Source organism: Megalopta genalis, chromosome 7 (genome assembly GCF_051020955.1).
Source record: "Megalopta genalis isolate 19385.01 chromosome 7, iyMegGena1_principal, whole genome shotgun sequence".
Lineage (NCBI taxonomy): Eukaryota > Metazoa > Arthropoda > Insecta > Hymenoptera > Halictidae > Megalopta > Megalopta genalis.
Genome location: NC_135019.1, coordinates 12,947,884 through 13,019,972, shown reverse-complemented (window position 1 = coordinate 13,019,972; position 72,089 = coordinate 12,947,884). Strand labels below are relative to the sequence as shown.

The window sequence follows — 72,089 nt, the reverse complement described above, 5'->3', positions numbered from 1 at the left end:
GGACCCCCTGATCGTCCATGTGAAATTGATGAAGAACGGAGTCCGCGCGCGCGCGCGCGCACGGGTCTGATGTACCTGCACGAGGAAGCGTTTTCGCAAGATTTGCACGGAATCGGCCGGAACAAACGGATTTTTCCTTTTCTTTGTTATTAAATGACGTTTCGTTACCTTGGACTTCTATGATGATCTATCGCAAATTGTTTCGAATTCACCGGGTTTCGAAGAAAAGTCGCCTTCATATCGTGTCTCGGCGTACTGACGAAATATTAGTTCTGCAAATAATAGCATGATAATATTAATTCTGTAATTAATAGCAGAAAAAAATTAATTCTGCAATTATTAGCAAGAAGATATTAATTTTGCGATTAATAGCAAGAAAATATTAATTCTGCAATTAAAAGTAAGAAGACATTAGTTCTGCAATTAATAGCAAGAAAATATTAATTCTGCAATTAAAAGTAAGAAGACATTAATTCTGCAATTAATAGCAAGGAAATATTAATTCTGCAATTATTAGCAAGAAAATATTAATTTTGCGATTAATAGCAAGAAAATATTAATTCTGCAATTATTAGCAAGAAAATATTAATTTTGCGATTAATAGCAAGAAAATATTAATTCTGCAATTAAAAGTAAGAAGACATTAGTTCTGCAATGAATAGCAAGGAAACATTAAATCTGCAATTAATAACAGGGAAACATTAATTCTGCAATTATTAGCAAGAAAACATTAATTCTGCAATTAATAACAAGGAAATACTAATTCTGCAATTAACAACAAGAAAACACTAATCCTGCTATTAATAGTAAGAAAACATTAATTCTGCAATTAGAAGTAAGAAGACATTAATTCTGCAATTAACAGCAGGAAAATATTAATTCTAATAACTGACAAACCTACCAGATCTATAATTGACCGAATTTCCAGAGCAAGACGGATCGACAAGATCGACTTACCAAAATAAGAGAACGCGTCAGCTATCCGTAAGCAACAGCCCGGTGTTTGATCAATCGCGTCGCCGTAATGCTCGAAGCGAACGATCCAGCAATCATAGCAGTACGTATGTTCGTAGTATAACAAACCAGTAGGACCAGAACTGGTTGATGCATCGCGCGGAAATCGGTGCAATGGCTGCGCATAAAGAGCCGCGCCTCGGTACCAACGCGTCGCGACCGCGATGTAAACCGGCGTGTCAGCTGCAACGAGAGTTGCTGAACACGGGATCCATTTGCTTGGCGACAGTCGGGAGAGGAACAAGTTCATTCCACTATCAATCCTTCTTATTAATTGCAGCAGGCTCTGTCTATAATTGAATCCATTGATCCAATTGCAGGAACATCGGAACATCGCGAAACGCGAAGGAAAGTATCGGGTCCGCAAATGCTCGATTGTTTGACAGTGTTGCCTTCTTTTAGTTATGGAAAAACTGAGTGGAGAAAAATGTTCGTACGCTGTGTCAAAGTTTCTTCAATGCACAAAAATGTTCGCAAACTGCGGTCATTCTTTGAGCGATAACATTGTTTAACACGTTCGTCGCCGCGTCACCCAGATCTGGGTGCCCCGGGGCCCAAATATGGGTGACGCTCTTCTTATTCAATTTATAAGATTTTCAGTTGGATTTTAAAAGGAATAAAATGGAATAAGCACTGAAATATAAATATAGGATATACAACTTAAAAATACTAAAAATATTATACTATATACATATTATACTATATTTTTTACTAATTTATATTTAATATAACACATTACATTATACTATGTCGTACGGTATGCGTTGAAACATTCTAAACACATTTCAGGTGATTTTGGATAATTCGAACAATAGGTCGTAGTTTTTTCTACATCTTTTTCGCTTCTTGACGTTCAGCTTATGTCAAGGTTAAATTTATTTAAAATTATTTATTTAAAAAATCTATCGCTCTGTTTATGTTTCGGTGCTCCATCAGTCGGATTTGGGCCCCGCGGGAAACTCAACCGAATTGCGCTGGGCGACGAACGTGTTAACATCGAAACGCGTAGCGGTCTCCAAAGGCCCGATTTTTGAAACATTTCACGAGAGCATACTTCGGCGGGATGAAACATCATAACTACGAAGACCGTTGCCCGAGAGACGAAGTTCGAACAAAGGCAGTTCGTCATCCTGTTCCCGCACGATCGAAAAGCGATAAAAAGCGTGTGCAGCATTGTTCGCGCACCTCTGCAAATTCGTACATCTCCATCCGAACGAGCAACCCGAGAACGCGTCACAGCCCCCCCCCCACCCCCACCTCGATAGTTTTTTATCGAGGGGGGCTCGGCTATCGGTCAATTTAAATTTCGACGAGGGGTTGCGGAGGCGAGAGGATCGACTAGACACGAAGGGACAACGCGTCGCATCGGGCGGGGTGTGGAGGGGTACAGGAGGGATATACCGGGAGAGGTACGGGAGGGGTACGGGAGGGGTTTGTCCGGAGGGCAGGGTTTGAAAAACAGGAGCACAGCCGGTGCGCGCCAGAGAATTGGACCAATCAGGAGCACCGGTTCCAGCCGTGGCGCACTATTAATCCCGGGGGATTTGCCATGGGGGTTTTTGCGTTCGTGATCCGAGCTCGGGGTGGCGTTGCGGTCGGAGCTGCGGTTTGATTTATCTCGGCGGAGCCGCTTCTCACGCAACCACGATAACTCACCGGCCCTTAATTTCTATTTTTCACCCCCTCCGGGCTCACCCCGTAGACGGCGTCCCCCGTGGGACAGGTCGACGCCCACGCGAAACGCCATACGATTCGATCGAGACGCTGTCGATAATACTTTTCGCGACTTCTGTGTCGAATGATCGTCGAATAAGAATGTCTGTCCATCGCTGCTTCGACGATGACCGGTGATAATTTTACAAGAAACTTCGATCTTTGATCATTTTCTCATCTCGTAGAAGCATAATCCTTGCGACATTGTATAACACAGTTATTTCATTTAGCTTAGTCTAGTTCAATTTAACTTCATTCAGTTTAAATTAATTTGATTTATTTAATACAAAATTCCTTTGGAGGAAGCGGGGAGAAAATATGAAACGCTCAACAATAATTATTTTCATCGAAGCAGACGCGATTTATACAATTCTGTCGGTCGTAAAATGTACGGTGTTCTTCTCGTCGAAAAAGTATTTCTCATGTAACAGACGCTGGTGAGCAATTTAAACGAATCAAAGATATTTAGGAACACTCGTATCCAGATGTTAACGTAATTTAAGCAACAAATGTTTCTAAAATCTTCGCCGAGGGACGGCTGCGTGTCTCCGCAGCTCATCTTCATCCCCCGAAAGCCGGACGAATGCACCTGTTAAAAAATCATGGTACAGAGTACACAAACTCGGGAGACGAATCTAGTTGAACAGATCGATCCTCGAAGTTCTAGAACTCGAAACTCGTTTCGAAAGTGTAGCGCGAGTCTAATACACACGTGTCGACGAAGTAGGTTAGCAAGTTTCCTGGTCGATCCATCACGCGTCGAGATTACAGGCCCTTGACACGGTCCGACCGATTATTCGGCGGTTTGACGCCGATGGGCCGGGGATAGTTCCGTAGTTCGTCAATAAGATAGCGGCGGCCGTTTCCTTTTTTCCTCGGTGGAACGACAACAACGGAACGGAACGGAACGGGCGGACCAAAGCGGACGCGGCGCGGCGGCGGGGAAGACGGGGCCCGGGCCCCGGAGAATTACGATCTTCACAGGCTATTTAACGACGATCCGGCCACATTCCACGGGGCCGGGGAGTTTCTCCGTGGGCCGTAGAAAATGCAGGTAAAGATGGTTAACGATTTGGTCGCGTTTACATATATAACCGGAGTTAAGTAGGAACTAAAGCTTGATGAGGGCTCGCACGAGGGGGCCGTGCGTCGTGCGAGCCTCGCCGGGCCCCGTCGACGGCAAAAATTCATGTTCCCCCCCTACCCCGGGGGCCCGGCCAATAAAATGGCCGCGCGTCTGCCCCCACGGTGTATATATTAAAACTATAGGTGTCACGATTTTACGCTTAATATCGTCCGGGAAAGGGGTAGAAATAATGACGACGAGGTGGCGACTGGCTTCTATAAATATCGGTCGGGCGACGGTCGCTCGATGCTTCAGAGAAACAATATCCGAGGGCCCGACGGGATTTATAATCCTCGCCGCGGGATCACTCGTTTGACGAAATATTTCGTCTAGCACGCGTTACCGGGACCCGCGAAGGGCCCTCTCCTGCCACGGGCCCCGGTGAGAAACGGGGAAAATATACGCCGCGGGATACTCGACCGATTTCGTGGCCGGCCGCGACACGCTCGTTCTCAATTTTTCGTTTAATCTGGATTGATGGTAACTTTATGCAGGGACGGGGCCCACTATTTATACGCGACGAACGTTTACGTTCTTTTATACGCGCGACGGCCACGCACAAAATGGCCGACGCCGCAGCCGCGAGGACGGGCCGCCGCGCCGAGTGCCGTTTCCAACAATTTATTCCGCGATCGGTCGAAAGCAAAGTATCGTCTTGCTGTAGCTCCGACACTTTGTGTTCTTACACAAAGCTTCTCGGGGAAATTACATGCGTGGCGAGCCTCAAAGCATAACCGAGGTCCGACATCGTTCCACTATAAATTCATTTGTGTTGATAAGCGAGTGTATAAGAGGCCCGCTTCAACAATTTTCGGCCCCGCTGTTTATCTCGTGGTGTTTGTTTTCCAATTTCATAGGATATAGGACTGTGCGATCGTAAATATGTGGTAACCAGGATACAGTAAATTCTCCCCAATTGTAAACAAAGCTTGTAAACAAAGATGGACGATTTGGGAAGAGGAGATACGTTTATTCGAGCCGCGTGGCTCGTTTTTATAGTCGCTGATTATCGATAGCTATAAGAATAATCCTATTCCCTCTTCACAAATTTTACATTTGTGTTTACAAGCTGAAACTCTAGGATTCTTTCTAACTCTCTCGGATTCCATCGGCGTGAACAAACTGGCAAAGAAGATCGATTAAACTTCAACAATTTTCGGCCTCGCTGTTTATCTCGTGGTGTTTGGTTTCCAATTTCATAGGATATAGGACTGTATAATGGTAAATATGTGGTAACCAGGATACAGTAAATTCTCCCCAATTGTAAACAAAGCTTGTAAACAAAGATGGACGATTTGGGAAGAGGAGATACGTTTATTCGAGCCGCGTGGCTCGCTTTTATAGAGTCTATATATACTATAAGAATAATCCTATTTCCTCTTCACAAATTTTACATTTGTGTTTACAAGCTCAATTAGAGAGAATTTATCATATATTGTATTTCATCTCTTAATCCGCTTACACATCTAGCCTAAATTCATCGAACGAAAAACCATTCTAACTCTCTCGGATTCCATCGGCGTGAACGAACTGGCAAAGAAGATCGATTAAACTTCAACAATTTTCGGCCTCGCTGTTTATCTCGTGGTGTTTGGTTTCCAATTTCATAAGATATAGGACTGCATAATGGTAAATATGTGGTAACCAGGATACAGTAAATTCTTCCCAATTGTAAACAAAGCTTGTAAACAAAGATGGACGATTTGAGAATAGGAGATACATTTGTTCAAGTCTTGTGGCTCGTTTTTTACAGTCGTTGATTATCGATAGCTATAAGAATAATCCTATTTCCTCTTCTCAAATTTTCCACTTGTGTTCACAAGCTGAAGGACAATTAGAGAGAATTTATTATATTGGGCTGGCAATTAAGTATTTGCCGATTTCAGTTATAGATGTCTCTCACTCCCATTTTTATGATATCCGTAAATGTTATATTATAAAATTATTATTATTATTATGTTATATTTTATTATCCATGAATGTTAGCAACTGGACAAATTGAATGCAGCGGTCAAGGAAAAGCGACCAGGATTGGTCGATCGTAAAGGTGTCATTTTCCACCAGGACAATGCTAGGCCGCACACGTCTTTGTCCACTCGGCAAAAATTGATGGATATTGGTTGGGAATTGATGTTACACCCACCATATAGCCCTGATCTCGCGCCATCGGATTACCACTTATTTCGATCCCTGGACAACTCCCTTCGTGGTAAAACTTTTAACGATGATGACGCTGTAAAATCTCACTTAACTGTTTTTGGCCGAAAAGGATCAGACTTTCTACGAGCGTGGAATTTTCAAGTTGTCAGAGAGATGGCAAAAGGTCATCGAACAAAATGGAAAATACATTACAGATTAAACTTCGTTCCAAGTAAAACAAAATTTTTTATTTCATTGAACAAATCGGCAATTACTTAGTTGCCAACCCAATATATCGTATTTCATCTCATAATCCGCTTACGCATCTAGCCTAAATTCATCGAACGAAAAACCATTCTAACTCTCTCGGATTCCATCGGCGTGAACGAACTGGCAAAGAAGATCGATTAAACTTCGACAAGAACTTCGAGTAGCACGATGTAAAGTACTTATCGTGGGGAAAGTATGGCAGCAAATGGTGTCCGTTTTGTCGCTCGGCCGGCAGATCCTCATCTAAATGACGCTGTCGCTTCGGCGGTGTGCGTTCCCGTCCGTGCTCGTACGCGTTGTCGCGTGACACGGACAAGTGTTGCGCGTCGATCTTATCCGCTTGTTAATAAACCACCGATGCTGCACCTGTCATTATCTCATTAACCGACGATTCAGCGTTCTATCGGTTGCCGGGCCCGGTTGCTCCGATTGTAATCAATTAAACGCGCCGCCGCGTATCACGGACTTCATCGCGTCTGGTTAGCAATTTCGAGGAGATAATGAGCGGAGTGGTTGATGACTGTCTGCCGATGATCGCGGCGCCCATTTGGCAACCGATTGCCGCGATTACATTTCCGCGTGAAGTAATCACCCGTTCCCGTATCGCCTCGTATCCCCGGCCCGCTTCGTTAAAGCCTTGTTTAATCAATTCTTAACGATTTAAACGAAGCCGTCGATTCCTACGGTCGCGAGGATGCCCCACGGTGTCGACGGTGTTCGTGCTACCGGTTGAAAAATCATTTAATCGGACTCGTTTCATGTACGAAGAATCCGTAGGCTTGGCAAAAGGATCCGTTTGTTATGATTGCGATGAGTAGACTGCGGATTTTATGCATTTTTGAGAGGAATCAAATGAAAAACTGTAGGAACAGTTGGAACATCGACAGAATTTCAGAATATTTTTATATTATGTAACAATTGTTGAAGTTAGCGCAGAAGGTAATACATTTTTGTCTGACTTATGTTTCTCGCGATCAACTTGGAGAATTTTTAATTTAGTTAAAAGTATGCCAAGAAGACTAGAAGCAGTGATAGAAATCAAAGGGTAAGTCCTACAAGCTATTCAATATTTAAATAAAAAATTAGCAATCGCAAAAATATAAAATTAAACTTATTTTAGACTAGCTAGTTTTCTTATTTGTACAATCATTTAAGAAAAAGACCTATTAACATCCTATGTCTTTACATTTTATTCTATCGACCATGATTTATCAGATATAGATATTTAAAAAATATTCATTCGCGCGTTACGATAAAGCTCCGTTTTCTCGGATCAATAATGTTTCTTTTCTAATAATACATCTGTCAAATTCTCTTTCCACTTGACAAATGTCTCGATGCTTTCAGGAGAAAAGGCTCACCCCTGAATCGCGATTATAGAATCCACGTAGCACGTTGAAGTTTGGATTAAACTAACGCGGCCGTTTATGCCGCGTCTACTTAGAAGGTACTTCTCTTTGATTAGGCGACCAGGCCAGACGGTTAACGATTTCGCAAATGACCGGCAGGGATAAATCAGAGGGATAGAGGCAGAAAGGAAAGGGCGACGAAGGGCCGGGTCTCGAAATCATCGATGCTCGTAAAAGCCCGTTTGGAAGATTGCACGAAACGTCTCGATTACACGGCTTCAACCGTGAACCCGTTTAACACGTACGATTCTTCGAAGCTACTCTCGGCTCGGGGGCTGCGCCACCACGTCTCACTTAATCGAACTCTCGAAACAGAGCCGGCACCCCGTGAATCCGAAAGGGGAACAGCACGAATGCGAAGAGTGTGTGTGTGAGAGAGAGAGAGAGAGAGAGAAAGAGAGAGAGAGAGAAAGAGAGAGAGAGAGAAAGAGAGAGAGAGAGAAAGAGAGAGAAAGAAAGAGGCGGAGAGAGTCGGAGAGAGATGGAAAGAGAAGAGAACGAAGAGTGGAGAACCATGGTCGACTCATTTATGTGACCCGAGCTCTGTTTCATCTGGACACGAACTGGTAGACGCAGCCCGGGTCCGCCATTATCTGATCCATACGAGGGGAGAGCCGGTGACCATGCGCGAGGCCCAGCGAAATGCCGTTTCAATCGCTGCTCCGCTCAAAATGTACCATATTCTCTGATTTACGATTTATTTATTCATGCAAAGCTCCAGACCAGTTAACCCAGGCCAGTTGTTTAATTGATTTTTTACAACCGACGTTCCACTGCCGTGGATTCTCAAACGATTCTTCACTAGCGACGGCCATTTTAGTTGCCAACCACTGATTCGCTTTTACGATTTTTGTTTAATTTAATACTAAACCCGCCGAGCCCTTAATGTAACTATAACGTGCATTTCCTTGTAATTAGGAAGAAACTGTATTTATTTAGGCTATCGATGTTTAGATTATAGATCGACGCTTGTCATTATTATATTTGCCTATAGCTGACGAGTTAACCCTTTGCTCTACAACCACGTCTGAGAGACGTGGTCAGATAATCTGGCTAGAAATGATTATCATGTCTGAGAGACGTGGTAAAAAAATCAGGCCAGAAATGATTATCACGCCTGAAAGACGTGGTAAAAAAATGAGGCCAGAAATAATTATCGCGTCTGAGAGACGTGGTCAAAAAATCGAGCCAGAAATAAGAGCCGTGGTGCGTCAATCGGGCCGAATATAAACATAACTAGTTAGTCTCGTGTTAGACTAGGGGATACGTGTCTTGTGGCTTTTTGTTTTCCCTCATTTAATTGTTTTATTAGCAGTTAACGGAGACGGCGCAGGAACCAGCTCGACGCGTGCTGCGAATTTTGCGCTCTTTGTTTACAGTTCATACGAAGGTCAACCGATTCCGGTGAAATTTTTAACACGAATATAACTTACCGAGATCTACGAAACAAATTTTTTTATATCTTCGTTGTAGGCTTGGATGAAAAGTTATAAAGCAAGAGCTATTAATTTTCTTTTATCATCCCAAGCAATAGCAAAATTTAGAAAAAAGGGTTATGGTCTAGCAAACTGGTCGCTCTATTATTTAAAAAAAAATTCAAGTTGCTTAGGCCAGCTCTAGAAACGTTATTGCGTTTTGACAAGTGTCCGAATATTAACGGAACCACTGTATTTACATTCCAATCGTGAACAGACTCGGCGTGTGATCGAGCTTGTTGTTTCTGGTACACGTTATTGAACCTTAACACGTTGAATGCCACGGGGGTCACCGGTGACCGGCACTTAACTTGGCAGTGCCGCCACTGGTGACCGGCGCGCCCAAATTGATAGAAATATATATAATATGTAATATAATATAATATAATATAATATAATATAATATAATATAATATAATATATAATATAATATAATATAATATAATATAATATAATATAATATAATATAATATAATATAATATAATATAATATAATATAATATAATATAATATAATATAATATAATATAATATAATATAATTTAAAACAAATGTCAATATCTAAAATTTTGTATTATTACCATCGTCAATTCGAACAGTGATCCCTGTCGCAATTAACATGTCAAACACGGTTATACACTGTAACTTATTTATTGCAGATAATATTTCAACATTATATGTATCACATAAAAGAAAATTCATCGTGGCGCCACGGACAATTTCTGTAAAACCGGCGTGGCATTCAACGTGTTAAATCGTAGTTCAAGGGGTTAAAGTTTCCTGCCATATCGATAAAGAGTTTGATAATTCTTGCTTGACAGTAGAAGATTAACAGTCTTTAATTCTAACGCTTCTATCTCCGAACAGGTTGACAATGAATCTCCGCCCCAACCGAACAGTTCTCCAAAAAGCGAAGCTTCACGGTCGATCCTAGACGAAGAAAGGCTCCGAGTCAACGTGGGAATGGCATGCGAATGCCGAGGCAGCTCGTGCTTGGCAAACCGGTGACGTCGCGACGCATTGAATCGTCGCGGGCAGGATGTGGTCGGCTAAAAAATAACGTACCGAAAGGACGAGAGCGGTGCGCGGAGCGAAATTCGGAGCACGTCGATCCCGGCAGTCGATGAAGATCGCAGAAGGATAACCAGATCACGGAAGCTCTTCATTCAGGCGGGCAGCGTCTTCGGGACGGAGGAGAATCGTTCTGGCGGGGCACGGTTCCCCTTTCTCCTTCCCTCTCTCTCTCTCTCTCTCTCTCTCTCTCTCTTTCTTTCTCTGCCCGTGTTACCCGCGAGAGACAACCGTGCCGTGTGAAAGGGGGCCAACAAAAGGGACGAGAAGGGGCACAAAGGCGGATCAAAACACAGAGGCATCTGCGGGGAGCGAATGCGTCCGGCGTGGCGCACGAACCGAGGAGGAAGCCCCGCAAAAAGATAGGTTCCAGACGATCCGAGGGCGCAAAAAAAGGAAGGGGATGGCACCGGGTAGACGTAGAAAGTTGCCGAGGAACGAGAGCGCACGATGCCGACGGTATAGAATCGTGTAGGATGCTTGCGGATCCGGAAATTACGAAGTAGCTTGCGAAAGGAAACTGACATTAATGGTAAGACGGAAGAACGCCGGAGAAAGAAGAGGAAGTTGGCAAAAATCGGACTGGACGGTACCGAGTGGACATGCGGAAACAGTGGGGTGGTTAAGAAGGGGGTTGTAACGAATGAAAGGATACATTGTGAAGGACGATGAAGGGAACCGTGATGAACGAGACCGTAAATTCGTAAGAATCGGGCTGAAACGTCCAAAGTAGACATTCGGAGGTAATAAGGTAGCTGATGAAGAGGGTTGCAATTTGTTATTCTTGCAGGGGAAAAATGGAGAAATCTTTTATAATCATAAATATGTCTTTATATAACAACGATCCGAACCCTTTTGTTAACCTGTTACCGTCTGGATGACTGAAAATTGTCATTTTCCCGATTGCTCGAGAAATACCGGAGAACTAAAAATAGTCGAAACTTAATTAAAAAACTTAATAGTTAAAATCTTTTGGTTAAAAATAAGAATGACTATAAGACATTTTTAAGAGATGTATAATACAAGGTGTAGTCAATAACTATAGTGCACAGTAATTGTCGATATAATAGGCTACTGATCTTTATGCAAAATAAAAATTATCGTCATCGATTGCAAGAGACACGAGTCGGATAGAAATTTCTTTCTTTCTTAAATAATTTCAGTGAGTCCAAAATATAATACATAGATGTCCTTAAATTCTCTTAATATTCTCATCGTTCTAAATTTCATCTAACTATTTTCGACATAAAATCATATGTCATAAATCATTTGCCATAATCATAGCTATTACATACGCGAACTCTATGCGATACAATCAACGAAAGAACAAATTTTGCAGGATGAAGAGAGTTGAGATCTGCGAGGTGCATAGAAAGAAAGAGCTCCGTTTAACGGATAGTCAATCGCGCGGAAAGATTCTCGTACGAAGTACCAAAGAGAAGGTAACTAGAATTAAATGAAAAGTCCATCCGGCAGGTCGTGGAACGAAAACAATGGACGCCGCGGAGCGAACGAATAAAAATTCGCGGCAGGATCGGGCCGGTGAAAACGGGTTGGTGTTTCCATGGTATCACTTGGCGCATATACAGTTGTACATTCCTTTTAGAGTCAGGGGCCAGGATCCAAAAACAGATAGAGACAACGGAGGGGCAGCGGCAGCCGCAGCGGCAGCAACGGCAGCAACAGCAGCAGCAGCGTTCCAGAAAGAAACAAAGAAATCGCGAACAACGCCGGGAGAAACAGAGACGCCAAAAACAGAGAGGAGAAGTCCAGAAGAACGAGCAAAAAGGGGCGCCCAGAAAAAGATCCCTGGTATTATGTGGTCGGGCCCCTACTTCATCGAAACACGAGCGGGCAAACAACAGGCTCGGGGCCCGCGTGTATCCGCCATTGTTTGGCCCATGTGAGGAGGCATGCGGCCATGTTTCCCCTGGTATACCGGGCGACCGGATAAAAAGAGGACGGCGGAAGGGGAGCAGAAGGTGTATGTGAGCTCGGCCGGGAAGAATGGTGGGGATTCGGGGAAGGGTGGAGGCGAACAGGCCCTGTCGGGTCCCTTGGGGCCCTCCGGCAAACCACCACAGACACCATAGACACCATAGATACCGGCAACACCGTCGACACCGACGTGTGCGTGTACACTAACGATCCAAAGTTTCGGAGCGCCTATTACCACGCTTGCACCTCGGCATCGTGCTAGCTGTACCTTGGACCTCGAACCTTCAGCGATTCATTTTTATTCATTTTTCCTTCGGAGTTCGCTACCTTCGCCGACCTTCGTCTCGACTGTACAAAGGTGTGGATGTTAATTATACATGAATTGTACTTTGACAAGTCCATAGCTTCGGGATCTACGCGTGAACCGCGATGGTTTCGCCAAAGTGATCATGCATCGACCGGGAAGCCATTATAAAATTGACAAGGGTGTTTAGAATTGAAAGGCTCGGCGGGAAACAGGCGCATGCCACGCGTTCATCAATTTTGTCTGTTCTGCTTTATTTGTTTGTTTTATACAGTCTCCGATTCACTTCATATCCTATTATTGTCGAATCATTTCCATCGTCGTTGAAAGGCGTTACAGAATAACTCGGTGACGCTGGCGACATTCGACGATAAAAAATTTAACAATCGAAAGAATTTCGAGCATTACCTATTTAATATATCATTTAAAGTAAATAAATACCGTTCTGTATCGCATTTTCTATGAAAATCACAATCTATTTCAATGCGCTCTCTAAAATTATAAAATTATGGCACTCGCCAGTTTCCCACTGATTTTCTCAATTATTCTGTCAATTAATTTTTAGAGGCGCCTAAGAGTTGCCGTCCGCGCGCGCAGGAAATTCTAACACGAAATTCGATCGCGCTGATTCGGGAAATAAGGAAAAAGAAGGGTCGCGAATCGATTCAAGAACAGCGGCCATGTTTGACTGAAAGGACGAATGAAAAGTGCATATAGCAAATAGCAAACGAATCGAAATTCGCAACGATATCAAGTTATCGTTAGCAGAAATCGTTAGCGCGGCAATATAGGCTGGACAAACTGCGCCGGCGAAACGGGCGTTCGGGCGATACGCGCGAGCGCGCGGTATTTAACAAATCCGGCGATTAAAAGTGCCGCAAATACCGGTCGTCCCACGCTCGAAACGTCGCGCCGGGTCGCGTCGCGCGGGAGACGACCGCTCGCGCACGTAAATTAGCGTGTTTAATTTTTGCCGGCGCAAACACGCGCGCGCCCGTAATCAGCCGTACGCTCGCGTGTGCATAAATACGCTCGCGGATATATTCCCATAAATTGACACGTACGGGAACACGCGGACACGTTCGAAAACAGTGTGCACAAGCGCGCGCACAAAATGCGCATCCGAGCGGACGCGACGCGTCCGTGGCCGCGTATTTATGCGCGCGTGTTCGTGCGCGCGCGCGCGCGCGCGGCTGTATAGAGAGGACTGGTTCGGCTTGCCAGGTAATTATAACCCGTAACGATCGGTCCATCAAATCCGATCACCTGGACGGAGAAGAGCCTCGGGTCCGGCTCGGTGTGGGTGACCAACACCACACGGAGCTCCGACAACCATAACGCTGGCCGCCGACGTTGCCAATGCCACGACTAAATGAAGCTTTTACGCACGCCTTTGGATTGAGTTTGTTATGGGATAAACGCTTGCTTGCTTGCTCGCATCGCGCCGCTTCGCGTTAGGCATATACGTTCGAAGGCCAGCCATCGCTCGCTCATAATCGCTCGCTCCTCGAGCGCGGACCGGCCGCTTCCACCGGCGAATCGGGGCCCTCTTTGTTCCTCTTTGTTCGTCCTCTTGCTCCATCCCTCGACGATCCGCTCGAACTATCCCCGTGGAATTTTACAGCTGGTTGGCCGAGGTGCTTAGCTTCTTCTAGCCTGGCCAGCCTTTCGCCTAGACGCCGATGATTAAGCTGCTCATTTTTATTCGCATACGCGTCCACTGAAATCCTTCGTCCAGCAGGATATTTGATGCAAGGGGTAGAAAAGTAAAACAACGCCGCCACGAGGCAAAACAAAAATTCAAAAGAACACTCATACGATGTATTATACATACACAAAGTCACGGACACACGAATGCAGATGTATACGAGCGGACATATCGTAACGAGCGGAGTGATACAGTCATCGGTAGACAACGGACCTTTATGCAATATAAAAATTGTCCAGGTTGCAATAAATAGAAGTCGAGTGAAAATATATTTCCTTCGTTAACGAACATAATAAGTTGAAAATGATGCGACAGTATTACTAAAATCTCTGACTGTTTTCATCGTTTCCGTGTTTCATTTGCTCATTTTTCTCATCGATTTTCTCATTAACGATCTACACGTGTACTCATCTTAAAGCAAATTCTGCTGCAAAACAGTCAATTAATATCAAAATACGAATACGCTTACGTATTTCGCCGCCTCTTGCATCCAACGTAAGGGCTTCGAAATCGTTGGGATAGCATGACATCAAACAATTCTACGGAATATTGAGAATTAATCTAAGAAACAGCCAACGAACCTGATCGGCACTGCGCAAATCCAGCTGCCGAACGACCGAGGGTTCCAATTAGATCATCCCCTAGTCGAAAATTGTCGAAGAACCCCGCCGCTCATCGGTGTCTATTATCGCAGCATCGAGACCGCCCCCGAACATCATCTCGAAACTAATACGAGAGACGCAAGAACGAGGGTGGCCGTCGATAAGCGACATTATGACCCTCCACCCTAAGCCATAGTTCATCCCCGCCGTATCCAGTGTCTATGAATTCGCCTAGGCTCATCCTGTAATAGGGTTACACGAGTTAGCCATGGCGGCGGAGGGGTGTGCCGCGCGACAGATGTTCCAATCCGGCCACTAAGGGGATAATTGAGTATTGTAAGGCGACAACAAAATCAAATTTCGGTCTGTGTACACACATTAGCGCGGCGCGGCGCGGCTCGTCGCCTCCCTTTTCATGGTCGCCAAATGGCCGACGAAGCTCCGGGACCCTCCTGTCCGTTTTCTTTGGGCACGCACAATGAGGGAACGATAAATAATATCGATAAACGGCGACAATGGCGACTTTGGACGCTTCCGTTCATTCACGATGTTTGCGAAGCTGCGTGAAAAGCTGGAAACCGATCGTCTAACTCCGCCGCCATCTTGGAAAAGAATGTTCTTTCTTCGCTGTTGGCTACCGTAAGGGATTACAAATTTAACGCAACGACAAAAGAATATTCGCTGTCTTTTTGTACTAAACAATTAGTACTCCATAGTAGTTAACTGATCTAATCCGTTTTCCTTTTTCACTTTTCCACTTCTAGACGTAATCTGTTCTAACGATCTCGTACTCTATTATTCTCTTTTATTTATTCCGATTCTCATTATTTAAATAGCTCGATCACTTTCTTTATCTTCTTTTGTATCTTTTCTCTTATTGTATTATAACTTGTCTTTCTTCTTTACTTATTATTTACTTAACATATCAATGTTACTTGTGCTACATATCGTCATACTATTGTAACACAAGCATTTTCCTCCGTTGATCAAATAAATATTATTATTATTATTATTATTAATTACGATTATTATTATTAATTGCTACAGTGGCAATTCAATCGTTAGCCGTCGATTACGTTTGTGCCCAACTCAGCTACGCAGCCCAGCCAATTGAGTTCCAAAGTAAAACGACTGGTTCTAAGAGGAGCTGGGTCCCCGCCCAATTGGGTCCGTTCGGGGCATGATTTTTCTCACGAGACCGACTCGAGCAGTCCCGTTTACGCGATTCTCATTGTGAAACTTAGATTTCCACGGGTTCCTCCGGGTCGCATTCGTCATCGCCCGGCCGGCAGATGGGTCGCGGAGGACGGCGTTCCATGGCGAATCGCAGCCCCCATCACCAGATGTCCCCCAGGTCGATCACGATTTCCGTTCCGCGGCCCCGGCGGAATCGGTGCCAGCGCGATAAAATGTAAATCCCGGGGCCCCCGATGAACGATGGCCGGGGCAGATGAACGGCCGATCGTAAATCACGGGGCTACGTTTCACTTACCGGTTTTTCTTGGAGGAACGGTGCTGCCGGTGCTGACCGGCCGCGGCCGTTCCACCGACAGCCGGCAACGTAATTCCGCCGATCGGTTCGGAGATTAGCCCTTAAACGGACTTATTCTGACAGACACGCGCGATCCCTTTTTTCCTCGGCAGCTCCACGCTCCGCGAGCCATTCCTTTCGCGGTCCTCGCGGTCTTTTTCTGCCCGCTGTTGTTTATTAAGCGAGAATTTCAGCGAAACTGGCGAACGATCCGACGCGATCTTTCATAATGCACGGTACGATGCCGGACGCAAGGGCAAGAACGGCCTTCGACATCTTCCAGATGCAGCCACGTCTTTCTCGGGCATTCTCATAAATAAAGAGGGCTTCTGCTTTTTGCCGGCCGATTTTTATCCCGTTTCTTCCTTGTTCCCCGCGCGATTTGATAATCCTTTCGCAGAAAACGGCGAGCTCTTTTCGAATCGAACGTTCGTTTGCCACGGTATTTATGATATAATCGCCGCAATTATTTCGGAATTTATAGCGGGACTCATTTCGCGGTCCGCGCTCATGATTAGGGTCGTTATGCAAAATATACATTTTTCGAGGCGATCGCGGGGAACGGATGTTAAATGAAAATAAATTATTTCTTTTAATTGTTTTAATGAATGGAAGATAGATCTGTGTCTTCAGAATTTCGTGTGTCAGCTGCGCATTTTTATCATAAATGCACAAAATCTGCAGTTTGCTTACGCATATCTCATCGCGGTAACATCAGCTTTATGCTTACTTATATATTTATACATCTTTTTATTTAAATAGAATGTAGAGTGAATATTTAAAGTGAATTTAAAAATGTTTTAAAATATAGAAGCTGGTGATGGAAACCTAATTTCTTTTTTCACGATTGCTCTAACATTTTAACTTCTGCGTCACGCACACGTAAGTGACGGAATTGTTTGCTTAAATTCTGAAATTAATTTGCACGATAATCTGTTACGTCTTCCTAGCTCTATTAAGATCAGCAAAGCGACGAGAACGTTGAAAAAATATTTAAAATCGTACAGCTTAATTTTTCAATTTCGATGTGAATAAATAATATGCTTTAATTTCACGCAGTATTTAAGGTTCGTTGGCGCGCCAGTCAAAGTATTGTCTGCGAGATAAGAGATCAAGAACGCCATCATTCGGAAGTTAGCGTTACTAATTACCTGGTTTTATCAACAACGTAATAATAACAGTCAGTCAGTCTAACGTGAGACACGTCGACGTACACAGCAACGAAAAATGAATATTAAATACGTCATGGTTCGAGCATAGAGCTACAGTAAATTCTCACTAATTGACGCTCAAATTGTTACACGATTGTTATCGATTATCAACAACCATAGAAACGAGCCGCAAAGCTCGAATAACCGTATCTCCGCTTTCCAAATTGTTCATTTTTGTTTCCTGAAGCTGAGCGTCAATTAGGCAGAATTTACTGTACCCTGCGTATTTTTTCCTATCAATATTCGATAGCATTAACCCTTAACGGCCCAATGCCGCCATACACGCGGCAGAAATCAATAAAACCGTAAAATCTGGCAGGAAACGTTTGTTTCGATGAAAATATATCAACGGAGTTTTATTTTAAAAAATGAATATCTCTTCTCTATATTTGATACAAAAATTTTCAGTAAAAAGTTTCTCTTCGTCCGAAAAACAGTCTGGACTTGGCAGTGTGTAAACTGGAAATAAATAGTTTTGGTCCCTTAAGGGTTAATACTTGCACACTGTTTTATCCGAAAACTGACCGTGCGAATAAACGATGCTTGTCACACCCGCACAGAACGGCGAAGCAATAACGTTTTTACGGAATTTTGAGGAAAAGATCGGATCGGTGCAGTACAACTTGCTCGTGCTAGAAGCACCTATGCAGTTTATTTTAATGAAGAGACTTTTTTGCCGGTCGCGTCGCGGCATTCTGCGAAGAAGGATAAAGTTTTTCCTGTATAGAACAGATAGGGAACCCCGGCCCCTCCTCCCACGCCGCGATAGAGCGATAAAGCGAGAAAGAAACGGTGTCCGCGGGCAGCATCTCTAATCGGTTCTGGGTAGCCCTTGAAGTGGCCGTTTCTTAATTGAAGCCACAGAAGCCAGCCAGATCGTAAAATCGCCGGTGTAGAACAGGATACCGTTTTTAGGATCGCAATCTCTGCCATGTAGCGATCCTCGTTACGAGAAAACCTGGGCTGTGGGAAAGCAGGAAACGGCGAAGATCGACGGGGGCTTATGGGTTCCCCGAACTTCAGCCATCGAACCGGTTCGCGGCCCGCGATCGGCCGTCATCCGCGTTTCGCGCGAACGCTTCGCCGACCGGTGTCGAATCACGGAATAATTAGCGGTGGCCCGTTTTTTCGGTCGACAACAAGTTGCACGACCGGCCGCGCCGAATCAGTCGCGAGATTCACGGTAATCGATGGCTCGCCGATCCGGCGAGGATTTAAGGCGCGGTTTCGCGCGCTTCCGCCTCTTCTAATCAACAGGGCCGGCTGATTGCGCGCCGCGTTGTTAGGCGGGAAAGCAAGCCGGCGATCCGACGATAAAAACCAGGCCCGGATTGCACGCGGAGCATTAAGCTCGTTGCGGCACGCACGTGTGCAGAGCACCGGACGCGAAGCTCTCGGTGCATCGGTGCAACGCTGCAACCGCGCCGCGCGCTTATCGATTGCTGCTGCCACTTCGTCCAGCCGCCGACTCCGAAGACTCTTTCTTGCGCGCCTTTTCCACCGAGGATTTTATCGCGAGCTGCACCGGAGAGGATCGCGGATCGCGGTATACCGGTGCCTGAACTTATGGTTGCTCGCCGACGAGACGCACCGCCCCTTCATCCCTTGCGCCTTCCGATCCTCTTTTTAGAGGATTTGCGACAGCGGAGATGCCGTCGAAATATGGAAGACTTGTGGGAAGATCGCGATCGCTGCGAGTTCTTCGGGTTCGCGGTCGCGGATCTCGGCGACTCTGTGACTTGAATCTTTAGCCGAGTCCTGACTATGCTGCTGAAAATTATAGCAAACATTTTGGATAACTGCCTGGAACGCTCTCATCGTTGCATGGAAAATTGCCAAGTTTCACGAAATGCACGGACTTTGTACAATTTTCTTCGAAGACGCCGTTTACGGTCGAACGAAGCTTGATCCTTCCTCTTTAATTTACGATAAAAGAAACGTGACTGCGATTTTTTCCCGCGAAGTTACAGCAGTTTCAACTGATCCTTGGATCGACTAATTTTCATCGAATGTTGTAATTTGTTTCGAGCTGCGTGTTAGGTGTAAAAAGTTAATTCGCGGTCCCTCTTTGGAAACAGCTGGAACATTACCGTAAAATTGACAGTTTTCCGCATCGTTTGCCATACTTCAGTGCCAATGTAAACTGATCAATGCGTAATTTTGCGGCTATCGTAACGTCGAATAGACAGCGAAGCTCGAAACAAGGCCGAGAACTAATTTGTACACCGAATGTATCGTGAAACTAAACTGATTGCTCAATAAGATAACAGCAATGTCGCTATTTAAAAAACGGTCATAAACTATGAAAGGCTTGTAGGAACATTCTGATCACCGCGACCTGGATAAGATTGCAACTGGAAGACGTCTGCTGAGACTATAGCCGCGGCAAAGTATACTTTTCATTTAATCTGCGCGTTTCTCAAAGATCGCCGAGTATGTCGATGCTTCCAGATACCATAGAATGACGTAGATCGTCCGATGGACGGTTCACGGTGGCTCCTAACATCGATCGAAACCTTGAAAAACGTTATTCCGCTGCGTGCTACCAGTCGTTAGGGGCCGAAGTTTAGATCCCAGCTTCGACTTCTGCCTGCGAATCACGCGGTAACGCCGCGCGCAGCTAGATCTTGACTTTATTTATGCAACGACACTCGCGTGTCCTCTTATCGGTCGATTAGGAGGAGCGTTATTAGGTGACAGAGAGATCGCGTGGTGGAACACCGCAGCGGGTAGCGCAGACCACGGTAATGGGAAACGGTCACGTGAACCGTGGAAAGCCAACTTCGAGGCTCTCGGCCTGCGCCTTGGGACGGGAGACCATGGATGAATTGCTTTGTAGCTGGTGATAAACGGGTTACAAGTCCGTGATGGAACGTCGACCAGAGACGCGGCGCAAATTGTTTGGCTAAATTAGAGACTTCTTTGGCAGGATCGAAAGTAAATAGCGCCTTAGAATGTGAGAACGCTTGTAAGTGTCCGGGTTACGATGCAGTAAAACCTTAGGCTCCGGACGGGAACGTGTACGCGAACCTAATGGAACGAGAATTCATGTGCACAAGAACAGATGACACTCTACTAATTCTCTACACCAATCGAATGTCCACGAAATTCATAAATATTGATTTATTCGCGAACCGGTTAAACGGGTGAAAATATTTCATGTTTTCGAGAGTCCGATTTTCTGTCGGAAATATTCTGTGTTCGATTATGGCAAGCACCGCGTTGGATTATAGATAAATATCGAGCGAAGAGAACAACATTTTTAATTGTATTTCTCGAGTGTCTCACAGAATGTTTCAGCCTTCGGTCAAACTTTTTTCTTTGTTATTCGTTAAGCTGCGAAACTCATTACGGGGTCATTAGCAATATATAACGTTATTATTTAACTTTATTTAACTGTTTACATGAATCTTATTCAGTACTATGTGCAGACATAGTTTCACGTTTAAGGATATATGCCATGTTCTTTAAGGTACTTGAAAATGATTAACAGCGGTTGAACGTATGGTTTACAAGGTGTCCTAAAAATAACTCGCAATCCGGAAATGGGAGGTTTCTCAGGTCATTTGAAGTAACTTTTTCCTTGGCGAGATTGCAATCCGCAGCTTTGTTTACGAGTTATTAACGAATAACACCGACTAATAAGAGGCGAACTCGACTGGCGCGAGACGCCAGACCCAACCAACGGGCGCACGAAGCCTAGTTCCGCTCATTGGCTCCGCCGTCTCGCGCCAACTGTTCTCGCCTCTCATTGGTCACTATTTTTCATTAATAACTCGTAGGCGAAGCCGCGGATTGCACTTTCGCTAAGGAAAAAGTTACTTCAAATAATCTTAGGAATCCCATTTCCGGATTGCAAGACATTTTTGGGACACCATGTAGAAAAGCATCTATTGTGCAAGACGGACAGAAACCAGGTTAACAAAGTTCATGTATCACATCGTCTCTTTCATAGTCATGTAGTCGGAATTGCTATATCACACGATTTAGATCTTGCTCTAAACAATCGCACTGACACTTCGGCAATAACATTGACTCGCATAAATAAGGAAGCCAGACAGTAATGATTTGCACGGCATCTGTTGGTCCAGGAAACGAAGTTCAGTCGAACTTGAATTCCTTAAAATTTTAACACTAAATCTACCGAGCTCTAACAGCGACTAACACATTCTGTATTATAAGAATGACAAGGTTAGATTTATTTAGATTTTCTGCTGTTTCTATTACAATGTATGCTTCAACCGAGATATCCATTCAATAATTTCGTATGGAGAAGGCTTTATAATCTCAAGAACGTTAACCGTTTGCGTACCAGATGGTTCTGAAAAAACAGGATCGAAGAAAGCCATAAAACATAAAATAAAACGTTATGAATGAAAATATATATACTATTAATTTAGAATAGGTAACAACAAAATGCAAGTTGGATTACTGACAGCGATGCGACGCGCGACGTATACATGCGTCTGAAAGACTGAGCACGTTTCGACAAATCTCGGGTGGGCCGTAAGTCGTTTGTTTCGGCCAAATGCCCTGGCTTTTCTCGACATAAAATCTGAAGAGCGCAAAAGTGGCTCGTGGTACGCAAACGGTTAACACGTTCCGTGCCATGTGTACCATCGATGGTACACGCTTGCATGTTTACTTAGTGAACTGAACAAATTGTTTACAAGAAATTTAGAACCGAAGAATCAATTTCCACCGCAAGAATGGGCGTTGATAAGTTTTTGTTACGTTGTTATGTGTACGAGAATTAATAATTGCACGTAATACATCAAGTTTTAGTAAAATATCAAAGTGTGAAGATTCGAGTAAAAAAAGCTCGGCACGGAACGCGTGTTAAACAAACAAAGCGTGCAATCGGTCATTTTGATCGGCTCGATAGTGTTCAGCGTTAAACACTCCGAGACAAAGCATGAAAATTACTTCCACCAAACGATTCCTGAATTACCGAGCTCCGTTAAGCTCGCCCGAAGAATACTGCAGAGTAAGCATCGAAAAAAATCATTTCCAGGGGAAGCTGTCGGCCGTGTTTCCGGAATTAGCGTCCGGGGGCCACCCTCTTTCCGTGGAAGCGCGGCCGCAGTCGCAAGAATGGCGTTCGAGGCAAAAAGGAGCAGGAGAGTCGGATCGATCGTGCCAACAATCTCCGCTTTCCAAATTCGAAGGAGAGTAATGCTGGTTCGGTGACTCGGCAACAAACTGCGGCCACGAAGAAATAGAGAGAGAGAGAAAGAGAGAGGGAGAGAGAGAGGAGGAGGAAGAGCACGAGCTTCGCCAGGCAGCCGTTTCTTCCCTTCGAGCCTCTGGATACCTGAAGAGCTTCGAAACGAAACGAGCCAGGGGCAGCAGGGAGGAAGGGAGAAGGCCTGTTGGAGAGGAAGAAGGTGATGCATCGCGGGGCGTGACTGGCCGGCCAAAGAGGATTTCGTGGCCAGGATTGTGTTTTGACGTGTTTTGACAAACGGGCGCCATTATACCGGCACCGGGGCCTAAAGGCGCTTTGAGTGCTAGCCGGCCAACCGGGCGACCTAGGTGGCCGTGTTCGAGCAAGCCAGCCTGCAGTCCGAACGATCCTACGAAACAATTACACCTCCGGAAGCCTCTACTTTGAGATCCACCGAACACCAATTTTCCGACCGGTCGTCCACCCAGCGGATCTCGCGTTGTCGAATCATTATTCCGACCCGCAGCAGTTCTTTCAGTTCTCCGCCATCGATCCTAAATGCGATCGATTCGTCGAAGCGACCCGATTAATCGGCGTGCCGGATATTTGCATCTTCGGATCGCGGCAAAAATCATGTCCCTTCGTGAAGAACGCCCCTCTTTTCTGCAAATGTTCAATGCCCAGATCTTACTTCGTTTTTCCGAATTCTTTACGTTTTTTACATGTGAAAATGTGTTAGTACTTCGTGTTCGTTTGCATCTTCTCTTTCAGCTCAGTAATACAAAATTATGAAGAATTGGTTACAATTATCGAACTGTAAGAATGCAGACGTTGTTATTACTGAACTGCGGATTTTATAATAGTATGTAGCTGAGATATAAAATTGCGAAAACATAAGAAGAATTTAATAATACAGTTACTATTTTTAGTATAATAAAATAAATATAAAATTGTGAAGACGCGAGAGAAGAATTTAATAATACAGTTACACCATTTTCAAAGTATTAAGATGATTCGAAGAAACAGTCTGTTTTTATTTCATTTCTGTTTCTCGAAATCGTCCTTGAAATTTTTGATTTTGCATAAATATCCGCAGTCTAAAAAACAATTAAATTATCAATAATAAAATAAAAGCATCAATCATTCATGCCGACGAATATTGTTCCATTTTCTGATTAATATATTTATTGAACGAGTGAAATATATAAAACATTAAATTGAAGTGTCCTTATTTCCAAAACAGCCTAATATAGAGACAGCATTTTCTCCGCACGCTGTATTTCGTTGTGTTTCTTCTTGCAGCAAAAAGTGGACAGAGTATTTTCCTCTTCCACATTGCCTCGAGTCCGTTGTACGAACTAAAAGAAACTTGGAAAAGTGAAAATTTGTAACCGAGCTCCGCGAACATTTTCACGAAATTTCCATTTTCCTACGAAAAAGCCAAGGAGAAGCTTGTTAATTGGGAAAGTTGATATCGATTGTTCCACCGTGTTCCGAAGGAAGAATGGTCGAAGAAGATCGCCGGGGAGCGTCGACGAAGGGAATGCAAACGTTTCCCGGCAAATTGAAGCGTTACCGTTGGCGTTACAGTTTCAGATGGCACTGCGCGTTAGTCGCTAATTAATATTAATGCGCCGCGGCCGCGAGAGAATTCAATTCGCCGGCCGCGGCGAGATAAATTGCCGGCTTATCGCCATCTCGGTATTTCCAATTAATTACGGGAAAGATTGCGATCTTCCAATCGCGCGGCCCCGAAATGAAGCCGGAGCGAGCCTGGCCGGCGATAATGAAATTATAAATGAAGAATTAGCGAAACGCGATGGCGGCCCGGGCTGACAACGAGAAGAACCGGCTGCGCGCGGCCTCCGTTAAACAACCTTTCGATCATTCTCCGCCCGACGAAGTCCTCTTCCGGCGAGTATTAATTCGATTAAAAGAAAGACTGCGATCGATTTGTCGGCGTGCCGGTCTTGACGCGATAATCGCCGCGTTAACTTTCCTCGATACTTGGCGATCATTTTGATAAATTATTATCGTGCCGCCCAGATCTAGCCGTCCTCTGTCGCGTCCGCAATCGTTCCCGGTGGCAACGATTCTTAACGTGGGAAAATTTCGACCGCGATCTTTTTTTTTCCACTGTGAAACCGCGTCGAGGGAAAACACGTTTTCCATCCCTCGCATTTCGAGACGCTCCACCCCCGATTCCACGTGAACGGAACAACCGGTGATTTTACGAATCCGTAAAGCACCTAACATCGAGCTCAGCTGGCTCCATGGGTTCCGTGAAAATTATATAGGGTGAACCGCTGCGACGGCCATTTCTAATATACGAAATATAAGCCGCCCGAGGGGAGTGGTTTTTTATCTGCCCGGTAATTTCGAGACTCCATTTTGTACAGCGTCATGATTCACGTATTCGTCGACTGATCTACGAACGTTCTTTTACAGATTATTACTCTTAATCAATCCTCTGGGATTACCAATATGTCAATTAATATAAGCCAGCAGTTATTATTAACGTATTAATTAATGTAAGTCAGCAGTTATTATTAATGTATTAATTAATATAAGTAAGCAGTTATTATTAATGTATTAATTAATATAAGCCAGCAGTTATTATTAATGTATTAATTAATATAAGCCAGCAGTTATTATTAATATATTAATTAATATAGGTTATTATTAATATATTAATTAATATAGGTCAGTAGTCATTATTAATACTGACATATATTAATTATTAATATATCCTATACTATATCCAATAATATACCTATATCATTATTAATAAATATATTAATCAATATAGGACAGTAGTTAATTAGTACTCTTAGTGCACTGCAGTAATTAATATATTATCGATGGTGGTGCACAGAACACAATTTCAAGAAATCTGCTGTCGAAAGTCGTCATCCGCCAATAATTCCTATCGAAACACAGCGAGAATAAATTCAACCATCTAATACACGTTCTTTCTATCGAAACGAAATCACCAAAACGAAAATGTATTGTTAACCACGGATCGTAACAAATTCTGCCGCCTTCCAATATACGAACGCGAGTATTAAGATCGAAATTATTCTGAAACGAACGACAGTAGTGATCTCCCCTTTCGCTTTCCGATCTCTTCAAAGTGCATAAGAAGCTCTGAAATAAACGAAACCCTATGGCCGACAGACCTGTAATAATAAAACACCGTAGTTTACGGTTTTACATTCCTCTTGCCATTTTTTTTCCCTTTGGAAGTTTAACGCAGGGTCTCGGCCCCGCGGCTATTAATCTCTAACCGGATTATAATAAAGGACGTCGATCCACCGATCGAACGATGGAGGATGTCGCAAGGAAGCAAAAGAATAAAAGGTTCCCCCGTCTGTTTTTCCTGTCCTGTTCCTACGGCGACGCAGGAAAGGTAGGGACACACACATCTGTCCGGTTCTCACTGCCTTCTTTTCGCTCCGGCTAAACTGTCTTCGGCGCTCCTGTTGGTGCTGCCCTCTACTCGGAGGCTCGCGCATTAACGAACCTTCGTTCCAACAGACTGTCCGCTAATTGAACGTTCAACGAACGACATTGTTACTGAAAATCGACAGACATTATAATCAAGGTTAATCCGCATTATTTATCCGAGTAAATATTTTTTGGAAAGATCGTTAAATATTTAGTTATTTAGCAAATCTGCGGAAGACAAATGTTTAGGATGGATATATAGAATACTTGAAGTTTCGAGACTTCGGCGATGCATGTTCTCAATGATTTACGTAATTCTTCGTACGGTTACGTTAAATTAATAATTAATTGTAAGAGCATCTTTCGCTTTTCTCGCGTTTTCCCACTCGTGCACTTCGACGCTGTCAAATTCGTTGAGAAACGAACGCGAATCGTCGACTTCTGCCAAAGTTTAATTCGTGTGAAATACTTAAACATTTGACACGATGTTGTTATCTTTCATCTGTACTTGACAGGATAATTTTGACAGGACTACAATGCATTTATTCTCTATATTGTCGGAATTACTATTTCTCGAGAACGAAATACAGTAAATTTTCCTTAATTGACGCTCAGATTGTGCACAAAAACGAGCGATTTGAGGAGAGGAAATACGATAATTGACGCTCTGATTGCGCACAAAAATATACAATTTGGGAAGAAGGGACACGATTATTCGAGCCTTGCATCTCATTTTCATAGTTACCGATTGTCGACAACTATAAAAACGTAACAGCAAGGCACGAATAACCGTATCCCTTCTTCCCAAATTGTATATGTTTGTGCGCAATCAGAGCGTCAATTAAGGATTATACAAGGTGTCCAAAAAGATTGCGACCAAATTACGTGTTACCGAGGTCAAATAGATGAAAAAAGTTCATATAAACTTACGTCTGAAAATGCTTTATCGAAAACGATATATTAGCTAGGTTGGTTTATAAAAATACAATAGAAACAGAAGATCAACTTTGGGGGAATGTATTCAGAATACATTTACTATTATTTCCAATACAAATGGAATATTTGAAAGAGTTCGACAATCGCTCATTCGACGAACGGAAGCCTGTATTCTTGCAGAAGGAGGAATTTTCGAACATTTCTTATAACTGTCACAAATAAATTACAAATATCTTTAAAAGCTTACATCGTTTCAATAAAGCATTTATGGACATATATATCCATAATATATAAATATATTATATATATATTATATTATATTATATATATATTATATATATATATATATTTATATATTTTTTTATATAAGTTTATATGAACATTTTTCATCTATTTGACCTCAGTAACACGTAGTCTAACTTTGGTCCCAACCATTTCGGACACCCTGTACACGTCTTCAATTATATCTCCAAACAGCTTTAATCGACGGCACACAGTGCCCAATCCACGCACCAAAAATTCAATCGATCGAACAAGCCATTTCCACGAAAGCAATCGAAGCCGTAAGCGTCGCAGGCATCTAATCCCGGCATTGTTCTCGGAGGCAGCGGCGCGCCGCGCCGTCGCGATAATTCATTTCTCGCGCAGCGTGGTCTCCAATTTGGCAACGGAGCCGTTCACCAGCTTGTAAAACATCTTCGGCGAGGCAGCGGCGGCGGCGGCGGCGGTTTACAACCAGCCGCGAGTAGTGCCATTCCGGCCGGCAGAAACGGAAGTACAATAGAAGGCGTGGAGCGTGTAAAACAAACGAACGACCGGCAGTCACCTCCGCGGCCAGGGGAGTACCGTACCGATCCGAGGCGAGGCGAGACGAGGCGGACTTTCCGCGAGCCCCTAATTACGAATCGCGACCGCGGTGCCGAATATTTACGAGTGGCGAGCGGTCGGCAGTAAACATCCAGCGCGGAGCGTACCCGAGGAGCATAGCTCCTTAATTTCCCTTAACGACCGGCCGCGTCCGACCGTTACAACGGGCCCGGCCGCGTAATTACGAAGTCACGGAAACTGTTAAGTGCTCGGCTATCAAACGTCGCGGTTTAATCACCTCCATATTCAGCCGGCGAGGCGCGCCGATCTCGTACGCGCCGTGGAAAAAAGGGTACGCGAGGATGGAGAGGAAATGAGTCGATCGTCGAGTCGAGCCGTGCCGAGCCGAGCCGAGCCGAACCGCGCCGTTTAGGCTTAGGTCTACAATGCATTTATTCTCTATATTGTCGGAATTAACTATTCTTCGAGAACGAAATAAACAGTAAATTCTCCCTAATTGACGCTCAGATTTGGAGATAAACGAGCGATTTGGGAAGAGGAAATACGATAATTGACGCTCTGATTGCGCACAAAAATATATTGGGTTGGCAACTAAGTAATTGCCGATTTCAGTTATAGATGCCTCTCACTCCCATTTTTATGATATCCGTAAATGTTATATTATAAAATTATTATTATTATTATTGTTATTTTTTATTATCCGTGAATGTTAGCAACTGGACAAATTGAATGCAGCGGTCAAGGAAAAGCGACCAGAATTGGTCGATCGTAAAGGTGTCATTTTCCACCAGGACAATGCTAGGCCGCACACGTCTTTGTCCACTCGACAAAAATTGATGGATATTGGTTTGGAATTGATGTTACACCCACCGTATAGCCCTGATCTCGCGCCATCGGATTACTACTTATTTCGATCCCTGGACAACTCCCTTCGTGGTAAAACTTTTAACGATGACGACGCTGTAAAATCTCACTTAACTCAGTTTTTTGCCGAAAAGGATCAGACTTTCTACGAGTGTGGAATTTTCAAGTTGTCAGAGAGATGGCAAAAGGTCATCGAACAAAATGGAAAATACATTATAGATTAAACTTCGTTCCAAGTAAAAAAATTTTTTATTTCATTGAACAAATCGGCAATTACTTAGTTGCCAACCCAATAAAATTTGGGAAGAAGGGGCACGATTATTCGAGCCTTGCATCTCGTTTTTATAGTTACCGATTGTCAACAACTATAAAAACGAACAACAAGGCACGAATAATCGTATCACTTCTTTCCAAATTGTCCATTTTTATGCACAATCTAAGAGTCAATTAAGGATTGTACAAGGTGTCCAAAAAGGTTGGCACCAAACTACATGTTACCGAGGTCAAATAGTTGCAAAATGTTCATATAAACTTATGTCTGAAAATGCTTGATTGAAAACGATATATTAGCTAGGTCGGTTTATAAAAATACAATAGAAACAGAAGATCAACTTTGAGTGAATGTATTCAAAATGCATTTACTGCTATTTCCAATACAAACAGAATATTTGAAAGAGTTCGAGAATCGCTGATTCGACGAACGGAAGCCTGTATTCTTGCAGGAGGAGGAATTTTCGAACATTTCTTATAACTGTCACAAATAAATTACAAATATCTTTAAAAGCTTACATCTTTTCAATAAAGCATTTACGGACATAAGTTTAATAATTACAATAAATCACAAATATCTTTAAAAGCTTACATCTTTTCAATAAAGCATTTACGGACATAAGTTTAATAATTACAATAAATCACAAATATCTTTAAAAGCTTACATGTTTTCAATAAAACATTTACGGACATAAGTTTAATAATTACAATAAATCACAAATATCTTTAAAAGCTTACATCTTTTCAATAAAGCATTTACGGACATAAGTTTAATAATTACAATAAATCACAAATATCTTTAAAAGCTTACATCTTTCCAATAAAGCATTTACGGACATAAGTTTAATAATTACAATAAATCACAAATATCTTTAAAAGCTTACATCTTTTCAATAAAGCATTTACGAACATAAGTTTAATAATTACAATTATTAATCATCGAGGCGCGCCGATCTCGTACGCGCCGTGGGAAAAAGAATACGCGAGGATGGAGGGGAAATGAGTCGAGCCGAGTCGAGCCGAGTCGAGCCGAGTCGAACCGAGCCGCACCGCGCCGTTTAGGCTTAGGTCGTCCTACGATAGCCGACGAGCCGACCACCGTACGCGCCGCTCGCGTTCTAATCACCGCAGCAGCAGCAACGATGCCGATACCGCTCGCGATGCTAATGCGCCGAGCAAACACGCCGGAGCTACCAACCGGTGTCAACAGTCGCGAGGACCGCCAGCGCGGAACCGAGGCGTTCCGCGTCATTAGACGCGTACGCCCTACGTGTTAGGTGGTAATGAATACATAGATCCTCGGGCCAGCGAGCTTCGAACGCTTCGACGACGGTGTGCTGTGCGCCGGTCTGTTCAGAGATGCTGACAAAATTCATATCTTTATTAGTTGTTATTAGAGCCGTAACTTGTCGGCGCCGTGCGTCAATGGTAATCGCGACGCCTCCGTCGTCGTTGTGCGTTTAAGAATAGGATGCATTTTATTCTATTATATTATTAAGCAGTTAGTTGTGGCGCCTCATTTTCAGTGCGCGTATTTGTATGTGTCGCGAGAATCAAGCGATCACGAGTAAATAAATACTAGATTTACGGAGCACAAAAAACAGCTGTTCTATATTAGTTTGTAAAAGTAGCAATAAGACATTTATTTTGATTTTTAGCAAGCGTTGTTTGCTGTAAGCAATAAATAAATTGAATAAATAACTCATAAATGTATCTTTACGATATGAATTATCGTAAATTAAAAAATTAATAACCCGTTATTTTGACGGTTTTCCCGTAAATCTAGTGTTAAAATATTGGATCAAAAAGACGGTTTTATTTTATAAAATATTTATTACTACAATTTTATTATTAATATTTACTTATTCATTTAACATCAACGTATATTGAATAAAACACAAGAAAAATCAAATATACTTATGAAAGTTAAGAATTCAAATTGCTGCTGGAGAATTGTATTCAGCAAAGCAAGGAACGATACATAATGGCGCTTTGCACGGTCCGAACACCAATATTGTGATTCTTTTCTAATCTTATTTTTATCATAGGTGTACATAGTCTTATTTTACATAAAACTATGTACACCTATATACACCTGTCTCTCATAATCTTATTTTACATAGTTGTTTAATGTAAACATCTTCGCGTAGGATTGGCCTCAAAATATTACAAACATCTTGAATTTTGAGAATACGTTTTTTATTTTCACTAAAATTAGAATTTAATTAGCTTAAATCACTGCTTTTTACGTACGAAGAGAATACTCGTCGTGACACGAAATACTGCCACTTCTCCATGACGAGTATACTCGTCAAGCACAGCCAATTGTTTACAAACGCATAATGACGACAGAGTCGTCGCGATTATCATTAACACGGATAATCGTATGGAGAGAGATAATCGCTTCTACTATACTTGAGCCCTTATAGAGAAAGAATACGAAATATTTTTACTATTGTCGCATGTGCTGCTTTTAGAACCTACCAAAGCGAATACGCTACAAAGTGAGCACCTACTTTATTATGCGATAAATATGTAATACGACTGCTTACTAATCAGTAAACGCATGATTTTCGATTTTACGGGTTTCCGATTCATTTATTTCGCACGCGGCGTCTCTCCCACACAACGTGGAGGGACGCCACGCAAGATGATGGACGTTGTGACCGGCGTGTGACGGTTATTACGTTAAACGCCGTGCCAAGAAACATAAAGCAGCATCTTGCGACGCAATAAATTTATCTCCTGGGACTATTCAAGATGAGATGAAAACGTGCGCGAAGAATGCCGAGAAAATTATTCGACAACGAGAAGGAAATCTGATCGGATTAAATGCGATTCTTGTCCGAAATGGGAGACAAAATATTAGAAAAGAAAACACGAAGAAGAGGAATTAAGACAGCTGGTGTCCTCTTCTTTCGAAATTATTAGTCATACAAGTTTCCGGCTTGTCCGAACGTCGTAAAGGATTTGTTCCCACTTTCGTAGTTCACGAAAGTAGTTCCACGAAAATTCGAGCAATTCGTGTACGACAGGAAACAAGTCGCCGAATTATACAGGGTGTCCCAAAAATGTCTCGCAGTCCGAAAGTAGGGGATTCCTGAAGTCATTTGAAGCAACTTTTTCCTTAGCGAAAATGCATTCCGCGGCTTCGTTTACGAGTTATTAATGCAAAACAATGACCAATCAGAGGCGAGATCATTTGGCGCGAGACGGCCGAGCCAATCAGCGGAACTGGGCTCCGTGCACTCGTTGGCTGGGCCGCCGCGCGCCAGCCGAGCTCGCTTCTTATTGGTCAGTGTTTTTCGTTAATAACTCGTAAACGGAGCCGCGGAGAAAATTTTCGCAAAGGAAAAAGTTGCTTCGAATGACCCCGGGAACCTCCCATTTCCGGATTGCGAGACATTGTTATTGTATGATGTCTGAATCACCTTTTCCGTACACGGAGTTCCTCCGCGGCCTATTAGGCGGTTCCATGTCGGGAACATGGAGGGACTTTCAAAATAGTTCGGGCCCGTCGATGCTTATCTGGCGATTCGGTGACATCCTTTCCTTGATCCGGCGGCGCCGACCGGCGACAACTGCCGCGCCGCCGATATCCTTGATGGTGCTACAGCGATCCTGTCGGCCGACCACTTTCCATTTTCCTCGGTCGGTTTCGAGCCATTAGATTGTCATGCTTTCCTTCCACCACTTCGATGTCGGCCGTCTCTATACCGCGTCCCGGTAATGGCACTCGTCCCCGCGCGGGTTGTCGATGTTTAGCAAATGTTCGAGCGCTCTGTCATTATTTCGCACGCTGCTCTATTGTATTCCGTATATCCCGAGCGGTGTCGTTGATCTACTCGCAAGGAAATAACACGTTTAGATTGATCGTTTAGCGAACGGCTCGCGAGTGAATGGCAGAAACATCTTCGTGCGCTCGTTCCCCGCAATTTTCGCTGCTCGTATATTCAGCGCTAAACTATTATACCTCCGAGCGGTATGTATTCATTACAGCTACTATGTAAGTGCGTACCGTTTGCCGATTGGCAGCTGTTGACTCCGCCGTTTTTTCCGTTGCCTCTTTACAAGTGCAATTCTCACGCGAACGCATGCACAAGCCCCTCGCTCCGAGGAGCCATTCGGAAAACTAGCATTATCGTTCTGCATGCTCGCTCTGGTCGTTTTGTTACTGAAACGGAACAGTTCCAGGACTATCGTTCAATTGTACGCGAAACGTTTCCCATTCCAAACGAGACGCTTCCGTCTTTAATTGGTAGGTTTATCATGCCAGGCGCTTCGCTATCGGGACTGACGACTGTTATTGCGCGACCGCGTCTGTCATCGCCTGCGAACAATTTTTTAAGACGTCCTTGCTCCTTAGTCATCGATTCGAGCCGGAGCTCCTTCGTCATTTTTTCTTTTTGTACAGACGAACGCCGAGGTAAATGATTCAGCCTTGTTAGAGCAGATGACTTGTTGCTTCGTAACATAATTGCTACGACTACTTGTACATTTATTATACAAACTTTTATATTCGTGAAAGGTCGTTAAAGAGTTAGTAGTCGCAGTCCGTTTGAAAAGCGTGTAAATTACTGTAATTTTATTGTATATGTTCGATTTTCTTCATAGTTTGTTTAAATGCAACACTTTTATAAAATATACAGTTTCATAAAGAACATCAAAGTATATATCCTTCTCAACAAGTTAGCTATTTTTGACGAGTATACTCGTCAAGTAAATCTAATATTGTTGCAAATGTAACGAAGATCACATACAAGGTATTGTATTATAATATACAAGATGTGTCCCAAAATTATGGTACCTCCAGGAAATGAGGGATTCCTGATATCATTCGAAGTAACTTTTTCCTTTACAAAAATTTTCTGCGAGGCATCGTTCACGAGTTATTAACGAAAAACACTGGCCAATGAGAGGCGAGCTCGCACAGCGCTAGGCGGCCGAGCCAATCGGCGGAACTGGGATTCGACCGCCCGACCGCTGGCGCCGTTGGCTCGGCCGCTCGACCGCTGGCGCCGTTGGCTCGACCGCTCGACCGCTGACGTCGTTGGCTCGCGCGAGCTCAGCTGGCGCGAGGCGGCCGAGCCAACGAGCAGTCGAGCGTTGGAGCTCGCCTCTCATTGGCCAGTGTTTTTCGTTAATAACTCGTAAACAAAGCCGCGGATTGTAATTTCGCTGAGGAAAAAGTTACTTCAAATGACCTCGGGAATCCCTCATTTCCAGGAAGTACCTCAATTTTAGGAAACCCTGTATAACGATCTAGTGTAACCGTACAAGTTGCTCTTCGTGTCGCAGGAAAACATCAACAAATTCACTCAGAATTCCATGAGGGAATCGATTGAGTCAATGAAGAAACGGCAACATTTTCTGCTCCGGCGAGTATACTCGTCAAGAACGGATCAATTATCTCAACCGGACAAAAAGTATCGAACTGCGAGAAACGATTTCGTTCGAAAAGATAATTTACCGATAAAGACGCATGCCCGGAGAGGCCGCCGTAAAACGAGCGTGCCAATTTTTCTTTGGACCCGCGGCGATCCAGAAAATTACAGAAACCCGAGCGATCGTTACGCTTGCACCGGGATGATCGCGAAAAGATCGCTCGGATCGTGTCCCGGCGAGAGGAGCAGGGTTTATTTACGATATTTACCGGTTGTATAGCGGTGACATCAATGGCCAGAGATCTCTGGATCGCCTTTGGATCCAGGTATACAACGCGCCTCCCCCCCTTTTTTTTCTTCTCCGCCTTCTAGTCGTGTAGATCTTTTGAAAGGTCCGCACTTAATAGACCCCGGGGACCCGGCGACTTGTTTGGACGTTTGCGGTATAAACAGAGCGACACCTGGTGATCTATGCACTCGCCTTGCGCCAGGATGAAACGAGCCGCGAAAGTCGAAGAGTTTTCGGTATTCGGGGTGGCCCTGACTCCACAATAGCCTCGGGGCGTCGCGCGACGACCAAGGACGCGGAAAAGTCCTTTCTTGGGGGACGAATGGATGGGATCGATCGATCCTGCGGCGAACGAATTCGATCTTGATCCGGTGGTCACGCAAATTCGATTTTAAATGGGCGTACCGAGATCTGGGCGATTTTCCGTCGAGCTTTTTCGACTGAATGGACGCAAGAATTGACTTTAATCTGGCCACAATAATTTTTGGACGCTGTTGCGGTTGACGAGAAGAACGTTTTCAGCAAGATTTTTCTTGGCAGCGAAGCGTATACACTGAATATTTTTCCTCTTAATTTAACGTCGCATTGACTGTAATTTGACTTGACAATATTTTTAAGAATTTTAAGCTTTTTGGACGTAAAGGACAAAGGCAATTCGATCATCCGGCCTATTAAAAGAAACACGAGTGTTCGTATAACGGAGCGATCACTTAATCAAAGAATTAGGTTGGGGAACAAGTTCGTAGCGTTTTTATATTTTCTTTTATTTTACAACGATTTTTCGCTGTTCGACAAAGTGTATAATATTCATTCGATAGAGCTCTTTCTGCTCTACAAAACTGTGCTAATCGTCTTTTTGAGTAATTTAATTTTTTATTACTTTTGAGGCTTAGAAATGGAATAGCCAGGAGGTAAAAAGCAACATTTTCGACACTTTCTCTTCTTCGCTTTTCATCGAGGCCAAAAAGCTGCCGAAGCAGCCCGGGACATTTGCAACGTATAAGGAGAAGGTGTCACAGGCGAGTCTACATCACAGAAATGATTTGCGAAGTTCAAAAATGGTGATTTTGACGTCGACGACACGCCCCGCAGTGGAAAACCTTCTGAATTCGACGAAGATCGTCTCAGAGCACTTTTGAAGGAGGACGGTCGCCAAACAAGTCGTGAATTGGCCGAAAAAATGAACTGCGATCATAAAACGATTCTCAATCTTCTTCATTCAATGGGATCTGCCGAAAAATTGGGAGCCTGGGTGCCTCACGAGCTTAACGAAAACAACAAAGAAAATCGCCTTTGATAAAAACGCTACGAACTTATTCCTCAAACTAATAATAAATTCAACTTTTATTCATTTGTACAATAGATACCGTTGCATATGGATCACCTTAGATTGCAATATTTACATACGTAACGCATTGAGTTGATAACAAATTTACGTATCAGAGGTCCGGTTAATCGAGGCTCCAACTGTATTACAAAACGAACAGCGCATTCATCCGTCATGAGAACATAGTAAACCTTTTCCCTCTTGCGTCGGTGGTTCAAGAAATTCGTTCGAAACTGTCGCGACCCACTTTTGACCCTAAGTTTCTGTAGACTCGCGCGAACCGAGCAAAGCGAGCGATAGAGAAGACGTTGCGATGCTCCTCTGAGAAGCGCGTGCGAGCAAGTCGAAAGAACGCGATTGGAGGACAATCGGTATCAGAGGAGGGTGGCCGGCCCCCCTTGGCAGGGGACGGCCGCGGCGTTCCGTCGCGGTTAAAGTAAGCTATTAAATTCCTGAAATAAGCCGCCGCGGATGAATGTGATCGCCAATTAGGCAAACGTGGCTCGCTTTTATGTAGACGAGATTATTCGAGCACCGGCAAAAATCGGTAAGAAACGATCGCGCGCAAGGAGGCCGCGGGGCGGCAGGAAAGGAGAAGCTCGTCGCGTTGGCATTCCGCCGTTCCCTTTTTCGGGCCGTTGCTTTGCCGCGGATTTTTCCTCGCTCCGGAGGCCTTTTTTCCCCCGTCGCTAGGCCGCCGCACAATTGGGAGCGCTTTATATAGTTGCGTGTCCTGCATAATATTAAGAACGCAACGCGTTTTATGGCACGACCACCCAGGATGCGTTTCAGCTCTCCTCTGCCACCCCTTTACGCTCGATCTCTCCCCCTCTCTCGCTCTCTCGCTCTCTCCCTTTCTCTCTCCTCCCTTTTTCCTCGCCGCGATTGTGTGACGCGCATAAACGCTCGGACTGATTGCCCGCAAGAAATCCCATCTATTGACGATTCTATACGACCGTGACGCTCGCCGATCCGTTGGCCGCTCGTACGTTATGCCGCGACACGGTTTAATTCAATTAATACCGCGCCCGGGAATACAAAATTGCGCGCGGAGGCTCGTGTTCTCGGTGCTCGAACATGGAATGCTTTTCTTTGCCGAGCCTCCGGCGACGTGCAAGATCAAAGCGGTCGCTGAGATAGATTTCTGGCTCGCAGACGCTGTTACATTAGGTCGCACCGTTTACCGTTTCCATTTTCTTCAATGCTTTCACTGCCGCGTCAGCCGTGCGTGGGCGACGGAATTATTTGGTCAGGTTCGAGGATCAATTCTTTTTACGGCGGTCTTATTATTTCTGGATTTTACGCGTTCATGGCGAAATTTGTTAGCAATTTAATGGCGCAATTTAAGATGACAGACGCTTTAAGATAATTTAAAGATGTCAATGTATTATTTTCAATCTGTTAAAATTATTGAAGAAAAAAATGAACTTGCTAGTTGGCTTATATTTGTCGCGATCGACGAAGATAATTTTTATTTTGTACGAAAATCCGCAGTCTAGTTTTGTCTAATATCTCGAAAGAATGTTTTACTATTATAGGTTTCACTATCCAGTGGAACCAATTACTGTGGGGCAACCAGTTGTCGTGGCTTTTGTAAAATACACCGCGAAGAGCATAAACATATTCGCAGCACGAACTTATGGGTGTATATATATGGGTATATGTAATAGTTTTTGGTCGAACGATGCGATCGAAGCGGAACTATAAAATAAAGTGGAAGTAGAATTGCATTTATATGAACTCGGCGGGAGACAACTGGAGACCCTCTAATAAGAGACAAGCAATAAGGGTGCTGTTAGGTCGTTGAACGCCATTTTTCAATACGTCCGCGTGTCGTCCGCATGCACGTATAGCAAACACAGTCAATTGAAACGGCAACACGGTCGCGTCGTGTTATATCCACGTTTTACTTAATATATTTTTCTAAATAAGATATATTGCTAAACGTGGCAGGGCCAATCAGAATCGCTTACGTTATTGCGTGCCTCTTATTAGTGCGTTTCTCTAAAGTTCGTTCAACCGGATAGGTTCGTATAATTGGAGTTCGGGTAATTGGATTTAACAAAGGGAACGAAAGAAAACGCAATAAATTTTTCAAAATTGAACTAAATGACTCGAATTATTTTTTAAATAATAGAGAGACTAGTCTACAAGGCTAAAAGGCCTTTTTTCAATTTTGCTATTACTTGGAATGAAAAGAAAAGATTAAAGACCCTCGTTTTTAAATTTTTTATATTCGAACATCTAAAGAATATTTAGAAATATTCTTGTAAAAATATTCTGCTTTTTGTTGAACTCGGTAATTTACGTGCGTGCTGAAAATTTAATCGAAATCGGTTAATATCGAGCTAAACTCGAACTAAACTCGAAACTAGACTCGAACTAAATTGCAGATTTCTTACAGTTTTTGGACAAAATCGTGATAAAACTACAATTTTTACGATCTTTAATTTGTCGTAACTCACAACAACGTGAACCGATTTCGATAAAATTTTCAACACGCATATAACGAGATCTGCGGAAGACACATTTTAAATTTTCGTTAGAAAATTTTCGTCCGGATAAAAAAATTAAAAAAAGAGAGATTTTTATTTTATTGTCACTCCAAGTGATAGCAAAATTAAAAAAAAAAGCATTTGAGTCATCGTCTACTATTCTATTAGTCCCTCTATGATCTAAAAAAATTCAGATCACTTAGTTCAGTTTTAAAACAGTTATTGCGTTTTAAAAGATACACGAACACTTTTTTGAACCACTATAGATGTTCGCGTAATCGGCGCAACGTTCCACAGTTCGAACAATTCGGATAATAGAAGCTCGCCAGAAGTTTTCTAAATCGGGCATTGGCCAAATATTTCGTTCGAATGAATGGAGCTCGGACAAGTGGAGTTCTACCGTAGACTGACCGGGGGTCCCTTACGAGCCCGGCGTGCCAGTTAAGGGTTAACCTGTCTCAAGTATTCTTCGGAATTGATGGTTCGAGGCAGCAATTATTTCCCGCAATCTAATATCTTGTTAACACGATGGCCGACCACCCAAGGTGTCCGCGTCAGTGCGAGGGACACCGATGTCGAACGTTTCTCAAGGTCTCCACGTATCACGAACGGCGTTGACAATCTTCGAGCGATCGATATACGGCCCGGTGTACAGAAACGGCGGAAAGGGAGAAAGGGAGACGGAGAAAGAGAAAGAAAGAGAGAGAGAGAGAGAGAGAGAGAGAGAGAGAGAACAGGGAAGAGACGACGGCTATAGTGGTGAGACTCTCGGATATAACCGTAGGAGGTCCTCCATTTCGATTCACAGCGGTCCTCAGGATCTTGTCCTGGGAAAGCCATAAAAGGTGATCAAGTCGTGCTGATCCAGAGACATCGACCGTGGCACGTAGCTCGTACGTCGCGCCGAAAGATGTACAAAATTCGCCGCCTCTTTTCGCTCGCTGAAAGGGCATCCTGAAATTCGGCGGGGCCACGACGTTCGCGGCAAATTCACTGGCAAACTCGAATCGCCGAGGAAAACCGTCCGCCAGCTCAGTTTGCCCGCTCGTTGTCCGTGAAAATCAATTTTCAGTCGTCTCCCGCGATCGTAACATTTTTATCGAGCTGCAGTTCGTCTACTTTCTCTTCGGGTTTTTCGAACGGAACTGGAGCACCGTTGGTTCCGCTAACAGATACGATTCGCGCAAGAAGTATTACAGAATTGAGACACCTGTTTACACAGCGGTCGCCGAAACGAAAAGAGGGACGATAACTGCGATATGAATAATGAGCAATGAATAATGAATAATGAATAATGAATAATGAATCATGAATAATGAATAACGAGTAATGAGTAATGAATAATGAATATGTATATAGAGTACGCGCAATATTTCCTTACAGATGTCGCGATTAGTGCGGCTCTGACACTTCCAATTACAATTTTCCTTGAAGAACAACGTAGAATAATAATGATCAACATGGACGTCGCATATAAAATAGAAAATATAGGAATGTCTCAACAAAAATTTCTATTCCGAAAAAGCTTATAATGAATCGAGCTTCTACAAATTCGTGTAAACCTTACAACGTTACAACCTGTCTGTACACACTTCAAAGAATGAAGTCTCTACTATCGCGTCCTTGAACTTCTCCAAATTTTCTACCAAAGTTACAGAAACTATAAGTAAATTACGGATCTTTGTGTGCAAAATAAAAATTGTCCTCATTGATTCCAACAAACATGAGCCAAATAGAAATGTCTCAACAAAAATTTATATTCAGAAAAATCTTATAAAGACTCGAGCTTCTACAAATTCGTGTAAAGCTTACAACGTTACAACCTGTCTGTACACACTTCAAAGAATGAAGTCTCTACTATCGTGTCCTTGAACTTCTCCAAATTCTCTACCAAAGTTACAGAAACTATAAGTAAATTACGGATCTTTGTGTGCAAAATAAAAATTGTCCTCATTGATTCCAACAAACATGAGCCAAATAGAAATGTCTCAACAAAAATTTATATTCAGAAAAATCTTTTTATAAAGACTCGAGCTTCTACAAATTCGTGTAAACCTTACAACGTTACAACCTGTCTGTACACACTTCAAAGAATGAAGTCTCTACTATCGCGTCCTTGAACTTCTCCAAATTCTCTACCAAAGTTACAGAAACTATAAGTAAATTACGGATCTTTGTGTGCAAAATAAAAATTGTCCTCATTGATTCCAACAAACATGAGCCAAATAGAAATGTCTCAACAAAAATTTATATTCAGAAAAATCCTATAAAGACTCGAGCTTCTACAAATTCGTGTAAACCTTACAACGTTACAACCTGTCTGTACACACTTCAAAGAATGAAGTCTCTACTATCGCGTCCTTGAACTTCTCCAAATTCTCTACCAAAGTTACAGAAACTATAAGTAAATTACGGATCTTTGTGTGCAAAATAAAAATTGTCCTCATTGATTCCAACAAACATGAGCCAAATAGAAATGTCTCAACAAAAATTTATATTCAGAAAAATCCTATAAAGACTCGAGCTTCTACAAATTCGTGTAAACCTTACAACGTTACAACCTGTCTGTACACACTTCAAAGAATGAAGTCTCTACTATCGCATCCTTGAACTTCTCTAAATTCTCTCCCAAAGTTGCAGAAACTATAAGTAAAGTGGAGATTTTTGTGCAAAATAAAAATTGTCCTCATTGATTCCAACAAACATGAGCCAAATAGAAATGTCTCAACAAAAATTTATATTCAGAAAAATCCTATAAAGACTCGAGCTTCTACAAATTCGTGTAAACCTTACAACGTTACAACCTGTCTGTACACACTTCAAAGAATGAAGTCTCTACTATCGCGTCCTTGAACTTCTCCAAACTCCCTATCAAAGTTACAGAAACTATAAGTAGATTACGGATCTTTGTACAAAATAAAAATTGTCGTCATTGATTCCAACAAACATGAGTCAAATAGAAATGTCTTTTTATCGTTAGTCACATTCCACTGAGTTCTAAATAATATATAGGTGTTCCTAAATTCATTTAATATTACCATTGTTTTAAATCTCGCGTATACATTTTTGCCATGACCGCATAAAATCCGCGGTGCACTTATAAGAGTTGAAAAATCGACGATACTTTTGTAACAAAGCGATACTTTAATTTCGAGTTCCCCTCGAAATTACGAACTTGCTTCGACCAGTGTGGCCGGATAAATACGTCGATCGAAAGGGATTAATTTATGTCCGATCACAGTTCGTGGATCAGCGGAGGATGAACCAGCAACCCCTTCGGCAGTCTCTCGAATTGCCGAGGATCGAGGCCGAAGGCCCGCCGCCATCGAGCATCCCCCGCGCCATAAATCACGGCGGAACGGACTGTTTGCAAACGTTGCGTGATCTGAAAGGAGGAAGCAGAGATTCCAAGGGGTTTTCGAGACCAAGGTGGATGACTCCGGGCTTCGACTGGCCGGGTGCCGTGGCATAGAATTCGGCGCGGCCGCAAAGACCGGGCCCGTCTAAGACCATTTGTCGCGATACGGGAGATCGCCGTGATCTTCCGTCGCAGTTGACAGGTACGAAACAGGTAAATGCGCGGCGGGGCCCCGTTTTGCCGCGTTTTCACGTACCCGACACGGACCCGGCCCGGACAAAGGGATGCGGTGCGATCCGAACAAACGAAAGCCGGCCGCAAAGTCAAAATAAAGTAATTGTTGCACCCTTGTCGGTGTCCTCTTACACCCGCCCGCGCCGTATTCTCCCTTTTTCACCGTTTCCCAACCTGGAGATGGTCTTCCGAAAACGAGAAAGCCTCTTACCTTGAATAGAGTAGTATACACAGGATACTAACCCCGACTTAACGAGTCGAGGCTGAGGTGTCTATCCGGAGGAACGCGATCTCTAGGCATTTTTTTTCCGAAAAAGGTAGCGAACCATTTTCTTTAAAAATGATCTTGTTTCGTAATACATGTATCACGCAAGGTGCGCTGATTTTCTTGCTGAGAAATGTCGACGAATTACGTACGATTGTCACGAAGATTACGCTATATGTACTTGTAGTTGTCTAATAGTCATTTCAAAATTGAAGATTAACAGCTGAGAATTTCTTAACGAATTGTTCGAAAGCGATACAAATCTTATCCTTAATTCAACAAATTGTTCGGGTTAATAAAACGAAACGACTGTTTCTAGAAATATAATTTAAAAGAAAATTGTTGAACTTCTTTCGCGTGAAGCTGAATCGTTGAAAAGCTTGTTAATAGGCTTCCGGTAAACAAAGTGATTTTTATCTATTAAACGAACGGAGGATTTTCGATTCAATTGTTTTTATAATGTTAAAAGAAATTATTTTTACTTAATTTCCACTTGAAAGAATTTTGGAAACACGATCGGACGACGCTGCATAACAATCGAATACAGGCGCGACTGGGTGGTCCGACTAAAAATTGCCCATGTAAATCGTGTGCAGAAGAGGGTGGTCCAGGATGAACAGCGCGGTGGCCGAAGAAAGCGTCGCGACCAATAGAAAATTTAATCTTTGTGCTCGCTGACAAAGGCGGCCCCGGAAATTTCTAATTTTTATTCTTTTTCGTCGAGAAACGGTTGCTTCTGAATGAAAGGAATGCGGACGCCGAAATTCCCGCGTCGAATTCGTGGCGGCGGCCAACGTGAACGTGAAACGCGCGGTCTGAAGAGTCGTTTCAAATGGAAATTCGTGACACGATACTCCGACGGTTTCTACGGTTGGCGAGTAAAAATCCGTGGTACGGGAAATACCGTGGACACTGAAAAATCGCTTGAGGGCCGGCGCCGTTTCTTTTGCAATTGAATGATCCAATTTCGAGGGCGGATCTCGCCCTACCGTCCAACAATCGGTTCGATGAAGATTTACTGCTCGCAGTTCTCTATGGGACCGATCGTTTGCTTCCATTATTCCCATGAAACTTGTATATAACCACTTACTCTCTTGCTTATTATTTATTTTCTTTACTCTGTTTTATCGCTAGACTGCGGATCTTTATGCAAAAGAAATTGTCGATGCAAACTGTCTGTATCAATTGCAAAATATACGAGCCGAGAGCAACTTCTTTTCTTTCTTAAATAATTTTGATACGTTGAAGTCAATACATTAACATTCGTATTTCCTTTTAATCTTTTCACTATTTTATGTTTCACACTATCAATTTCTGCTATGAATGCATAAAATCCGCGGTCTATTTATCATTTTTATCGAACGTGGTAAACCATCGCTCATTGTAAATTAGTACAAATAAAATCCTATGCCTAGATAAATATGTCACACTAGATAAATGTGCACGACTCTTCTCCGAATTCTTTAAAAATTCCTTTCACAGACTTTAAAGAAATGCTTGGATCTTCTGCAACCGATGAAACTAATAATGTCTTAATTGATGGAGGTAAATTCAAAGGTACTGGTAAGGGTAAGTAACTGAAAAATTGAGGAAACAGGGCTTTTCCCTTCCACTGTATTCCTTCCTAAAAGAATGTAACCTGTCGACGTAATTTTTGCATCATAAATCGTAAACATTACTGTAAATTAAGTCCATTTATGTAAAATAATCTCCATTGGAGATTGAAACTGCGTTAAAAGAAAAAAGGAAGAGAAGAAAGAAATAATTTTAGGCTTCACTGTACCTTGTACAATTTCATCAACCGCTCGAAAAGTCTCGAAAGCTCAGAGTTTCCGCGTCAATTGACAACTTGGAGTCCCGTGGAACTGCGTCGCGCTAACAATGCCTTAGAAAAATGCCTCTCCTCCCGAAAATCTGGAAATTCGAGCGACCTGCAGCCTGCTTTGCACTTGAATGACCCAATTTCGAGGCTCGTGGATCCGGGAACTCGTGCACCGATTCCCGACACCTTTGTCGCCTCTGTGCTCCTTTGCAAATGAATGAGAAAGCTCGAGGCTCGAGGACTCCGATTTTCCGCGGCGACAATCTCGTTGACTTTTTCCCCGCGTCTTCCCATTGTGAAGCGTCGGTGCGAGCACCGCAGGACTCTCCGGATTGCGCTCGTAATGCAATTATGCGGGTCTACGAGCCGGCCCGCAAGATTCCGTGGAGGGCGAGAGGTGTTATGGTAAACGAGCCGTTTAAAAGTCGTTTCCACACGCGATTCGATCAGCTCCACGGACACACCGGCTCTTTGTGCTCGCGTTTTCCCTGGAAAAGCGGTCCCATTGTGCTCCAGTTGCGCTCTGGCTGCCAGATAGCCGATCCTCGACCGGCAAATTCAGATCGGATTCAGATTAGATGCTAGAGAGTTCCGTCATCGACCGCTTTCACCGCACTGCCCGGATAGATTTCACAGATACGTTTTACACGTCAGCGTAGAAATAGTCATTGTTTTGCGCTGATCGCGTAATCTGTGATGCCAATCAACGAACTACGTGCACGCTTAACCTTTTAGGCCCGACGCGCCACTATAGTGGCTTTCGCGGATGTCATCTTTCAGAACAACACGCCACTATAGTGGCTTTCGCGGATGTCATCTCTCTGAACGACGCACCACTATAGTGGCTTGCTCTAGTAGCTCACTTGCTCATCGTTTGAATCAAATAATCGTCTTCATATGCATTGTTCCGCATTTCTTCTGTCTTCACATCGATTTACAACAGTCTACAGGGTGTCCCAAAAATGTCTCGCAATCCGGAAATGGTGGATTCCTCGGATCATTTGAAGCAACTTCTTCCTTTACAAAAATGTTCTCCGAGGCACCGTTAACGAGTTATTAACGAAAAACAGTGACCAATAAGAATCGAGTACGGTTGGCGCGAGGCGGCCCAGCCAACCAGCGCACGAAGCCCAGTTCCGCTTATTGGCTCGATCGTCTCGCGCCAGCTGAGCTCGCCTCTCATTGGTCACTGTTTTTCGTTAATAACTCGTTAATGGTGCCTCGGAGAACATTTTTGTAAAGAAAAAAAGTTGCTTGAAATGAGCCGTTTATTTTGAAAGTGGCACAAGTCACTTTGTTTTTAAGTCGATATATTTAAGGGTTTGCGTTTTAACACGTTTAAAAATATGGATGCTAGCTTTCGAGAAAATTTACTTGTATTTGTTATCTCAGAATACTGATATTTTTCTCAGTATAAATAATTTCGTATAAACATTAAAACATCACCACTTTTCATTACGGTAAAGTGACTTATGCCACTTTCAAAATAAACGGCTCAAATGGCCTGAGGAACCCGCCACTTTCGGATCGCGAGACATTTTTGAGACACCCTGTATATACAGACACAGGATATACAGTATCAGGCTCTGTACAGTACATATCAGACTCTGCCGTCCAGAAAAATAGCCTCGCATAGAATTCAGCCGTACCTAAAAGGTTAAAAGTCTGAGAGAGCGAACGCATCGCAACGAAGTGTATTCATTCAAATTGTATGTATTTTTTTGTATCTTAACCCTTTGCACTCGAAGCCATTTTAACTGTAAATCTAAACCAATTTCTCTGACTGACCATCCATTTCTCTTACTCCATCTACTGCCCCGCCCGGAAAATGCGGTGGACAGATGATGATCATCGTGATCCCAAATTTCGACACGAACACGTTTTGCAAAATTTTGATCGCATTTAATCATGAAACTATCGCGGAGGGAAAGAAAGGAGCCGATAATGAAGTAGAATGATTCCGTGGACGGGTTGTTGGTGCCGTAATTAGCCGAAGAAGGAAGGACAATCATCGTGGATGGCACGTAACCTAATCGTCGATTTCCTATTCGGTATCAAGTGCGCGGATCTAACCCTTAACACGTTCGTCGCCCAGCGCAATTCGGTTGAGTTTCTCGCGGGCCTCAAATCCGACTGTTCGAGCACCGAAATATAAACGGAGCGATAAATCTTTTAAATAAATATAATTTTAAATAAATTTAACCTTGACATAACCTGAACGACAAGAAATCGACAAGAAACGACAAAATCACCTGAAATGTGTTTAGAATGTTTCAACGCACACCATACGACATAGTATAATGTGTAATGTGTTATACTAAATATAAACTAGTAAAGAGTATAGTATGATATGTATCGTATAATATTTATATTATTATATTATTAATATTTAAAATATTATTAAATTATTTTAATATTAATATTTATTATTATATTATATTATTATTATTAATATTAATTATTAATATTATAGTATAATATTTTTAGTACTTTTAAGTTGTATATCCTATATTTATATTTCAGTGCTTATCCCATTTTATTCCTTTTAAAATCCAACTGAAAGACCTATAAATTGAATAAGAAGAGCGTCACCCATATTTGGGTGACGGGGCCCCCACGGAAGCATACCCGTCACCCAGATCTGACGAACCCAGGGTGACGCGACGACGAACGTGTTAAAGTCGGAAGGAAATAGTTCGGCCATTCGACTAACAACGGAAGACGGTTTACACGATTCGTGGAACCGGTGATCGTAATCGTTCACGAGAAATTCATTTCACAGGAATCAAAACGAGGATGTTGCGCGCACGCGTACATGCAGTCGAATGACACCCGGGAGGACGACTTCCGGTACGAATTCTTAAACGCGAGCCAGAAGCAGGGCTGCGATCTGAGGAGATGCAAGTACGCGAAATTGCAAGCGGAAACCACGTTCTGCAACACTCAGAAGTTATTGGACAAGATTCAGAAGTTGAAGAAGAGCATCCAGGACTTGGAGACCAGCCAGTCGCAAAATAAAAACGTAAATGATTATTCCGGCAGGATCGCGTTTCGTCCTGGGAGCGTATGCTGCATTTAAAATCGACTTTTTCGGGTGTAGGAGAGATACAGAAAGAAAGACGTTGTCAGTCAGACGAACGACCCGACTGTAACTGATTTAAACAGCGCTCGACAGGTGTTGAACAACTGCATGACAGAGATCGGCAAGTTGAAGGACTTCCTCGACGATGAGAACTGTTGGTGGAGGATATTCAAGAAGATGGACTTCAGCTGCTGCGAGCAGAAGGCGCCGCATCTTCACGGGCATCTTGATGGCACGATGATTACGTTGAAATTGATGGAGGAGGTGCGTTGCCGAGCAATTATATCGACTAATGAAGAAGATAAGGGAAACTCTGCTTCAAAACTTAATCGTTTATTAATAGACTGAAATTTATTCATTTTAATCATTCCGTGAATGATTAAAATTCGGACTTGGAAATGGGTAACGTCGGTTTTTTATTTCGATTCCAGGGTAAACATTTTGTAGCTTCCACCCCGAGATCAAGCGACCATAAAGTGGTTCCTCCGAGAATGTATCTCGACGACGACTTCGACGAGTCGACAAAATATATGAAGTTGTTCGAAAAGCCAAAGCAGAGCTTGCAATTCGTATCCTTACAGTAGGTATTCGATCGCGTAATCTGTCTAATCGAAGCTTCAACCACTCGCGTCAACTCTGCCATCGTTTCGTACTCTCCTAAATTCACGATTTTCAGATCGAACGATTCCTGCCAAAAACACTGTCCAGTCTCCTGCACTTCGCATGACCAAACGACGAAAGATGTGGCAACAGAGAAAACTGATTTCGAGCAACGTCGCAGCAATGCGGGATTGTTCGAACCGTTTGTACGAAGGCTCAGTTCCACTGGTAAAAACGCCAGCCATTATCCCTCGTCCGTTTCGCATCCTCATGCGTCCATTTGACACGAAGATATACAGGTTGCCCTATAATTATGTTAACATCCAGAAAAGAATGATTCCTAAGGTCATTTGAAGTAACTCTTTCCTTAGCGAAAATGCAATCCGCGGCTTTGTTTACGAGTTATTAATGAAAAACACTGACCAATGAGAGGCGGTCTCGTCGAGCGCTAGGCGGCCGAGCCAATCGGCGGAACTGGGCTTTGACTGCTCGTTGGCTCGGCCGCCTCGCGCCAGCGAGCCAATGACGTCAGCGGTCGAGCCGTCGAACCCCAGCTCAGTTGGCGCGAGGCGGCCGAGCCAATGACGTCAGCGGTCGAGCGGTCGAACCGCAGCTTAGCTGGCGTGAGGCGGCCGAGTCAACGGCGCCAGCGGTCGAATCCCAGTTCCGCCGATTGGCTCGGCCGCCTAGCGCTGGGCGAGCTCATCTCTCACTGGCCAGTGTTTTTCGTTAATAACGCGTAAACAAAGCCACGAATTGCATTTTCGCAAAGGAAAAAGTTTCTTCAAATAACCTCAGGTACCCTCATTTCCGGGTGTTAACATAATTATGACATTATAACATAAAATAACCCTGTACTATATTGATCTGTACTACAGATCATTTTATTGGTTTCGAACAACGCGGGTGAGTCTGCGTTAAAACTTGTCTTGCCTCGTCTTAGGTTTTCATTGTTTATACTTTACGTGCTCCAAATGAACCCCAAAATTCCTATAAGATTTTAATGTAATTTTTATTGTAAATGAATTTTATAGACTGAAACTAGAAAGTTAAAATTTATCATTGACGATGACAGTGTGTTTCAGTGTGTTCGAATGTATCACGAAATTAGTTTTAATTAAATCCTGAGAACCAATCAAAAATTAGTGTCACCCATGTGTGATCGACGCGGCAATCAACGTGTTAAAGAAGAGATTCACGAAATTATTTAACGTTCCATCTTGTTCATTTTTTACCATTGTGTCAAGTGGATAATCGAAGCAGAGATTATTCCGCGTAAATGAAGAACGGATAGGAATTAAAGAACTGATTAAAGATAATCGATTTAACATGTTCCCAGTGAAAATACCACCGGAGATGAAAGTCGAGAAGAGTTCCACGGATCTAGGAAGGCGACCGAGACGAACGTTCAGCAGCGAAAATGCGCCGACCAAGAAACTCATTACAGTCGACACGAGCACATCGATGGACATGTTAGATGTTCTGTCCACTCTACCACGGCCTGAAAACTTCGTTAGCTTTCTTGTTCTATAAATTAGCGATTCGACGAAGATTAATCAGCGTTTAACAAATGATTCTGGGTTCAGAACGCAGCGAACATCCCGAAGAAGGGCGTGAGGTCGTTCATGGTGCGAGCCTTCGCCTCGAGGCCGAGCAAGGCTTCGAAGAAGGACCAGCAACCCCCTGGTCAGAGACCGGAGTTCACGGAGTCGGATGTTGATGTACGGCATTTAGAATAAAAATTTGTGAAAAAGAAAGAGAGTTGACGTTCGCGTGTTTCGATGGTGTCGGGTCTGGGATCGTCTCCGGCAACGTTCGCTCCGCTCGGATCGGTGAAATTTTCAGTCGGTCGTTCCGATCGGCGCTCGGTTTCTCCTGCGCCATGACACTGGTTCGATCAAAGCGTATAAGTGGATAATTTTCGTCGGAAACTCGCGAGATGCCGTCGAGGTTTGAGAAAGCTATGGCGAAGGGTCCGGCCGGCGAGGAGCGTCAAGGTTAGAAGCCAAAGAACGCCTCGATAATTCGCGATTAAACGATCGACGGTGGCAGCGATGGCCGACGAAGGGACGTCATCGCACCCGCGATCCCCCGAAGACATTAAATATTCTTTCTCGGCGTCGCAGGGTGATGACAAGGATCGGATTATCATAGTGGCGAGGTGCGCGGCCTCCTTCGGCGTCGAGGGCTCGAAGATCGGCACGAAAACCTTTCTCATACTCCGCGAATGCGCGCTGTTCCGATTGCCGCCTCTGACCCCTTCGAGTTCGTCGCAGAGCTCGACCTCCGGTCGGGGCAATTACTGATCTTCCGGGGACATTTCCATCCGTGGATCGGTCTCGAAGCACTCGAGCAGATCCTGGCTGGAAGAAGCAAGTTCGAGGGAAGAGTGAAATGGAAAACGCCAGAGGCGTTGGAATAAATAGATAATTCGATTTGTAAACGAGTGGTGTTTTGTTGAACAAGGAATGCACGAGGAACCAAGCAAACGGGAAACTGAAGTTGAAACTGTGGAAGAGAGTCGGCAGGGTGCTGAACAGGCTGCGAAGAAAGGGGATGAAGTGGCTGCGACGAAGCAGGATGACGAATTCAATGGTCAGGCTGATTTGAGATCGAACGGTGCGACTTCCGGTGAAGGCGGTTGCGTCAGGAAAACTGAGAATAGTCGCAAGAAGCAGAGTTTCAAGGATTCGAAGGATTGCGAGGCGGCATCGAAGTCTCCGCCTGGCTGCTCCAAGTTCTGCAAGGGGATCAAAGACGACAGCGACTCTCAAATGTAAGTATCGATGGAACGTCTCTGAGCTGAAACGATGAAAGGGCTGGGTATTTTAGTTACAAATTCACGGTGTGCACCTCGGCGAAGCAGAATCGGTTGGCGTACAGGATGAAGAGGAGCAAGAGAAGGATAGAGGAGATTTCTTACCAAGTGAAGGTAAGCATCCAACGATTTCTATCGATCGAGAATTTTAACTATTAACGCTAAGTTTACGGAACTCGTCCAAATGGCTGGTTACTAATTTTTTGATTTCCAATTACGGTAAATTCTCCCTAATTCGCGCTCAGATTGCGCAGAAAAATGGACAATTCGGGAAGAGGAGATACGATTATTCGAGCCTTGCGCGTCGTTTTTTATAGTTACCGATTATAGTTACCTTTTATAGTTACTTATTTACCTTTTATAGTTACAATTGACTGAAACAATTTTTATTCTTTTTTATTTTTCTAGTTATGGCAATAAAACTATAGTACTCCTTAACATTTCTCAATAGTTTTAATATTCTCAATTAATTACATAATACTATAATTTTGCTGATCTGCCAGTGTTGTTGACAATCGGCGACTATAAAAACGAGCCGCGAGGTTCGATTACTCGCATCTCCTCTTCCCAAATTGTCCATTTTTCTGCACAATTTGTGCGCGAATTAGGGAGTATTTACGTATTCAGATTGTAAAGATACATTTACGAGTTATTTATTCAACATACGTGTCTCAAATATTGCAATAACGCTCGGAGGTTAAAAACCAGAACAAATGTCTTATTGTTACTTTTATAAACAATTAGAGAACGGATGCTATGATACTTAAATGTATTAAATTAAAATTATGATGCTCTCTCTTAAATGATACACAGCAAATTTCACGATCGATTTCCTTTAAAGATCAGAACGAAAAAATCAGTGAAGATGCTGAAGAACCTCTGCAAGAGCATCAGCGCGAAGAGGGCCATTGGATTCAGATGCAACCTGAGGAAATGCAACAGCACTCTGATGGAGTGCGGCAAGACCTGCTCGAAACCGGACATGCTTTTCTCGGCTGCTGGTAAAGAGAAAGCAGAGAATTGCCACGGCGAGAAGCACCACGCGGAAACCGAGACGGTGGCGAACCAATCGGCAGCGATCGAGACGAATCGAACGGATAAATCGATAGTGACGGTCGAGGAGAAGGAAACGAACACTTAAGATCTCCGGTCGATGTATGTAAAGCGTTGTCGCGTGAAATTTCCGAGTAAACAATGTTCGTTTACCACTTTTCTAAGTCGGGCAGACCTGCGTTCCGTGCAACGATATTTCACTTTATTCGTTATTTAACCGCTTTTTATAGCGCAGCAAACGCACAAGTCCTGGATCGACCATCGAGTCAGATTCGTTCAAGGTTCGGGCTACTGCGGCACAGCAGACGCACGACGACCACGCGGACTTAACCCTTTCGGTACGACCGCGCTGTCAGCCGTGATACACCCACTGTACAGGGTGCCGCGCCGAAAATGCTCACATAGCACAATGGGTCAGTTCACTTTTGTACGAAGATTTTCTTAAGCAATAACTGTGCTTAATCCGTTTATAAATCTTTCGTTTCCTGTAAACATTCTGTAAAGCGCCTACAATATGTTAAAATCTATGAACAAGTTTCGAACAAAGCTGTAACCTCAAATTTTGTAAATCAATTCAGATCAAACGACGATTATACCTGTAGCTGTTTTTTTTTCGGAATCCTTGTAAGAAAAGACTTTATTAGAATAATTTCTAATATGTCAGAAATATGGCTCGCATGAATGCCAGATGTATTCGGCACTTGTCTATACTGGTCTTCGGATGGATGCCGGTATACAGGGTGTCCCAAAATTATGGTATTTCCGGGAAATGAGGGGTTCCTGGGGTCATTTGCAGCAATTTTTTCCTTGGCGAAAATGCGATCCGCCGTTTCGTTTACGAGTTATTAACGAAAAACGGTGACCAATGAGAGGCGGACTCGCCCAGCGCTAGGCGGCCGAGCCAATCGGCGGAACTGGGCTTCGACTGCTCGTTGGCTCGGCCGCCTCGCGCCAGCGAGCCAATGACGTCAGCGGTCGAGCCGTCGAACCCCAGCTCAGTTGGTGCGAGGCGGCCGAGCTAATGACGTCAGCGGTCAAACGGTCGAATCCCAGCTCAGGTGGCGCGAGGCGGCCGAGTGAATGAGCGGAACTGAGCTACGTCCGCTCGTTGGCTCGGTCGCCCAGCGCCAGCCGAGCTCGCCTCTCATTGGTCAGTGTTTTTCGTTAATAACTCGTGAACGAAGCCTCGTAGAATATTTTCGCTAAGGAAAAAGTTGCTTCAAATGATCTCGGGAACCCCTCATTTCCCGGAAATACCATAATTTTGGAACACCCTGTATATCCGGCGCTCGGCCACACAGGTGACCAGATGGATGCCGGATATATCCGGCGCTTGGCCACACAGGTGACCAGATGGATACCGGATATATCCGGCACTCGTACCGAAAGGGTTGAAACAGTGCTAAATAAGCCGTCGTTGGACGAAGCAACAAACCGTATAGGACTTGACCGGTTGATTCCACCGTGGATCGAAAAGCCTCGCGATCAAGTCGCGCGTCACGGAAACGTCCTTCGAGCGTCATCGAACGGCATGACTAATGGCGCCGCTAGCTGGTTCACCGCTCCTCTCGACAGAGAAGAACAAGAGAAAAAAAAAGAGAAAGCCTGAAAGAAAGGCGCGATAACGTCGTCGGGGAGACCGCTAATCCGGCGAGTGACTTGGATCGGCCATTACGGCGTAGTTTGATCGTTAAAGGCAAGTCGACCCGTGAATGGACCGTCTGTAATAACGAGCTTCTTACATCCAGATTACACGCGCTGCCCGGAATGGTTGCGCGGCCGGCTTACAAGCGCTATAAAGCAATAAAAGTCGATTTGCCTGGGTGAATACCGGCCGGTGATATATCGCTGCTTAGCGCCCACGTAACTTAGGGCAGTGCGTGGCGACGGGGGACGAGGGAAAGGGACGGAAAGCATCCAGGAAGGCAGAAAGAGAGAGAGAGAGAGAGAGAGAGAGAGAGAGAGAGAGAGGGAGAGGGGGAAGAAGGAGATCGGCCGAGGATCGTTCGGCCGGGGATCGTTTTCATCTTATTTTTCGGCCGGGTATAACGTGTACGCGCTTGGTACACGTCTCCCGGTTCGAATTATCGAATCATCATCGGCGCGACGTGCGAACGCTCGCCGACGCGATCCGCGATTATCTTCCTCGTCAATCTCGCCGACTTTCCGCCGACAAATTGATTCCCCGCTGATTACCCGGTCCCCCGGGACGATCGCTTATTACGCGCGCCGGCTAAATATGTAATGGACAACGAATGGCAGAAACGCTGAGAGGCGAAGATGGCCGGAAACGCGCTCAACCGCTAAGCGCCACTTTATTAGCGGCCGCGGCCACGAGCTTTTTGCCGTACGTGTTCGACCCTTTCTTGTCCTTTCTTGCCGTTTCTCGCCGGATCCTCTTTCCTCGAATCGCTAATGATAAATCGCGGCCGGGAGAAAAACCGTTTGCTCTCCAATTACATTACGGTTGAATTCGAGCTTGACTGTTAAAATTGTACTTTTCTAACAGAATTCAAGTGTGAAAGTTAACGTCGGCTGGAAAAAGTCGTAATTCGGAATTCGAAAGTTCATTAACCCTTTGGAGCCCAACGGGACGCACGCGTCCCATCTACGTATTTCGTGCGCCTATTGGGAGAAATGAATTCCGATTTTCCACGATACACGAATATATCGGTCTTAGAATGCATACCGCGCAGATATTTTTGTTTACATTTAACCAATGGGACACGGATGTCCCAGCGCTTAGCGTCTAAAAGGGACAACCACTAATAAAATCAACGTTTCTTGTTATTAGCATCTACGTATACGTGAAACTTGGCTTCAGATGCAACGCAAATTAACGAAAAATAAATCAGACTCCAAAGGGTTAACCAACTTACGTTTACAAAAGTGTGAAAGTTAACATCGGTTAGAAAAAAAGTCATAATTCGGAATTCGAAAGTTCATTAACCCTTTGGAGCCTATCGGAAACATGCGCCCCATCTATGTATTTCGTGCGACTATTGAGAGAAATGAATTCCGTGTTTCCACGATACACGAATATATCGGTCTTAGAATGCATACCGCGCAGATATTTTTGTTTACATGTAACCAATGGGACATATATGACCCAGCCTTAAGCGTCTAAAAGGGATAACCGACTAATTAAAGGGATAACCGACAATAATAAAATCAACATTTCTTGTTATTAGCATCTGCGTGTACTTTACCATCTACGATTGGCTTCAGATGCAACGCAAATTAACGAAAAATAAATCAGACTCTAAAGGGTTAACCAATTTACGTTTACCAAAGTTTACTGTTAAATTGCAGTTAAGTTAACCCTTTCGCTACGACAGCACCATCCGCCGAAGTACCGTCATCGAACGGAAACTCGCTCCGGAAATATGCACAGTGCGCGTGGTTTCTGTATATATGTTGTTCCAAGTCTTAAATAATAACTGTGCCGAATAAGACAATCGTTGCTCTAATGTAACAAGTATATTTACATTTTTTATTTAAAAAGACTTACAAAATTATAGGTAACATAGGTATTTATATAATAAATAATTAATTAATAATAATTTATTTAATTAACATAATTAATAACGAGACGAGAATTATTAAAATATAATAATATGTAAAAACTAATAATATAATTCTGTGCGATATATTTGAAAGCAAGGATCTATAGAAAGGCCAACATCGTAATCTTTACACTCGTACCACGAATCCGTTCTTTTATCATTTTTGCTACAAATTACACATCTGCGTCTTCTGTATACACCTCATTTCGATGCCGCATACAGGGTATCCCAAAAATGTCTCGCAATCTGGAAATGGGAGGTTCCTGAGGTCATTTGAAGCAACTTTTTCCTTTGCGAAAATTTTCTCCGAGGCACCGTTAACGAGTTATTAACGAAAAACAGTGACCAATAAGAATCAAGTACACGGCTGACGCGAGGCGGCCCAGCCAACCAGCGCACGAAGCCCAGTTCCGCTCATTGGCTCGGTCGCCTCGCGCCAGCTGAGCTCCCCTCTCATTGGTCACTGTTAACGGTGCCTCGGAGAAAAATTTTGTAAAGGAAAAAGTTGCTTCAAATGACCTGAGGAACCCGCCACTTTCTGATCGCGAGACATTTTTGGGACACCCTGTATGCGGCGCGCGTACCCACAGGTCGTCGAGTGGGTGTCGCATATATGCGGCGCGAAAGGGTTAAAGCCCTGATACGCGCTCGACTTGTTGCACAATAGTGATCACGTTGCTTTCAATTACGGACGTTTGTACCGTAAAAATTGTGTGCCGCGGCAATTATTTCCTGCGGTATACAGGGATCGGAGGTCGAAGCGATCGCCGTAGAAATGAATCGGAGCCGCGGTGTGCGACGCCGGCGCGAGGCGAAGAGGAATCGAGCGCAGAAGGTCGGCCGGCCTTGGGACCCGCGAGCACGGCGTGACCAGTTCGCGAAATATAATTTATCGTCAAAGAAAATCCGCCATAAATCGTGGTGGGGCCGGTTGGTCCCCCCTTATCCGTGGCCCGCGTCATTAATCGTTCGACCGGCGCGACGGTGGAAGTGGAAACCAGCCGAAGGTGCACAAGGCGAGAGAGCGCGGAGTCCCAACATCTCGGTCGATAAATCGGCCGGGCTAAACAACTCGTCAAAATCGTGACACGTGACCCGCACGACATGACAGGCGTCATGGGCATCGCGTGTCGCGCTCGACCGGTCTAATACTATTCGGTTACATGTATTATTCAATCAGCCAATAAGGAAAACACGCCATTCATGTGGCGCTCGTTCGTTCGTTCGTTCGCTCGCTCGCTCGCTCGGCGCCGTCTGTCCGTCTCTCTGATTGTTCGACCGTGTGCGCGAGTTTCTCTGTTCCCTGTGTAACCTCGCGGGCATTATGCTCCGTTCCGAGTGTTCGTGATACGCGTACCGGAGGACGGCACTCGTAAATGAACTCGGGATATCGGGGAAAATTGTCCGCGACGGGCTCTGTCGAAGGTTAATCGAGAGGATTGAGCGGTCACGATGACAGCTCCGCCGCGAGAAAGAAACGAGGCCCGGGTCGCGCGCGTCGCGGTCGTCTGGCGAACCAGCGATCCGTGACCAAAATTATTTTACCGTTTCTTCGTCTCTGAACCAGCTAGAATATTATCGAGTGAAAAACGACGTTTAAAGAAGATCGAGGTAAGTAGTATCTTTTTCTGAAAGGTGAATTTTTTTATTCTAGTTTGTAGAAAAGAGAATACTGATCAAATTTTGTTGGTTATGTTGTTTTGAAAAATCGTCGAAAATGTCTGTTTAATGTCTGTCTCTATTGAATCAAATAAATTGATGTTAGGAACGATGAAAAGGCTGATATAACTGCAAGTAATATATTATATATAATAACTGCAGGTAATCGGCGGTAGCTCAGGCACGATTCTTCGAGTCTCGTGGCTCGTTTTTATAGTTGCCGACACCTCGTGAGAGAGAGAGAGAGAGAGAGAGAGAGAGAGAGAGAGAGAGAGAGAGAGGGAGAAAGAGAGAGAGAGAGAGAGAGAGAGGGAGAGAGAGAGAGAGGGAGAGAGAGAGAGAGAGAGAGAGAAACTCGGGAGATTCAGCAAAAAGGCAGCGACCAGCATGTTGATGTATAATACATTGCTACAAATTTACAATAATGCTAGAATAAAAACAATGCCTTAACTGTTTCATTTCTAATATTTTATACATGATATTTTTTTCAATATATTGGTCGGATTCTTTCAATGAAAATAAGACCAAACGTGACGTGCTTTAGACCATGTATGTATATTTATTATACATAGCACGTAACTTATTTTATTTCATCACACAGATTGTAATTATAACAAAAAAGGCGTTAGAAAAATATTAAAGGCAACATCAATGTCAAGTTGCAAATATCAGTGGAGTTATGCTATTTGGGCCTATATGATATTTTTTTCAATATATTGATCAGATTCTTCCAATGAAAACAAGACCAAACGTGACGTGCTTTAGACCATGTATGTATATTTATTATACATAGCACGTAACTTATTTTATTTCATCACACAGATTGTAATTATAACAAAAAGGGCATTAGAAAAATATTAAAGGCAACGTCAATGTCAAGTTGCAAATATCAGTGGAGTTATGCTATTGTTATATCAGTGGTTATGCTATTTGGGTCCACATTCGATGGAAGTTCAGAGACCACGTGTCTCGACTGGAAGGCGATTCGGTGGTCAGATGTCACGATTTGACGGAGAACTTGACCATCAACGGTCGTTGTTGCGATTGGTCACGTACCTTGTATAGCTCCGCGGTTTTACTTACCTGATTCACACCCAAACAGACCATTTTGTGTTGTCTTCCGGGAATTCGAGTTAAAGGAGCCGCGAACGCGTGCCGCATCACACGCTCCACCGACTCCGTCGACCCATAGCATCGACGTAGCAAAAAATCACATAGGCGTAGCACTGGCACAGGGAAATTCATGGCAACCCAAAAATTTGGCATTCTGGGGAAAATGTACTCTATCTTCAAAAATATATTTTGAAAAATTGTTAAACGAAGCTCAGTGTTGGAAAACAACGGTGTAGCATGGTCGTGTGGAGTGTTTGTTTTGATTTCGAGTCTTCTGCAATGCCGCGGTCGAACGGGAACTGTAACGCTCGGAGTTTATAATCGCCAATTTTTTCAGTTTCGTCCGAGCCTGTTTTGGCCTACAGATCTTCCATCTCTACGTAAGTTTTAATATTATTTCTCGTTCACAGTTTTGCGTTGCTGACTTTTTTCCTATTCATATTCATTATTACACTGCACAACTGTACATACTTTATTCTTACTTAAACGGTATCCTATGATCAAGTAAATGTTCCTTTGTTTACATTCGAGGCTAATGTTTACATTCAGCGTTGCGATATAAGCCGTAACACGAATAACTTTCAAGCGTTCGAATATTTTTGTCACGCATTCCTGGTGCGTGTTTCAAAAAGGTATTATTATTTATTGTTACATTATATATTATATATTATTATATATTATATATTATTACACATATTATATTTTATTATATCTTATTATATATTATTATATATTGTTATATTATATATATTATTATATTGTATAATAATATATATTACGATTTTCTAATCTTACTAACACAATCTTGGGACTTGCTATAGACCCTAAATTGTTTTAAACATTTCGAATTAACATACATATTTCATGATCTAAAAATAAGGAATATAACCGTTCGAATACTTTCGTTAGCCACTGTTATGTCCTTCATTACGTTCGATATTTTACATTATATTACTGTTCCGCTGAATTCGCGATTACGCGTGTGTAATCAGTAATTGATCGGTTTGAATAAACATGTTATTAAAGGGACTCTGTTCCGCCGTCCGGGGGTTAAATGAAAGACTGAATTACGTCGTTCATTACACATTTTCATTCATAAATCTGCCGTTGAAGATGTCTCCAGAGTCTGCCAGGAAGATTGGAATGTATCGATTATCGATTCGTTCCTTGCCGAAACAACGAGACCATGCGGAATGAGGAATCTGTCGCTTACAGAAAATAATGGAACCGTTACGGACGAGCACTAAAATGGGAAAAATGGCTGGCCTCGGATAATCGTACGCCGCGAATTCGCGGCGAGAACAACGAGGAGGCGGTTTTCTTGACGCGGGGCAGGCCAGACTCGTGGCATAAATCATAATGAAACGCGCGGCTCATTATACTTGCAGGCACTCGTGTAATTGCGACGGGCGTGTCCACGCGTATTTACCCGCGCGGATCTGCCGTTTCGCGGACGTGCGCGTTCAAACATCGTCTCGCCTCTTCTCCGACAACAGAACCACGTCGAATCCGTTGGTTTCCGCGAGCCGGAAGTGCTTCGCCGGATATGGGCGTAACGGCCGAACCTGGAGTTAAAAAAATCTACGACCGGGATTATTGCTTCTCTTTTATCGCAGTCGCAGTCACACCTGTAATGGTGATAATTATACAAATAATTGCTAATGGCTAACTTCCCGTATATATTCAATAAAATGTGTAATAAATAAATATAATAATAAATAATAATAAATAATAAATGTAATAAATGTAATAAATATAATAAATATAATAAATGTAGTAAATATAATAAATATAATAAATGTAATAAATGTAATAAATGTAATAAATATAATAAATATAATAAATGTAATAAATGTAATAAATATAATAAATGTAATAAATATAATAAATATAATAAATATAATCAATAAAATCAATATAATAAACGTAATAAACATAATAAATATAATAAATATAATAAATAGAATCAATATAATAAACGTAATAAACATAATAAATAGAATAAATATAATAAACATAATAAACATAATAAATATAATAAATATATAATAAAATGTATTCAATAAATAAATAAAAACACAAAATAAGATATTCCAACTTCGCGTTGACACATCAGAATTTTCTACATGGTCTTTGCAACTTCGAGAAAATTTATTAAAGCACGTAATGGAATGGTTTTACTCTGAGAGTAATTTTTTTAAAAGACGCAATAGCATTTATTAACAGATTTCACGCATTTATGGCAAATATCGATAAGAAAAATACAAAATAATGATAACATTAAAAGCCTCTAAGAGAATACTGTTATTTTATTTTCTATCGGTTAAAACTATTAAACGAAAAAGTACATTGTTATTAGATCCTTGTTTCATACAATTACAATGATTTCGAACAGTCGATCACGATGGACGCGAAACCATTGTTACAGCTGTTAGTGAAGGACGTAATTTTTCTCAAACATTCTAAGGAAAGAACGATGATGAAATTTACGAGTTCAAGCGAATCGATCTGCAAGATTGTGCGTTCGCTTTCGGGCTCGGTGGTAGACAAAGGGTGATTAATTTCCGTGACGCCCGGACGATTCCCGCGACAATTCTAACGCTAAACAGTCCCCGGGGACCGAATGACTCGTGTTATCGTGGTTTCCGCTGCGGTTTTCACCGATAATATTTACGGTCCGCTGACGAAACAAAAGACGCGGACACGGACGAAGCGGGGCGAGACAAAGGAGGGTGAAACGAATCCTTTAAGCTACCTGCGGCTGGCACCGATTCACCGTTCAAGTTTGCACAAGGGATTCGCAAACTGCCGAGCAAATCGCCTCTTAAGAACTGGCACTTCGAAACGCGGTCGACGCGACCGCAGTCCCCGAAGTTCGCCGACAATGCAGCTTTCTTAATATAACCTAATCGTCATTGGTTCTTAGAAGCAAGAGGATTCGGAAGCTAAGCACATCGACGTTCGACTCGGTATAATTATGCGCTCTAACGGGCGTGTCCCGTATACCGAACGATAAATAAAAAAAAAAGAAGAAACGGGCCAGGCAATTAGACAAATTGGCATAAAATCGTGCGATCAAATACGCGCAATAAAATTGGTAAAGATTTTAGCAGCGAGATATTCGATCGGATAACCGGTCCGGGAGTAGCATCGTCTTCAGAGATATGTTTATTAATCGGATCGCGTTGTCATTATCCCGAGGATGATTTACAAGTTAAAAAGACACGGGGAAATAATTGCCGTGCATGCGATGCACACTCGCACCCTCCCATCCGAGGGACCATGATTTCGCATACATTACCCGGCGAACGCAAAAAACGCGGCGGTATTAAAAGTCACCGCGGGTCTGAATAGACTCAAGGTATCGGTGCGTAATTGTGCGGTTGCCATAAACGTCCGGTTTCCAAGGGCTAACGCGAACACTTTACGGGAACATAATAATTTTATTTAATTCCCTCGTTATTCAGCCGTCACACGCATCCGTAGAAAGCGTAAGCACCGAGATCGCTCGGTAAGGATATACCTAATCCCGCGGGAGAGACCGTCGCAACCATAATTCCCGCTTTCACGATGACGCGGAATCGGCGTCATCGCGCGAGGCGGCTTCTCCGGCGCGATTTAAAAATTTCCGACGGGATAATCGGCGGACGTTTCGACTTTCGAAGGAAGACGTAGGCGACCCGAGCGACAGCTTGACAGCCGGACATTAACGATCCACGATGGATCCGCGTGATTTCCATCGCGAAATCGCTCTCCACGGGGCTCGCAGGTGCGCGCCATCGAGATTCGAATCGATCTTCGGGCGTCGCGTCGCGTCGTCGTCGTCCTCCTCATGTTCGTCATCCTCGTCGTCGTCGTCTCCGCGCGAATTCATCGCGATCTATAGAACCAAACGATGATAAATTTGCTACGGGCATGACGAATTTAACGAATGGCTTCCTTCGATCGCGATAAAAAAACTGACGCGGAGCAAATGTCTCTGTTCTGCGCGTTAACCGAACCAGTTCTTCCTTGTACAATTTCTTACCCGGACGTATTTCGTTGCTTGTTTATCATTAAACCGATTTAAGATAATCGTGTATAGTTTAATATAACGTACGGCTATAAGAAGACAGCGGAGATCGGGGAAGATCGTGTTCGGCGCGCGAGTTTTACACGAAGCAATCTTTTCTTTCTGTGTTTTACATAATGATGTATAATCTTGTTTATTTATCGCGGGACTCGTTAACGATGATCGTACGCAGCTCATTTATGAACAAAACAAGAAGAAAAGATGGCGCGAGGCGTAAGTTATACAATATACATGTATTTTTTATTTTGATTATACTTGTACGACGGTTATGCAAAATCTATTCGTCTTTTACGTTTTCCTTGTGCAACAAAGGATTTTTTTAACCAGTATACACGAATATATTATTATTATTAATTATTATTAAGTTGTAAGGATAGATTGGATCAAGCATAAATATACAGGGTGTCCCAAAAATGTCTCGCAATACAGAAATGGTGGGTTCCTCGGATTATTTCAAGCAGCTTCTTCCTTTACAAAAACTTTCTCCGAGGCGCCGTTAACGAGTTATTAACGAAAAACAGTGACCAATAAGAATCGAGTACGGCTGACGCGAGGCGGCCCAGCCAACCAGCGCACGAAGCCCAGTTCCGCTCATTGGCTCGGTCGCCTCGCGCCAGCTGAGCTCGCCTTTCATTGGTCACAGTTTTTCGTATATAACGCGTTAACGGTGTCTCGGAGAAAATTTTTGTAAAGGAAAAAGTTGCTTCAAATGACCGGAGGAACCCGCCACTTTCGGATTGCGAGACATTTTTGGGACACCCTGTAGAACCTGTTCGATCAGTGCTCAATATAAAAGAAAAAAATAACGGAAAAGATGATGCACTAAAAGAAATATAGACTTTGACTTCTCTGAAGACAGATCAAGTCAGAACGAAGCAAAAGATTTCATTTAGACCGTTCGTCTCTTCGTCTGTTTACACTCGCGAACGAATACCACGATTTCATAGCATAGGAAAATATTTCGATCGAAATGAAAGGTATACAACGAATAAACGTTCCACTTTTCATTCCAAGCTTCCACAGCTCCTACGGTTTATCGAGACGAGATGCTCGGCACGATAGTGTTTTCCTTCGAGCACGTCCACGAGAAAACGAAAGAGATCGTCGGCGCACGGATCGGCGAGTGAAACTGAGAGGAGAGTCATCGAAATCAAGGAGCCGACGCCGGGGATGGTAAATCGATTGCTATCGAGCGGAATCAATAAGCATCGATCCTCTGCCGCTGAAATTGATTCGTACAAAACACGATCATCACGACCGCTTGCTTCGGGCGTTTACACAACGACTTTACGGGGGAACGTTGTAAAAAATGACGGCCGTACGAGCGAGCAATCGGATCGGCTGAAAAAAGAAGCCGGCGAGCAAAGCGAAAACGGGGCCCGATCCTGTATTCACGGGCCCGTGGCCTTGTTCTCAATCGTTTCAACAAACAATTATTAATTTCGCGGAACAACTCTCCTTGGACCGGTCGGTCGACTCATTGAACTTCTGTTGAATAAAGTAATTTGTGCATTAGCGATGCGATTCTTGAGAGAAAATTGTTTTTAGAGAGCATTGCTGCCTGTACTGATATTACTATATTCTTTATTTTTATTATTACTCTTTTTATTATTCTTTGTTGTTATTCTTTATTTTATGAGCTTCGTAAATCTTTTTATATTATAAATCCAAAATGCTTCTTCCATGCTTGAAAATTTGAAATATTTCAAAAATCCTAATTCTATTTATATTATAATATTTTCGCTCAACGTCCTTTTTATTTTTACTCGACCATAATATTTTTATTTAAATTTTCAACGCTGCAAACCAGAACAGAAAATGAAATTCCATTTAAAGAACCGTTTAGAGAAGAAACTATTCGGAACATTTCCAAATACGTTCAACAACGCGCATCCGATTAAAAAAGCCTGCCATTCAGAAATTAGAATGCCGTTTCGTTCATTGTCATCATAGTGCACTCGGAGCTGGAAAAAAATCGGTTCCGATGCACTCCGAAACAAGGCCGCGTCTCCATTTTAAACGAGCGAACGCACAGCGCGCGCAGCGAAGATCCCCGCGAATTCGCGCGAATTGGGCCCGGGCCCGCATCCGGATGATGAAACGGTGCGCGCCGGGGCAATTTGACTTACGACATTTTGAAAGCGAGCCGACCGATCGTGGGCGTGTGTTGAAACGTCGCGATGTCGGACGGGTTTTGCGTGGGCCCGCGGCGCATTACATCTGGCCGGGTACGCGCTGCTTATGATGGACGAGACAGGTGATTACGCGTGTGGAAACCATCATGCGAAACCCTCGCCGCGGTGTGGGTGAACGTATCGCGGCGATGCACCGCGCTCGACCGTCTGTGTGGGTGCGTGTGCACCTCCACCGATTCCGCAGCGAATCGCGCGTCGAATAACCTCGTAATTTCGCATTTTTACCGAAACACCTGGAACGCTCGGACACGACGTTCCCCGGCAAAATATCTACGCCCCTGGTCCGAGCTCCTCGGACGATATCGCCTTTATACTGGAACTTTATGGTTTCAACAGAGTCGTGCCGCATGATCCGAATGGCTCCGCAGATTTTTACCGAACGCGCAAAATGGCGCAATAAATACCCGCGGAATGATCGCGATTGGTCGTGCATTCGTTGCACGGTTGTATATAATTGCCGCGTTCCGATTCCAAGATCTAATCACGAAATAATCGAGATTGATGAGGTTGACGCGGACCCATACGCGATAGAATAGTTTGGAGATTTTAATTTGTACCTAGAACGCCGTGAAGTCATAAGCCTCGATATTGTAATAAATATTCTCAGGAATGTTAACCCTGCGAACTCGTAGCTATTTCAATTCTAAGTCTACGACGTGCTTTCTAACTGCGCGGTATCTCTATTTTATGCGATTTATCGCCGGCTTCGAATATGAAATTCGAAGCTGCTCGTGCGTACATTGCTTGCACTTTTAACATTTTGTTTAAAATGTACACAAATTTGATAGAGTATATGAAAGAGTATATAAAAATTATTTTGGAACTTGGAGTGCATCGGTGTCACCACTCGAGTGCAAAGGGAGCTAATATTGGGGGAGCTATATTGAGATCAACATTTATGTTCGCTTCCTTTGGACAAGCGAGTAATTGAGAAAGATAAGGATGAGCTTTTAAATTCAGTCGATTGACGACCGAATGGATGATTAATGAAAAATTGAAACTGATTGCTTAGTTTTATTAAGGTTTGCAAGAGGTACGAATGCTGAAGTAGTAATCGATGCCATATAAGCTTGCTTCATAATTTTTGTTCAATAGAATGAAATATTTTTATTTTATGCAAATTTTTCAGATCTCTAGCGCGGTCGTGGAAGTGTTAACAGTAGAACTACCGAGCTCAAAACGCGACTAATACATATTATTTTATAACAATGACAAGATTAAATACATTTGAACTTCATACGATTTTTTAGTAATAATATATGCTTGATTAGAGAAATTCCTCTAAAAAATGTTCATAGAAACGTTCTTATAATTTTAAGAACTGCAATAGAAAAAAAGATGAAAAATCCGCCATCTCGACTGATTTGGTAGTTCTAGACTTAACCCTTTGCACTCGAAACGAAGTTTAACTGTAAATCTAAAATAAATTTTCTGGCTTATAGTATATCCTTTTTGTATAATAAAGTGCACTTTACGCATATGAAATTGAGTTTTGTGACTCGTATAACAATTATTACGACTTTTAACATAGATCTCTTAAATCTAAATCTTGATAATATAAAAGTTATCTTGGAACGTGATATAACAATTTCAGTGGCGCCTCAGAGTCGTCACTCGAGTGCAAAGGGTTAAACCGATATTTATCGAAAGCACCTTACAGAAAATCCTGCAATTCCTTTTATAATCCGTTGTTCTAACAGCAATCGAACGTCCCGCCTAATTTTTTCAGCTCGCCAAAAACTGTCCGCAACGCGCAACACCATTTCCCACCTCATCCCTTATAAGAAATGATAAAGATCCCGACGATCCTTCGGTTTTCAGCCATTCGAATTCGTACGAGCTACCAAAATAGGACTTTTACGACTCGCGGAATAAGAGAACGGCTGAATATTACGTTCGATAGAATAACACGAGTGTGCGGTAAACGTCGAGCATATGTGGTCTAGCAAGCAGAAACAGCCGGGCCTAGTGTTGCGCGTCTGCTCGCGGCAGAATTATCCCGTTCCCCTTCGCCCCCTCCCGCCCAAAGGATTTATAGTAATAGCAGTATTTACGTTTGCGGGTTGTACGATTAAATCACGTGGTTGGATCTTTTTGTTGGCCGTTTTATACGTCTCCCCCGCGTTCCGTTGCCTGTTTACGGCGGAGTTTCGATGAGATTGTCGAGATTCGGCTCGGCGGTACGGTGCCGCGACTTTGATGGGTTTTTCAGCCGCTTAAAAGGGATGTTTATGGGTGTAATTTGGACGCCATACGCCGGTGTGCCGCGCCGATGGTGGCGGCCGGGATGCAATTGAGTCGTCGATTACGGCGCGCTGTTATTTTTCAGGTGCATCCGAGAACGAATTATTTTACAGGATACCCGAAATCCGTGCTTCGACTTTCCTGGCTCTCGACTTTCCAAAATACGGATTTCTGGGTCTGTGACATTTAAGCGGCGGCGCTGTAGGGTGCCGCAAAGCTGATGGATTAGATCGTTAATTGGTACGTGTTTTAATTCGTTAAACGCTCGTTATATATTGTATTTTTAATTTTAATTTTAAGTCTCTTTATTCTCTGACAAATGTACAAAACGTCTATATGTAACGTGACAGGAAACAGGAAACTTGATAAATTGAATCGTCCGTCATGGAAAGTAGACAATGACGTCATTCTTCGAGCATGACCAGTACACAATAGATACAGAGTAGAAAATGCATAGATTTTATAGAAAAAAGTATACGATAAACAATGCATTTCACACTAACTAGATTGAATATTAAACGTCTATACGTAACGTGACACACGCAAAAACAATCATTTAATCAACGTTTACAGATCGATTCCCACTTTATCGATATTATATGAAATAAGCCACGATTTAAGTTACTTCCAACATGAATGAACTATTATATTATAAGCGAAACAGGAAAATTGATAAATTGTGTCGTCCGTCATGGAAAGAAGATAATGACACCATTTTTCGAGCATAACTAGTACATAATAGATACACAGTAGAAAATGCATGGATTTTGTAGAAAATAGTATACGGTAAACAATGCATTTCACACTAATTACATTGAAAATTTTACGAAAATTTACGACGGCAACTGGTAGATAGACTTGAAATAAATATAATAAATAAGCTCGCGTAATAAATATGCTCGTATCCTCGACAAAGAAACTTATCTCTCGATTCGCAGACCGACAAAATGACCCACGACTCGAATACGCGAATGCGCGAGGATCGTCATTGTCGCGAAGCCTGGTTACCAACGAGCACGATTGCGGCGCGTTCGCATAAGCGGCGCATTAACAGCCGGCCTCGAAAGTCCGGAGCTGTTTCTGGCCAGTGTCGAGTAACGATCCATGACGAATCCGATGGACAAGAGAGGGCCCGGCACCGGTTAAACCCGCTCGGCCTGCCATTTATCCGTCGCGACGCTCGATTTGCATGAGACGCCGGCCCGAAAGGGGAAGAAAGCGACGGGGCGACGGCGCGATGGAAACGACGATGGGGAAAAGCGTGAAAATTGCGGAACTTCGGTCTAAAGTCGGCGGGTGGGCCCCGCGTTGTTCCCCTTTCTCGGCGGGTGTCTCTGCCCGGATACGTTTCACCTTCCATTGTTTCGCGGCCGATCGCGCGAAACGGTTCCGGTTACAGGGGGTTGTAAACCGCACCGGTGAAAACACCGTGACCGTAATTCATCGGGCTCCGCTTTCCTACCCTTTAACGCATGCTCCTGCAGTCTAGTCTCTCGGTGGAGGACGGTCCGAGCTACCGTCAAACGATCACGTCAGCCTCGGCTTTTGCTTGTCGGCGATGGGTGCTCGTGTAGACTGTCAAAGGGCGCGCAGAGTGGTACGGAAGAGACGGAAACTGGGAGACTTGATGTTTTCTGGTTGCAACTGCCGACAAAGCGTTCGAGATCGAGTCACTTCAGCGAATAACAATTCTGCAGGGACAATGGTAGTTTAACATTAATGCGCTTATTCTTGTTGCTGAGGTACAGGGTGAGACAATTTTCTTCGAACGTAAGGAATGCTTTTTAACGGTCTTCATCGTCGTTATTATCGTTCGAAGTTTTTAAAAGAGCTCTAATGCTTTCCATATGATTTGACGCTGTTTAAATGTTTTGCGGTAAATTGTGAGATAATAAAATAGTGATAATAATAATAAATAGCGAAGTAAATGGCGACGTAATAAAATAATTATAATAAAGATCAAAGTAAATAGCGTGGTAATAAAATAATAAATATCGAAATAAATAGCGAGGTAATGAAATAATAATAATAGTAATAAATATCGAAATAAATAGCGAGGTAATAAAATAATAATAATAATAGTAAATATTAAGATAAATGTTATGAAGTCTGGGTTAATATAATTGCCTAAATCATATATAAAATAATGCTTCCCGTTATTGCGACTCTGTAACCTATTATTCGATTTTAAACGCTCTGTCATGAACACGATATGACATATTTCACTTTTCTATAATGCTGTAGCATTAGCTTTTATTTAATCTTACTTTTATATTATTGTTTAACCGTCAACTATGAACTCGTTGAAGAATTTACTTCGTCTCTGTAACACAAATGTGGTTTCGACCTGTAAATACTAAACTAAATAATAATAATAATAATATTAATAATAATGGTAATAAAATAAAGTATGATTGTTTGTCGAAATTAATCGAATACCGTCGGTACGACAGTATGTCTAAACGAACGTCTAAAAATTTCGCTAAACATCGAATCGAATAAATTAGTTCGGCATCGCGAAATTCCGGAGGTTGTCGAGCAGGCAGCTAAAATGCTAAATCGCGTTAGGCAGTTTTCGTTCGATCCGAGGAAGTCCATCGTCGAAGCTGAGCACACACGCTGGCGCATACAAACTGTCGAATCAGTGGCAACAGCGAAATCCCGAGGCATTTGTAAAGGCGATGTGCAAGCTGGCAAAAAGCCCGGCGAAAGTGACCGATCAATCGAGCGCCGGCTCTCGGTCAAGCGAGCAATTCCAAAAATTTGAATGACAGGTGACGATTCTCACCGGTGGCCGGTGCTCGTTACGCATGCCCCGAAACGGTGGTCGGGTCCCCGAGATCCCGAGAAAAGAGATCGTTCTTATACGGGGATCGGATACCCGGTGGCGCGGGCACGCACGGCCGCCATTTTTGGTCGTTTCGTTAATTAATCCCGAGTGCCTAGCGTGAAAGCCATTACTTTTTGTCGAAGGGCCGAGCGGACACGGCTAATTTCATCGCAAACTGGACTCCCTGAAAGCACGCCGGTCATCTACACGCGAACCCTTTTATCTCTGTTAGTTTCCCGGCCGCTTATCTGCGCCGGCCGTCCTCCTCTACGAGGGATAGTGCACGGCTCGGGTCGTTTTTGCCAATGGCATTCCTCGGGTCAGGTGAAAAAGGAATCCTAACCGAATTTTTCAGGGACGCCCCTCCCCGATCCCGGCGACCGCGATTGGCCGACTCGCATTCTCTCTTTCCCTTCGGCTCCCGTTCTCCCCCCCCCCGCCCCCCCGGCGACCCTGTCTGTCGCGCGGTCTCGAAATATTAATTTTTTGCCGGACTATCCAGCGTCGTTGGAATCACTGCCAGTTAATTGCCACGGGGGAAGAACTCGCTTCGAGGAAGATTAGCCGTTTACTGCACCGACGATCCAGAGGAACGCGACGCGACGCGACGGAAAGACCGCGACTTCCGAAAAATTATGCGCGCACCGGGCTCGCCGCCACCTTTTCCCAGCAGGCCCCAGCATTTAGGCGGTTTTCGGTAAATCGAATTTAGCCGGAACGCTTATTGGATCGCATAAAGATTGCGTCGAATTTCGGCCGATGAGATCGCTAATTTATAGAACCGCTAACGAAACAGGATGACTTTCTGGGACATCTGCTGCATCAATTCTTCCGGCACTATTATCTGTCGGTCGCGACGTGCCTTCGCAAAATAATTGCCGCAGAGATAGAAACAAAAGATCGAATCGTTTCGAAGAAAACGAAATCGCGATTTCGTTAGTTCTTTCGCTTGAATCGATCGTACTTCAAAATTCTCAAGTGGTAGATACAGTTTGCGACAGGATTTGAAATGAGCGTGTCGAAATCTACGGGAAATGAGGTACGGTAGGACCTCGATTAGCCGAACTGGATTTTTCTCGATCTTCATTATATGCAGGATGTCCCAAAAATGTCTCGCAATCCTAGAATAGGGGGTTCCTGAGGTAATTTGAAGTAAGTTTGCCCTTGGCGAAAATGCAATCCACGGCTTTGTTTACGAGTTATTAACGAAAAAGAGTGACCAATGAGAGGTGAGATATGCTGGCGCAAGGCGGCCGAGCCGATGAGCGGAACTGGGCTTCGACTGCTCGTTGGCTAGATCGCTTCGCGCCAGCTAAGCTCGCGTGAGCCAACGGCGCCAGCGGTCGAGCGGTCGAGCCAACGGCGCCAGCGATCGAGCGGTCGAATCCCAGCTCAGTTGGCGCGAGGCGGCCGAGCCAACGGCGCCAGCGGTCGAGCGGTCGAATCCCAGTTCCGCCGATTGGCTCGGTCGCCTAGCGCTGGGCGAGCTCGCCTCTCATTGGCCAGTGTTTTTCGTTAATAATTCGTAAACGAAGCCACGGATTGCATTTTCGCTAAGGAAAAAGTTACTTCAAATGATCCCAGGAACTTCTCATTTCCGGTTTGCGAGACATTTTTGAGACACCCTGTAGATTTTGATTATTCCAAGTGATTGCGATGAAACCATAGAAGGGCCCCGATCAAACCTCGCTATATGATCTTATCCTATACTATAATTATTCTATAATTAATCGAAAATAGAAAGAATTTAACTTATCAATTTCGAATTCGGATAATCGAAGTTCTACTGTACAACATGTCCTAAAAATGAACCAACTGTACATAGTATTAAAAAAATCACAAGTTTTTGAGATATTAGGTACTATGAAAACTATGAAACGGACGTTTCTGTTTAGTCTTTAGTTTTGTTCAGCTGCGACTGTGTTCATTGTAATGTGCGCTCGATATTTTTATTCATAAATCTTAAAGGTATTCTTCTTTACTCATTTCGTAAAATTTTGTTCGTGTTTGTATCCAATTTTTATTTTATCTTTCTCCGAAATCAGATGGAAACAAAACGCGATTTACATCATTCAACGCCCGTTTCATAGTTTCCAACCTAATATTTAAATTCTAACATCAACTTCGAAAGTCGAAAACTGTACTACGTTCCCTCTATTTTCTGTATTTTATTCTGCAACATTTCAACAACAACGTAAAAATAAAAATCATCGTTTCATCTGATTCCTGCAAAAAGTTCTTCGATTTTCACACAACTTCGGCACATCGCCGCACTGCGCGACGATATAAACACGCAAATCGAATTGCAACGTGTATCATTTCGCTGCGAAACTTCGCAGAACGCGGTCGACGTCCGAGTGGACCTAACTCGATCAGCCTAACTTACAGATCGCACGGAGGAGACCTGTAAAAAAAGAAAAACCATCGTTTCATCTGATTCCTGCAAAAAGTTCTTCGATTTTCACACAACTTCGGCACTTCGCCGCACTGCGCGACGATATAAACACGCAAATCGAACTCCAATATGTATCATTTCGCTGCGAAACTTTCGCAGAACGCGGTCGACATCCGAGTGAACCTAACTCGATCGGCCTAACTTACAGGTCGCGCGCGGAGGCTTCCCGCGAATCAATGGCGATGATTTTGGTCGTGAAATCGAGC

The 72,089-nt window shown here is 43.4% G+C and overlaps 2 protein-coding genes and 1 long non-coding RNA gene across 5 annotated transcripts; all 3 read left to right on the top strand.

The window, feature by feature from the left end:
- The first annotated feature begins 46,014 nt into the window (after positions 1 to 46,014).
- LOC117221645 (uncharacterized) lies at positions 46,015 to 49,635 on the top strand. The gene is made up of 7 exons (XM_033472750.2): positions 46,015 to 46,216; positions 46,979 to 47,218; positions 47,297 to 47,542; positions 47,710 to 47,858; positions 47,955 to 48,106; positions 49,218 to 49,390; positions 49,465 to 49,635. The coding sequence occupies exons 1-7, from the start codon at positions 46,214 to 46,216 to the stop codon at positions 49,615 to 49,617; spliced, it is 1,116 nt and encodes a 371-aa protein (XP_033328641.2). The 5' UTR covers positions 46,015 to 46,213; the 3' UTR covers positions 49,618 to 49,635.
- A 52-nt stretch (positions 49,636 to 49,687) lies between these two features.
- Positions 49,688 to 52,309, top strand: LOC117221646 (uncharacterized). 3 transcript variants are annotated; one of them, XM_033472752.2, is made up of 5 exons: positions 49,688 to 49,875; positions 50,005 to 50,654; positions 50,711 to 50,810; positions 51,538 to 51,851; positions 51,980 to 52,309. In XM_033472752.2, exons 2-4 carry the CDS (start codon positions 50,347 to 50,349, stop codon positions 51,835 to 51,837), a joined length of 708 nt encoding a protein of 235 aa, XP_033328643.2. In that variant the 5' UTR covers positions 49,688 to 49,875; positions 50,005 to 50,346; the 3' UTR covers positions 51,838 to 51,851; positions 51,980 to 52,309. The 3 variants fall into 3 exon arrangements, with proteins under 3 accessions (XP_033328643.2, XP_033328642.2, XP_033328644.2); XM_033472751.2 differs by having other exon boundaries at positions 51,538 to 52,309; XM_033472753.2 differs by lacking the exon at positions 49,688 to 49,875 and having other exon boundaries at positions 49,883 to 50,654; positions 51,538 to 52,309.
- A 494-nt stretch (positions 52,310 to 52,803) lies between these two features.
- On the top strand, positions 52,804 to 55,312 carry LOC143259816 (uncharacterized). The gene is made up of 2 exons (XR_013033819.1): positions 52,804 to 53,050; positions 53,095 to 55,312. It is a non-coding gene; the product is annotated as an uncharacterized LOC143259816 (long non-coding RNA).
- Positions 55,313 to 72,089: the final 16,777 nt, after the last annotated feature.

What these genes read in the sequence shown, in the direction of transcription:
- LOC117221645 (XM_033472750.2), top strand. An exon ending in CGTTGAAATTGATGGAGGAG is followed by an intron (nt 47,543 to 47,709) that starts GTGCGTTGCCGA and finishes TTTCGATTCCAG; the next exon opens with GGTAAACATTTTGTAGCTTC. An exon ending in ACGAAGGCTCAGTTCCACTG is followed by an intron (nt 48,107 to 49,217) that starts GTAAAAACGCCA and finishes ACATGTTCCCAG; the next exon opens with TGAAAATACCACCGGAGATG.
- LOC117221646 (XM_033472752.2), top strand. Translation starts at nt 50,347, where the DNA reads ATGCACGAGGAACCAAGCAAACGGGAAACTGAAGTTGAAACTGTGGAA. An exon ending in GACGACAGCGACTCTCAAAT is followed by an intron (nt 50,655 to 50,710) that starts GTAAGTATCGAT and finishes TGGGTATTTTAG; the next exon opens with TTACAAATTCACGGTGTGCA. An exon ending in AGATTTCTTACCAAGTGAAG is followed by an intron (nt 50,811 to 51,537) that starts GTAAGCATCCAA and finishes TTTCCTTTAAAG; the next exon opens with ATCAGAACGAAAAAATCAGT.